This window comes from Setaria italica, chromosome VI, assembly GCF_000263155.2.
Source record: "Setaria italica strain Yugu1 chromosome VI, Setaria_italica_v2.0, whole genome shotgun sequence".
NCBI lineage: Eukaryota > Viridiplantae > Streptophyta > Magnoliopsida > Poales > Poaceae > Setaria > Setaria italica.
In genome coordinates this window covers 6,319,713-6,386,089 of record NC_028455.1, presented here as the reverse complement: position 1 = coordinate 6,386,089, position 66,377 = coordinate 6,319,713, and the positions used below count along the sequence as shown (strand labels likewise).

The 66,377-nt window shown below is 47.3% G+C and overlaps 1 protein-coding gene, 2 long non-coding RNA genes and 1 pseudogene across 4 annotated transcripts; 3 read left to right on the top strand and 1 right to left on the bottom strand.

The window, feature by feature from the left end:
- The first annotated feature begins 27,037 nt into the window (after positions 1-27,037).
- Positions 27,038-34,545, top strand: LOC101776394 (probable leucine-rich repeat receptor-like protein kinase At1g35710). 2 transcript variants are annotated; one of them, XM_022827552.1, is made up of 2 exons: positions 27,038-29,037; positions 34,042-34,545. In XM_022827552.1, exons 1-2 carry the CDS (start codon positions 27,114-27,116, stop codon positions 34,068-34,070), a joined length of 1,953 nt encoding a protein of 650 aa, XP_022683287.1. In that variant the 5' UTR covers positions 27,038-27,113; the 3' UTR covers positions 34,071-34,545. The 2 variants fall into 2 exon arrangements, with proteins under 2 accessions (XP_022683287.1, XP_004972906.1); XM_004972849.4 differs by lacking the exon at positions 34,042-34,545 and adding an exon at positions 29,177-29,294 and having other exon boundaries at positions 27,039-29,037.
- Positions 34,546-35,069: 524 nt separating this feature from the next.
- Positions 35,070-38,814, top strand: LOC111257688 (annotated as a pseudogene).
- A 2,789-nt stretch (positions 38,815-41,603) lies between these two features.
- On the bottom strand, positions 41,604-42,524 carry LOC111257597. Its single transcript, XR_002678122.1, has 3 exons — positions 42,463-42,524; positions 42,149-42,240; positions 41,604-41,726 (listed from the first exon to the last, which is right to left on the bottom strand). It is a non-coding gene; the product is annotated as an uncharacterized LOC111257597 (long non-coding RNA).
- Positions 42,525-50,062: 7,538 nt separating this feature from the next.
- LOC105913514 lies at positions 50,063-51,200 on the top strand. The gene is made up of 5 exons (XR_001164372.2): positions 50,063-50,103; positions 50,488-50,568; positions 50,657-50,749; positions 50,962-51,037; positions 51,120-51,200. It is a non-coding gene; the product is annotated as an uncharacterized LOC105913514 (long non-coding RNA).
- Positions 51,201-66,377: the final 15,177 nt, after the last annotated feature.

The window sequence follows — 66,377 nt, the reverse complement described above, 5'->3', positions numbered from 1 at the left end:
CCTTCATAGAATTCATAGAAATTCATAGAAATTTGTAGAAATTCATAGAAATTCATAGAAAATCATAGAAATTTGTAGAAATTTGTAGAAATTCATAGAAATTCATAGAAATTTGTATAAATTCATAGAAATTTGTATAAAGATTCCGGACTTTGTACGATTCATGTTATTTTATGATTTCATTATATACATGTATGATTCCGGACTGTCATTATATACAAATTTGTATTAAGACGATTTCTATGACTGTCATGTATGATTCCATGTATGTTTCCAGCAATAGTTGAAATGGCAGACGATGAGACCGCAAGGTATATCATGGAGCAGATAATCGCTGGTGATGGTAGTGGCGACAACGTTCCACTATCATACACGGATGAAGAGGGCACCCAGGCGGACATGTTCCTCAACATGTCTGCCGATGGGAATGAAGAGCAACAGCCGCAGCAACAACTTGCCGTGGCGGAAGGTTCCGGCGAGGTATATACAACCATTCTTGTATTGTTTCACGCCACCGCTACTACTACGTACTAATTAACGAATCTTGAACTGTTAGCCCTCCGGATCGACACAAGGGCAGAAGACCCGAGGTCGTACAAAGGTGATGGAAGGGAGGCTTGTCATCACCGAATTTACAGATGAGGGCAGGCCGGTTGCTCCCGAGAAAGTCGCAAAGAAGTACGTTAGTCAAATCGGGGCAATCGTCCGGGACAACGTGCCTATCAGCATCAGAGAATGGAAGGGCAGAAGCGATAATCCGTACGCCCTTCCAGAGACAGAAAAGAATATGCTGTGGGAAGACGTGAAGAGACATTTCACATTCCCCGAAGGATATAGCGAGAAGGATGTCAAAGCGTGGACACTTAAGAAGATGGCTACTCAATTCCAGACATTCAAGAAGATGCTGGACACCCACTACATCAAGAAGGGCAAAACTCCAGACTTCAACGCGTGGCCCAAGTTGAGGGACCACTGGGATGCATTTGTTGAATACAAGAGGAGTGAAGAAGGTGTGAAAAAGATCACGACCAACGTTGCAAATGCTAGTCAGAAGGGCTACCACCATCATTTGGGGCGAGGTGGGTATGGCTCAGCAATTCCCAAGTGGAGAAAGATGGAACAAGATCTGATCGAACGGGGAATCATACCTGCAACTATTGAATGGCCCGAACGATCAAAGAACTGGTACTACGCTCATGGAGGCTCCCTAAGCCAAGAGGATGGGACGCTGATTTTCAATGACAGAATACGTGAGAAGGCCGAACATCTCATGAAGAACATTGAAGATTCCAAGGCTGGGAGGTTGAGGGTGGACCGAGAAAATGATGAGCTCACATTGGCCCTCGGTAATCCAGAGCACCCAGGACGTTGCCGGGGGTTCGGGGTGGTTCCGTGGAAGTTCGCTTTCCGAGGCGACAGCCGGAAGCGAAGAAAGGAACAGATGGAGGAGAGCTGGCGGCAGATGCTAGAACAACGAATGATGGATGAAATCAATCGGCGGGTGGCCGATGCAGTTGCGGAGTTGGCGCAATCTGGAGCAATGCCGAATCCTCACACCGCCAGCCCTTCTCAACGCCTCGGGAGCAGTTGTGCTTCTACAGGGGTCCCCGATGCGCAGACGCCCAGGTTACCCGTGGAGGAGCAACGGTTCCCCGTGGATGCCATCACGCAACGGACCTCATGTGAGCTGCATGCACCGGTCGGCAACCTCACTATTAAGGTATACTTATACATAATATTTATGCAATCTTGTCAATTGATCCAGGCCTCGAGATCGGAGTTCAACTTGTTTACTTCTGCTATATGTACAGGTAGCGTACGGGAGTGCGTTACCAACGCTGGCAGGGCAGAGCAGTCATGGCATGGACATTCCAACAGGCTACGCCAGCGTCTGCGTCGAGCAAATAGTAGATGCCCAGTATGAAGGTCTAGAGCTCGACTTCCCGGGAGGCGACGGGGAAAAGACATTGGCAGATGCGCTTCATGGGATCATTCTATGGAAGAAACGCTACATCATTATTTCCCGCACGGAGCCATCTCCTCAGACCTCAAGACCGCTCCCCGTAGATCCCGAGCAGCGACCTTCTCCTCATACCTCGAGACCGGCATCTCCTGCTCCAGGACCGTCGCTTCCATCTATATCAAGGTCTCCATCTCCACCACATCCTGGTGCTGGGAGCGACGACGACAATAACAACACCCCTCCCCGATCACCGTCGCCGGCACCAAGAGCGGCCCCCTCGAAGGAACCTGCAGCACCACTCAAGAAGTCACGAGCACCGCCTCCCAAGCAAAGACAGCCTCGAAAGAAGAAAACAAAGGTCGACCCTGAAGTGGCTCGCAAGGAACGCTTTGAGGCAATGTCTCATGCGGAACAGTGGGCAGAAATCCAACGAGAGGCCAGTGAGTGGTTCAAGAAACAAGCCGAATTAAAAAAGGCAAGGGAGATGGAGCCACCGCCAGTAAGTCGGCGGGATTTAAACTTTTTTATCAGGATGGAGGAAGGAGCCAAGAAAAGGATACCACTCTTGTCAAACTATGAACGGGCTCTAGTAAAGGCTGATGAAAAGGATAAAAGAAAAGGAAAATCATCCTCCAAAGGTCCAGTCCCCGACCTCAGCCATTTATCGAAAAAAGATGCTCAACGGGTAAAAGCAATGCCCTTGGATCAACAAGCAAATATATTGAAATTCATGGAAGAAACAGGTCTGGGACTTGATGAATGCATAGGGCAAGTCGAGACGCCAACTGCACCGCCCCCTGAGCCGAGATGGCCTTATGAGCTAGGCAAACCTCTAGTGAAGCCTTCAATGCTACGGAAGCTGTCAACAAAGATGTACGAATTCCATCAATGGTACATGACGGCATCCGCCAACTCGAGGGAGATGATCGGCATGAAGGTAAAACCGATAGATTTTCACGGTGAAGGGGAGAAAGTGCTGTGGCTAGACTTCAAGGATATATACGAAGTGTACCATCATGATGCCCTGGACGTCTCTCTGATCAGCGCTTGGATTCTGTAAGTGTCCGTTTATTATCTCTACATGTAAATTTTGGCGTGCGTCACCGTACTAACTTCATCTTCCATTTCATGTAGGATGCTAATTCAGACATGCCGCCGAGAGGCGTACCTACATGTAGGCTTCATGGATCCATCTGTAGTTAACCAACAACAGATACAATTAGCGCCGGAAAAAACCTTTGCCGAAATATACAATTTCCTACACAAACAAACATTCAAGGATTTCATACTACTTCCATACAACTTCAAGTAAGTGTGTGTATACCGTCTACTTTCGATGTCTTTTTCCTTATCTCTACATGTTAGTTAGCTCTAATATGCATGAACATTTTACGCACGCAGCTTCCACTGGATCCTTATTATAATTGAGCCTGAAAGAAGCCACGTCACTGTCTTTGATTCGTTAAGGAAAGATCCGGTGGACTACCAAGAATTGCAAGACATGCTAGGCTTGTAATAATTCTGGACCTTTATCTCTATGCAAAAATTTATTTCCTAAATTTTATCCCTGTTACACTATGTCATTCATTATTCTAATCCGCAATGCATGGAAACAATTCATAAGGACACACAAAGGTCCATTCAAAGAAAATCTTACATGGAACACAGACTTCCCGGTACGTATGAAGTCTGCACATTTATTACATTGTATAACACGAATAGTTCATAACTTATTTTTTCCGCACTGAAGTGCTTAAGACAGGAACCCGGGAATAATCTATGTGGCTACTACATCTGTGAGCACATGCACAGTTTTTTGGGACCCAAGGGACCGAAGATGACGCCGCACAACTTTAAAGTACGTAAAATAAATATATTACTAGTTAATTATTTTCTAGCTCCTTATATGTATTTGTTCATGTAACATTCACAAATTTCCAAATTATAGATGTTAAATATTCAACAAGGACTCTTGAAGGAAGAAAGAGTAGCGGCAATATGTGAAGGTCTCATTGGATTCATAATGGACGAGGTGGTAGATCCAAGAGGAGAATTTTATTACGATGGACGACAATTAGACACTCCTCTCAGCAACACCACGACGGGAAGATCGTAGGAAGATACTTTGATTTATTTGTATATATGATCGATTTGTACTAATTAAGCTAGTTGAATTGTGTATATGAATTGTGTATAAGGATTGTGTATATATATAGTAGTTGTATAATTACAAATCCCATTCGTTTAAATACTAGTTGATTTCGTTCTAAAAAAATCTCAACTACAAGGTTAACAAATTAAAAGGGCCGCGGTACTACTATACGTATACGTGATGCATGCATGAAAAATTCAGGCGTCACCAGTGCCATGCAAGCGCAATTTAGTCCCGGTTGGAATTGAGCCGGGACTAAAGGGGACCCCTTTAGTCCCGGTTGGGAAATCCAACCGGGACTAAAGGGCCTGTCCCGTGCCTGGCGTGGCAGGCCCTTTAGTCCCGGTTGGTGACACCAACCGGGACTAAAGGGGGTCCTTTACTCCCGGTTAAAATACCCGGGACTAAAGACCCCCCCCTTTTGTCCCGGTTGGTTTATCCCGGATGGATATCCGAGAGATATGCACCCTACCAACCGGGACTAAAGGTCAATTCTCTACCAGTGTATGGTTCCGTGCCATCTTCTATCGGCAACCTCACAAATTTGAGGAAAATGGGTATAATTGATTCTGGATTTTCAGGGCCAATTACCGGTCACTGTTGTAGCAGTGGATGATACCAACAGCATTTGATGAAAGGCTATACTAGTCAAGTCTCCTCAGGTCGCAATTGCGTACAGCTAGCCCATGATACTCGTAAATGCAGTTAGCCTACTATAGTCGCAGTGGCGGCTAGAGTTTCTAGCATGTTGGAGCGAGTCGCTCCACATATTTATAGAGTATGTTAATGTGCTTTCACATTGTAGATCATTTAACCTAAGTCCTTATGGATCCTTACCTGATAGGATTTTCATCCAAATTGTTTATGATTCTCTCGGGTACATCATTAATAATGTCTTCGTTGCCTTCATGTCTACATAACTTTCTTTTTTGACAACGAAGTCCATATAATTGACCTGTTTGCTGGAGCAAAGACTAGGATTTTTCATATTGCAGCCAAAAAAATTAATTAATTGATTTATTAATGGATGAAGACTTGACAGCAGCTGGAAGCTGCATAACAATCTGTCACGCATTACTAGAATAGACAATCCATTATGTATCTGCCTGTGCCTCTTTGTAAGCCTATCATCGGCTCACGAAAGGACAAACCAGCTACGTACAGAAGAATGCATCACTGCTTGATGCGCTCTATTTTTTTAAAACGAAAAAAAAAATCCCAGATATCATGCATCTACAACATTTCTTCTCCCGGTCAGGTGGAGTATAATAGCGTTGGCATCATACAAAGTTTTGTATAATTTTTTTTCTTTTACAGTGGTTGCCCCCCTATACCAAAATCCTGCCTCCACCCCTGAGGAACAAGGCATTCTCCTTAACACATATTTTCCATGGCTCAGCTGTATCCCATGGTGCAAGAAGGGAGGCCACCAGGGCGAGGATGATTACACCCATGACTGCCGGGGAACAGGGTCTCAAGCTAGCAGGGAAGAACATGTACAATACAGTAAGGGAGCAACATACTATGGACATGGCTTTTAGGTTGGAGGTAACGAATGAAAAAGAAAATGGAAGTGATTGTGTGAATGATAATTATTTGTCACAAGTAAATTTGCATATTAGCCTGTCCGGGCGAAGTCAGAAAAAATCAATGAGAGGACCATCCAATAATAGATGAATTATTAGGAGGGTAAATTTTTTTTGTTTCCTAAATTTACATGGTGAAATCGTGTGTGTAGTGTAACGACCTTGGTGAATCAGCCGAGTTAATCTTCAACCGAGTCCCTAATCCAGCTGACTCTGCTCTTCCTGAGCACGAGCGCTTACGGTCCGGTTCTCGACCCCGACCCCTGAAGCCCAAACCAAACCGCCGGTTCTTCTCTAGTCCCAAAGGCAGTGTTCCTTCTAATCTTGGAGCTGAAAGAGAACCAGAGACTGACTGGTGGACCCACAACCAGTTTTCCCGGTTCTCTCGAGACAAACGCGCCAGAGCAGCGTGCGCCCGCTTTAGAGCTTCCCCGCCGCGTGGCTCGATCTCTCCGACGTGCGCCGCCTCGCCCAGTCGCCGGTCGCGACAGGATGGATCAACGCGCCTCCCTCCCAATCACAGCGGACGCCCCTGCAGCCCTTTCTGCCTCGCCTCGTCTCGCTCGCATCCTCGCTGGCCGTGCCAAGGTGCCCCGTCACCGCCGTGGCAGAGTTTTTGCCGCTGCTGCGTCAGACCGCCTCGCACCCCGCACCCATCACCTCGCCCGGATCCCCGGCTGCAAGCCCCAATGCTTTTCGGCTTTTCCACCTCTCCACAGTCGCGCCGCCCACGAGCTCGCTCCACGATGATACCGCCCCCACCAACCATGACTCCGGCAGAGACAGCTCCTTTTCCGCTTCGCCAGTGATATGCCCCGGCAAGCCGCTGTTTTGCGCTTGCTCGCGCTGCCGCTCGCCCTGTCACCTCGCCTGCTGCGATCTCGCTTGTAGCGCCTTTCTTCCGGTCACGCCAGTCAAGTCGCCGCCACAATCCACCGCTTGACGCGACCAGACCATGCTCGCCTCTGCCAAATCTAAATCCCGGCCAAACCGCGCCTGCGCCGGTCTTGTCTGCCGTGCCCAAGGACCAAAGACCCTGTCTCCAAAGCTCTGTTCCGCCACCCATCGCCGCTCAATCGCCGCCAGGGTAGCGCACTCCATCCTTTTCTTCCCGGTCTTCGTGCTACTCAAATTCTCTCTCTTCCGCGCAGCTATAAAAAAGAAGTACCAGAGCCCCCACCGGAGTTTCCTTCGCCATCGCTATTTCACCGCCCCATACTCTGCTCCCACTTGAGCCCTGCTGCTTGAGCTCTTGAAGAAGTTCCCCTCTCCGCTCAAACCCGCTTCTCCCGAACCCACTAGCCGCCTATTCCTCCGCACTGTGCTAGAGCTTTCTTATTATCCACAAGAAGCACCGCCACCGCCGGAGCACCGTTGAACATCGCCGCCGCCCAAGCCTTAGTGCTTTAGTCTCTCCGCCCAAGTCTGTTCCTTCCCGACCCCAAAACTTCACCAGTAGACCTGAAGGTAAGCTGCCGACCCCTTTCCGGTTCGCCCGACCCCTTTTCCGTCTCGCCCGACTCTGTCTGTTCGCCCACCCTTATCCACCTCGCCCGAGGGCTTGGCTGTATCTCTTTCCTTGACCCGAGGGTATCTGTGTAAAATATCGAGGACTTCTCTGTGTTAAGTCTTGTAACGACCGTGGTCAAATCATCTGAGTTGATCTTGATCCGAGTCCCTAATCCCACTGACTCAGCTCCCCTGAGCTTAAGTGCTCAACCTCCAGTTCCGGTCCCGACCCCTGAGAACTCGACCCATCCCGTCAGTCCCTTCTGAGTTCCCCAAGGCAGTGCCCCTTTTCAATCTTGGAGCTGGGTAACAACGGAGACTAACCGTGGACCCGCAAATCTTTTCCCCGGATCTCCCGATGCAGACACACTCGAGTAGCATGCCCGCTTCAGAGCTTCTCCGCCGCGTGGCTCAACTCCTCCGACGCCCGCCGCTCCGCCCAGTCGCCAGCCACGACCGGATGGATTCCCGCGCCCTCCTCCCCAATTGCAGCGGAAGCCCCTCTGCAACCCTTTCTGCAGCGTCTTGTCTCGCTCGCGTCCTCGCCGGCCGCGCCTTGGTGCTCCGACGCCGCTGTGGCAGAGCTTGCCACCTGCTGCGTCCAAACTGCCTCGCTGCTCGCGCCCATCATCACCTCACCGGATCTCCTGCTGCAAGGCCCGATGCCTTCCGGCTTTTCCGGCGCCTCTCCACAGTCACGCCGCTCCGGACTCGCTACGCGACAATTCCTCCATCGCCAACCCCGACTTCGGCCGCAACAGTTCTTTTCCGCCTTGCCAGAACTGTGCCCGGCAAACCGCTACTTCGCGCTCGCCCGCGCAGCCGCAGCCTGCCTATCTTATCACCTGTGCAACCTCGCTTATAGCGTCGTTCCCCCTGTCACACCCATCAGATCCGCCGCACGGCGACGCCCACCTCCGCCAAACCTCAACCACTGGCAAAACCGCGCCTGCGTCGCCCTGTCTCCAGTGCCCAATGGCCGAAGGCGTCATCTCCGAAGTCCTGTTCCGCCGCCCATCGCCGCTCAATCGCCGCCATAGCAGCGCACTCCATCTTTTTCTTTCCGGTCTTCGTGCTGCTCCAACCCTCTCTCTCCTGCGCGGCTATAAAAGGGAATGCCCGAGTCCTACCAGAGATTCCCTTCGCCGTCGTTGCCTTACCGTCTTTTCCTCTGTTTCGTGCTTCAGTGATGCCACCTAAGTTCTTGAGGAACTCCCATCCCCGCTCAACACCCGCACCTCCCAATCCACCCAGCCGCCTGCTCCTCCGCGCAGTGCTAGAGCTTCCTTGCTGCTCACAAGAAGCTCCGCCGCCGCCGGAGCACCGTCGGACATCGCCGCTGCCCAAGTCTTAGTGCTTCAGTCCTTCCGCCCAAGTCTACTCCTTCCCGATCCCAAAACTTCACCTATAAACTGAAGGTAAGCTGCCGACCCCCTTCTCATGTCACCCGACCCCTTTTTCGGTCTCGCCCGACCCTGTCTGTTTCACCCGACTCCTTTTTCCGTCTCGCCCGACCCTGTCTGTTTCGCCCGACCCCTTATCCGTCTCGCCCGACCCTGTCTGTTTCGCCGACCCTTTTCCGCCTCGCCTGAGGACTCGGCTGTATCCTTTTCCTTGACCCGAGGGTATATGTGTAAAAAAAATCGGGGACTTCTCTGCGCTAAGTCTGAGGACCTCGAACATAGTTATCTCCTAAAGTTTAGGGGTCAGATCATAAGTTTACCCTATCTGACCCTTTGATCTTGCTCTCCACCAACTAAAGTAATCTCTCCCCACCTTTTCTGTAGCCTTGCTACCAGTGTCCGAGCTTTAACTGCAAGTGTTGTTGAATTAACCGTCTAAAACACTAACTCCTGCATTGCATTCGTGTAGAGTTGCATCTCACTGACGGTGTCTATGAGCTGTACCCGGCGTCCAAAGACGGAGCTGTAGCCGAGCTACCGCTCCCAGAAGCCGAAGCCGCCCCAGCAGAAGACCAGTTCCCTTCCTCCTCGCTTGAAGGCAAGCCCTAGAGCATGAACCCCAAATTCCTAAACTTGCACATGCCTTCTTCATCATGTTTGTGCATTTACGTATAGGAGTTGTTTGCAACCATAGATGCATGACATAGTTCCTTTGATCTGAACACTAGTTTGTTGGACCGAGTAGTTGCTATGCTTAAATAGGAATTGGTAAAAGTCGAGTGATTTCCTGTCACTCACGAGTTATAGGAGTTGGTTGTTTCTCCTTCTGTTACAACTATAAGGACGATGGACGGGGCAGGGTTTTGGTTAACTTTTGGTGGTCGGCTGATCGCCCCGTCTGTCTATGGAATCTGTTAAGGCCCAACAGTGGTGGTGTTCGTGATCAAGTGTTTGAAAGTACTAACCTCATACTCAGTATGGGATGGGGAAGCCTAGTACCTGATTCAACCTAGACGTGAGCGGTCGCCCCATTGTCCTTGGAATGGAGTTCCCCTGCGGCCGCACGTGGTGGCAAGTGTGGTCACAGAACGGCAGAGGCCGGGTCTGTGGAACCTTGCACCAAAGGAAATGGGCCCGACATGGGTTAGGGAATTGATGGGGAAGGCTGACACAGGAAGCGACCCTCGGTGGTGCGCGGATGTCGTGAGGTTAGGTTCACCATGCATGGTTAAAGAACTCGAATTGATTCGTCTGCCTCTCACAGTTTGAGACTACTTGATCGCTATGCTACACTGAGTAATAAAGGAATCTGATGATGGCATGGTCTTGATGATGTTTTATATACCTAAGGTTTGATCTATGTTTGCTTAGAGTAAGTTGCCAACTTAGACCGGTTAATGAACTTAGAATCTGAGCTAAAACTTTGAAAATAAGGATCTACATAGTGCTTTTGGCAAACAAACCCCTCAGCCAAAGAGCCTTGCATGTCTAGAAGTGGTGGAGTAGTTTTTTTTCCCACCGGTCGGTCAAGTCTTGTTGAGCTTAGAAGCTCAGCCTTGTTTGTGGCTTCTCTTTTCAGGTAAAGTCGCAGCTTCCGAGTTTGTTGTTGGCTCTTGGCTGCCCCAACTCCCTCCGGGTTGGACAGTCGAATGGGATCCCTCCTTAGACGGTGGGGAATGGGATCACTAATGTCTTGGCTGGCCTCACCAGGGACGTCCGACCTCGACGAGTAGCTTCCGCTTGTTTTTATCCTCTGTTGTTTTCTTCAGAACTGGTTAAGCTCTGATTTTCAACCAAGTGTGTAGCAACTTGTAAATCTACTGTTGGACCTGTTGTATTCTCTGGAAACCACTCACCTTCGTGTGAGTTTTGCTAACTCGGTCCTGTTAAGTGGTTAAATCGGACGAAATCCGATGGCACTTCGAGTTAACTTGATTAAGGCATGAGTGTCGCGTGTCAGACGACTTAACCGTGCTTTGATCAAGCTAATCCGAGGTGGTTCCGCCACAGCTGGTACCAGAGCTGGTTTAGCAATACAGAGAACACAATAAGCCCTAAACACTTCTTTTGAATAAAATTTTGCAAAAAGAAAACTGTTGAAAAAAAAAATCTCGTACGGTCGTTAAGGATGACTTTAGCACGAGAGGCCCTAGGGGATTTTGGGTTGTTTCAGGTGGCTACTACTTATTGGTTATTTTGCTAACCCCCAGCACTTCGCCACGTGTATCATACGTGTGCCGAGTTCCGCATCACGAGTATGCGAGGGTTGATAGGGAGTTCTATTCAAAGGACCCTATCATCACGGTTGTTTCGCCCACGTCTATCACACGTGCGCAGGTTCCGTGTGTTGATTCATACGAAGGGTGGTATGGTTCGATTCCAACGAGCCTATCATCACGGTTGTTCGCCCACGTCTATTATACGTGCGTTGATTCCGCATCACGAGTATGCGAAGGGTTATACGGTTCCATTCAAAGGGGACCTATTTCCACGGTTGTTGTGCTGTCCATGCAGCCTTAAACGCATGGGTGTCGTTTCAATAGTGAACGGTAATGCTTGGGGATGCTTTCGTGGGTGCTGGCATGAAAGGTTCAAGTGGTTGTGTTTTTCTGCAGGTGCACTAACCGCGTTCGCTTAGGAGACGCTACTAGAACCCGACTAGCTATTATAGGGAGAGACGTACTGGTTGCCTTGCCACCGGCACTAACTGCGTAAGACCAAAGTTTTGGCAGTTGTTTTGGTTGAGAGGACGAGGTAGGCTGTGCATGCATCATCAACTAGAATCTGTGAAACCACCTCCCTAAAACAACCTTGCCTTGGAAAAGCTCTTCTTCGCTTTAAGGATTTCTAGCCTCCTTTCCAGCTTACGCTCTGGTTGATTTCCAAGTTCTTCTCCTACCCGATCTGTTCTTCTTGGGATTTCTATCTCATGATGTTTCGGTTCTTGGTTCCAAATGGCCGCCCCCGGACACATGTTGTACGGCGCTGATGGCATTTCCCACTCTACATGCCTACACTTTGAGGGTTTTCCTGCTATTTTGTAGGATACCTTAAGGTGGTTTGGGTACCAGTCCCCGCCTTTGTACGTGGGACGGATGTACCAGGAGCACAGAGTGGAGAGGTGCAACCTACAGGTGGTTGTACCTCCACCCCCTATGCAGCCCGAGTGGCCCCAGCTCGAAGTCTTGACTTGCGAACACGCTCTGGAAGACACCTGGGAGTCGGCTGCTCTACAAATCCTCACCCATTTCTGTCGGTTACACCCGCTTAAGGTCACCTTGGACCCAATCGGCCTGTTTCCTGCCAGGGACCGGATGGACCCGGCTTAGCTTGATCGCATCAACAACATAGAGGTGTTGGCAACCTCCCATTCACTGGTCACTATCTCTACCACCACCAGATGCATGTCAGCCTTATATCGGCTGATCGAGCTTCAAGGCCGAGCAATGGCTGTCTTGGCTTGGATAGCCATAGACACCCAAGGGCTCTTCAACGCCGCCAAGAGAGACTTGGTGGGACAAACATATCAACTCATCCAGAGAGGCATACAGATCCATGACATGCAAGACCGATTCTCCGAACTCGAGGGAGAAGTAACGGACCTGGTGGATGGCATGATCGAGCTTTCCGAAGAAAAGATGGAGGTCGAGATGGAGCTAGCAGTTGCTAATGCTCATCTGGACGAGCACCACGCCGAGTTTGATGCTATACATGCCCTTGAGATGCAATTGGACGAGCAAGAAGATCCCGAGGAAGTCATGGGAGCATCCAGCATGGACATTGAGGATGGCGACGCCCTTTCTCCGACTAACAGTGTACCCTCATACTTTGAGAGCTGTAGGGAGCTAATCTTTTGTTGTACTTCTCGGCAACCTGAGTTTTGGATAGTGGTGTAATGAGTTAGCCTTGAGTTGAGTATTCCTCCTGTGTTTTGGGGAACCACAATGTAATGATCTTAGTGAAATCAGATCTGAACTTGACCCTTGACCCCTTTTTGCGACACGCCGTGGATGCCAAGTTGTGGGAGTTTCGTGCTGTGACCACACACCCATTTTCGGTGGGTCTGTCCAAAACTTGGCCGACCCCGAGCCGCAAGGTCGGACACGCTCGACCCCTCGAGGCAATTCTCCATCTCGCCCGACCCCTTCTTGTGCGGTTCGCTTCACCAGACCCCTTGTTGCACTGTTTTGCTTAGCCCGACCCCTTGGCCTAAGGTCGGATATAGTGGAACTCCTGGGATACGGTTTTGGTTTGCCCGAGGTTGTGTGCAGAACCAAGCGAGTGGCTAACTAAGATGGCAAGAGGAAGTGTGTATATCCTTAATAAGAGATGTTGTTGCGTTGCACTATTGGCAAGAGTCGCATTTTGAGGACTTAAAGTATACGTTCCTGCATGATTGGAATACTTCTGAGGTTATGGAATTTATGGAACGTTGGCTCTTGTAGATGGTGCACCGCACCCGATCTGGCTCTGTGCCCAGTGGTAGCGAGCAGAGGCAGGATCTTCCTCCGCCTCTGCCCCCACCTTCGTTGGAAGCCATCCTAGCGGCTCAGACAAAGCTGCTAAGGCACATTGTACAAGGACAACAACAGTAGCCCCATGGAAGGACGGCTCATCAACAACCTCAAGATGCTCGTTATGAAGACTTCTTGAGCACGCAGCCCCCGACCTTCCACAAGATGGAAGACCCGCTCGATGCAGATGCATGGGTTCGTACGATCGAATCCAAGTTCAAGCTCCTTACCACCCCGTGCCCCGACCATAACAAAGCCCGGTTTGCGGCTCAACAGCTGCGTGGTTCCGCCCGGCTTTGGTGGGATCACTACCATGCTATGTTGCCGGCCGACCATGCTATCAGCTGGAACGAGTTCAAGACCGCTTTCAGAGGGCATCACATTCTAGAAGGTCTTCTAGAACGCAAACTCAATGAGTTCTTGGCCCTTACCCAAGGAAGCCGTGATGTCCTACACTACGCACAAGCCTTCAACGACCTGTGCCGTTATGCCGGCTATCACGTGGACACCGACGAGAAGAAAAGGGACAGGTTCCACAGAGGATTAAATCTGGAGCTCAAGGAGAGGTTGAACCCCATTAAGTGGATACCTACAACGAGTTGGTGAATCTGGCCATCTCCCAAGAGAATTGCATGCAGGCTCTCAAAGCCGACCAGCAGAGAAAGGCCTCAGTGGCATTACCGAGCCCGCCCGCTCGAAGGTTCAGGGTGGTTCCCCTACAGGCACCCAGCTGACCCCAGGAGTCAGGAAGATGGGTTGCCCGACCACCACCAGCGGCACCTTGTTTTCCTGGTTTCCAACCACAGGCGCCCCGGCCGACCTTACTGACGCCGCGCCCTGTGAATAGCAACCACTGTTTCACCTGCGGGAATGAAGGGCATTTTGCTAAGGACTGCCCCAGGAACAAGAATCAGCAGCCTGGCCAGAACCCCATGGCGAACAGAGGAAGAAGGCCCAAGGTGCAAGTTCGCCAAGGACGGCTCAACTACACCAGCTTGACTGAGCTCCCCGAAGGTGCGCCAGTGATGACGGGTACCTTCCTTGTCCTAAATCAAACTGTTGTTGTTTTGTTTGATTCGGGAGCCTCCCATAGCTTCATCGGGAGTAAGACTAGAGAAAGATGTGAGCTGAGTGTCGATCACACTAAAGGATTATATGTGATCTCCACTCCGGGAAGGAAGATAGCCTCAGACAAGATAGTTACCCTTGTACCTATCCAGCTAGGCCAAACTCTTTTTAAGGAAAATCTCATCATCCTTGACCTGGAAGGAATAGATATCATCCTTGGGATGGATTGGATGACCAGACACCAAGTGGTTCTAGATGCAGCTGCCCGAGCTCTCCACATCAACTCACCCTTTCATGGCAGTTCTACCCTACCCTTGACCCCCCCTAAGTACGCAATTCCTTGTGCATACCCTATATCGGAAGCCTAGATAGAAAGCCTTCCTGTTGTCTGTGAGTACCCGGATGTGTTTCCAGATGACTTGCCTGGCATGCCGCCAGACAGAGATATCGAGTTCGCCATTGAACTGCAGCCTGGCACCGCTCCGATATCCAAGAGACCCTATCGGATGCCACCGGCTGAGCTGGCCGAGTTAAAAACCCAGTTGCATGATCTGTTGGAGAAAGGCTTCATCCGATCGAGTACTTCACCCTGGGGTTGCCCAGCCTTGTTTGTGAAGAAGAAGGATGAAAGTCTACGCATGTGTGTGGACTACCGACCTCTCAATGCGATGACTGTCAAGAACAAATATCCACTTCCCCACATCGATGTCTTGTTTGATCAATTAGCTGGAGCAAGAGTATTCTCCAAGATCGATCTTCGTTCCGGTTATCACCAAATCAAGATCTGACCCTGTGACATTCCCAAAACTGCCTTCTCCACAAGATATGGACTCTACGAGTACCTGGTCATGTCTTTTGGACTCACCAATGCACCCGCCTATTTCATGTATCTCATGAATTCGGTGTTCATGCCCGAACTGGACAAGTTCGTGGTGGTGTTCATTGATGATATTCTGGTGTACTCCAAGAGTGAAGAAGAACATGCCGAACATCTTCATGTGGTTCTCCAACGGTTAAGAGATCATCAGCTCTATGCCAAATTCTCCAAGTGTGAATTTTGGTTAGAGAGTGTCAAGTTCTTGGGACACACCATTTCTCGGGATGGCATAGCAGTTGACCCCAGCAAGGTACAGGAAGTCATGGACTGGAAGCCGCCCACCTCAGTTCACCAGATCCGAAGTTTCCTTGGACTAGCAGGCTACTATCGGCGCTTCATTTCGGATTTCTCCAAGATAGCAAAGCCGATGACTGAGCTGCTGAAGAAAGAAGTCAAATTTGTGTGGAGCAACAAGTGTGAAGAAGCCTTCAACACTTTGAAACACTTGCTAACCTCAGCCCCAGTTTTGGCTCAACCCGACCCTTCTAAGCCGTTTGACATATATTGTGACGCCTCTGGCACTGGACTTGGTTGTGTTCTCATGCAAAACCACTGAGTCATTGCCTATGCCTCGTGGGCGTTACGACCTCATGAGCTGAACTACCCGACCCATGATCTTGAGTTGGCAGCAGTGATTCATGCCTTAAAGATATGGAGACACTATCTGATGGGCACCCACTGTAACATCTACACCGACCACAAGAGCCTCAAGTACATCTTCACTCAGGCCGACCTTAACATGCGACAGAGAAGATGGTTGGAGTTGATTAAAGAATATGATTTGGAAGTGCACTATCACCCCGGCAAGGCCAACGTGGTGGCCGATGCACTTAGTCGCAAGACTCATTGCAATTGCTTGATGGCAACCAACTTCACAGAGACCGTGTGCCAGGAGATGGGAAAGCTCAGTTTGGAAATTATTTCCCATGGAACCCTTGGCCACATATCTTTTGAGTCTGTCCTGGAAGACCAAATTAGGTCAGCACAGTTAGAGGATGAGGAAGTAAGGTGGATCAAAAGGAAGATTTCATTGAAAGATGAAGGGTATAAGCAATTCCGACAGGATGAGAATGGGAGAGTGTACTATGGAAATCGACTGGTTGTACCATCCGACCCCAATCTGAGAAAGCAAATCCTAGATGAAGCTCATCTCTCCAAGTTCTCAATCCATCCTGGCAGCAATAAGATGTATCATGATCTCCGTCAAATCTTCTGGTGGAGTGGAATGAAGCCAGAGATTGCGCGGTATGTTTCAGAATGTGACACCTGCCAACATGTCAAAGCCAGCCATTTAAAGGTAGCAGGTACCCTGCAGCCCCTACCTATTCCCTCTTGGAAGTGGGAGGACATTAGCATGGACTTCATTGTTGGATTACCCCTTACATCGCAGCGACATAATTCCATTTGGGTGATTGTGGATCGTCTTACCAAGACTGCCCACTTTATCCCTGTTCACACCACCTACATGGCCAAGAAATATGTGGAGTTGTATCTTGACCGCATTGTTTCCCTACACGGTGTACCTGGGACGATCATCTCTGATCGAGGAGCTCAGTTTGTAGCACGTTTTTGGGAACAGCTACAAGCATCAATGGGCACCAAGCTCATTCGTAGCTCTACCTATCACCCTCAAACCGATGGTCAGACCGAAAGAGTAAATCAGATCCTTGAAGACATGTTGAGAGCTTGTGTCATCCATTATGATAAAAATTGGGATAAGTGCTTACCATTGGCAGAGTTCTCCTATAACAATAGCTACCAGACTAGCTTGAAGACGGCACCGTTTGAAGCCTTATATGGCCGGAGATGTCGGACACCGTTGAATTGGTCACAAGCTCGAGAAAGACAAACCTATGGCCCTGACTTAGTAATAGAAGCAGAAGAACAAGTGAAGATAATTCAAGCGAATCTCAAAGCCCGCCTAGTCTCGACAGAAGAGTTACTCCGACCGGAGAAGAAGACCCCTGCAGTTTGATATTGGTGATTGTGTGTATCTTTGAGTCTCCCCGACCAAAGGAGTGCAACGGTTTGGAGTAAAAGGAAAATTGGCTCCCCGCTACATTGGCCCTTATGAGATTGTGGAAATTTGTGGACCCGTTGCTTACCGGATCCAACTTCCTAAACAGCTTTCGGCCATACACTCGAGTAGCATGCCCGCTTCAGAGCTTCTCCGCCGCGTGGCTCAACTCCTCCGACGCCCGCCGCTCCGCCTAGTCGCCGGCCGCGACCGGATGGATTCCCGCGCCCTCCTCCCCAATCGCAGCGGAAGCCCCTCTGCAATCCTTTCTGCAGCGTCTTGTCTCGCTCGCGTCCTCGCCGGCCGCGCCTTGGTGCTCCGACGCCGCTGTGGCAGAGCTTGCCGCCTGCTGCGTCCAAACTACCTCGCTGCTCGCGCCCATCATCACCTCACCGGATCTCCTGCTGCAAGGCCCGATGCCTTCCGGCTTTTCCGACGCCTCTCCACAGTCACGCCGCTCCGGACTCGCTACGCGACGATTCCTCCATCGCCAACCCCGACTTCGGCCGCAACAGTTCTTTTCCGCCTTGCCAGAACTGTGCCCGGCAAACCGCTACTTCGCGCTCGACCGCGTAGCCGCAGCCTGCCTATCTTATCACCTGTGCAACCTCGCTTATAGCGTCGTTCCCCCTGTCACACCCATCAGATCCGCCGCACGGCGACGCCCACCTCCGCCAAACCTCAACCACCGGCAAAACCGCGCCTGCGTCGCCCTGTCTCCAGTGCCCAATGGCCGAAGGCGTCATCTCCGAAGTCCTGTTCCGCTGCCCATCGCCGCTCAATCGCCGCCATAGCAGCGTACTCCATCTTTTTCTTCCCGGTCTTCGTGCTGCTCCAACCCTCTCTCTCCCGCGCGGCTATAAAAGGGAATGCCCGAGTCCTACCGGAGATTCCCTTCGCCGTCGTTGCCTTACCGCCTTTTCCTCTGTTTCGTGCTTCAGCGCTGCCACCTAAGTTCTTGAGGAACTCCCATCCCCGCTCAACACCCGCACCTCCCAATCCACCCAGCCGCCTGCTCCTCCGCGCAGTGCTAGAGCTTCTTTGCTGCTCACAAGAAGCTCCGCCGCCGCCGGAGCACCGCCGGACATCGCCGCTGCCCAAGTCTTAGTGCTTTAGTCCTTTTGCCCAAGTCTACTCCTTCCTGATCCCAAAACTTCACCTATAAACTGAAGGTAAGCTGCCGACCCCCTTCTCATGTCACCCGACCCCTTTTTCGGTCTTGCCCGACCCCTTTTTCCATCTCGCCCGACCCTGTCTGTTTCGCCCGACCCCTTCTCCATCTCGCCCGACCCTGTCTGTTTCGCCGACCCTTTTCCGCCTCGCCCGAGGACTCGGCTGTATCCTTTTCCTTGACCCGAGGGTATATGTGTAAAAAAATCGGGTTAACTTTTGGTTAACTTTTTGTGGTCGGCTGATCGCCCTATCTGTCTATGGAATATGTTAAGGCCCGACAGTGGTGGTGTTCGTGATCAAGTGTTTGAAAGTACTAACCTCATACTCAGTATGGGATGGGGAAGCCTAGTACCTGATTGAACCTAGACGTGAGCGGTCGCCCCATTGTCCTTGGAACGGAGTTCCCTTGTGGCCGCACGTGGTGGCAAGTGTGGTCACAGAACGGCAGAGGCCGGGTCTGTGGAACCTTGCACCAAAGGAAATAGGCCCGACATGGGTTAGGAAATTGATGGGGAAGGCCGACACAGGAAGCAACCCTCGGTGGTGCGCGGATGTCGGGAGGTTAGGTTCACCATGCATGGTTAAAGAACTCGAATCGATTCGTCTGCCTCTCACAGTTTGAGACTACTTGATCCCTATGCTACACTGAGTAATAAAGGAATCTGATGATGATATGGTCTTGATGATGTTTTATATACCTAAGGTTGGATCTATGTTTGCTTAGAGTAAGTTGCCAACTTAGACCGGTTAATGAACTTAGAATCTGAGCTAAAACTTTGAAAATAAGGATCTACATAGTGCTTTTGGCAAACAAACCCCTCAGCCAAAGAGCCTTGCATGTCTAGAAGTGGTGGAGTAGTTTTTTTTCCCACCGGTCGGTTAAGTCTTGTTGAGCTTAGAAGCTCAGCCTTGTTTGTGGCTTCTCTTTTCAGGTAAAGTCGCAGCTTCCGAGTTTGTTGTTGGCTCTTGGCTGCCCCAACTCCCTCCGGGTTGGACGGTCGAATGGGATCCCTCCTCAGACGGTGGGGAATGGGATCACTAATGTCCTGGCTGGCCTCACCAGGGACGTCCGACCCCGACGAGTAGCTTCCGCTTGTTTTTATCCTCTGTTGTTTTCTTCAGAACTGGTTAAGCTCTGATTTTCAACCAAGTGTGTAGCAACTTGTAAATCTACTGTTGGACCTGTTGTATTCTCTGGAAACCACTCACCTTCGTGTGAGTTTTGCTAACTCGGTCCTGTTAAGTGGTTAAATTGGACGAAATCCAACGGCACTTCGAGTTAACTTGATTAAGGCATGAGTGTCGCGTGTTAGGCGACTTAACCGTGCTTTGATCAAGCTAATCCGAGGTGGTTCCACCACAAGTCTGAGGACCCCGGTGCAGTTATTCCTTAAGTTTAAGGGTTAGATCATAAGTTTATCCCCATCCGACCCTTTTATCCTGTTCTCCACCAACTGAAGTTGGACTCCCCCACCTTTCCTGTAGCTTTGCTACAAGTGTCTGAGCTTAAACTTGCAAGTATTGTTGAAATAACCGTCTAAGTGCTAACTCCTGCATTGCATTCATGTAGATTTACATCTCGCCGATGGCACCTACGAGCTACATCCGGCGCCTGAAGACGGAGCCGTAGCGGATCCACCGATCGCAGAAGCCGAAGCAGAACCCGGTGAGGACCAGTTCACCTCCACCCCACTTGAAGGCAAGCCCCAGGAGCATGAACCCAATTTTCTAAACTTGCACATGCCTTCCTTCTTATGAATGTGCATTTACGTATAGGAGTTGTTTGAAACCATAGATGCGTGACTTAGTCCCTTTGATCTGAACACTAGTCTGTTGGGTCGAGTAGTTGCAATGCTTAATAGGACTCGGTAAAAGTCGAGTGATTCCCTGTCACTCGCGAGTTATAGGAGTTGGCTGTTCTTTCTGGTTACAACTATAAGGACGATGGACGGGGCAGGGTGTTGGTTAACTCTTTTGGTGGTCGGCTGATCGCCCCATCTGTTTATTGAATTTGTTTAAGGCCCGACAGTGGTGGTGTTCGTGATCAAGTGTTTGAAAGTACTAATATCATACCCATTATGGGATGGGAAAGCCTAGTACCTGATTGAACCTGGACGTGAGCGGTTCGATCCACTGTCCCTGGAACGGAGTTCCCCTGCGGCTGCATGTGGTGGCAAGTGTGGTCACGGAATGGCAGAGGCCGGATCTGTGGAACCTTGCACCAAGGGAAGTGGGCCCGACACGGGTCAGGGAATTGATGGGGAAGGCCGACACAGGAAGCGAACCCCGGTGTTGCGCGCCATGCATGGTTAAAGAACTCGAATTGATTCGTCTGCCTCTCACAGTTTGAGACTGCTTGATCGCTATGCTACACTGAGTAAAGAAGGAGTCTGATGATGACATGGTCTTGATGTTGAGCTTATATACATAATGTTGGATCTATGCTTGCTTAGTATAGGTTGCCAATGCAGACCGGTTAATGAACTTAGAATCTGAGCTAAAATATTGAAAGTAAGGACCAAACATAGTTGCTTTTGGCAAACAAAACCCCTCAGCCAAAGAGCCTCACATGTCTAGAAGTGGTGGAGTAGTTTTTCCCACCGGTCGATTAAGTCTTGTTGAGCTTAGAAGCTCAGCCTTGTTTGTGGCTTCTCTTTTCAGGTGAAGTTGAGCCTTCTAAGCTTGCTGCTGGCACTTGGCCGCCCCAGCCCCCTCCTGGGTGGACGGTCGAGTGGGATCCTTCCTCGGACGGTAGGAAATGGGACACTGATGTCCTGATTGGCCTCACCAGGGACATCCGACCCCGATGCTAGACGCTATGTTTTTGCCTTCCGTTGTTTCTTTCGAACCTTGTAAAACTCTATTTTGAAACCAATGTGTAATGAATTGTTAAACTAATTGTGGACCCGTTGTATTCTTTGGAACCACTCACCTTCATGTGAGCTATGATAACTCAGTTTTGTTAAGTGGTAAAATCGGATGAAATCCGACGGACCGTCGAGTTGACTTGATTAAAGCATGAGATTCGCGTGTTAAGCGATTTAACCGTGCTTTAGTTGAGTTAATCTGAGGGGTTCCGCCACATGTAGTATCGAAGTACCCTTGCATAAGGGAAGTCTTGTGAATTTTGTGCTTGCTTCTCCTCTATCTTTTTGCAAACCTACGGAGGAACTATACAGTTTTAGTACCAAGCTCCTAGGGTCTATTTGCAATGGTTCCAACTCCAAACTCCAGCCCAGAGCTGAGTGAAGCCAGCCAAACATCCTAACTCTAAAAAATAATGAAGCAGTCTAACTTCATGGAGTTACTGGAGTTCTACTTCATTTCCTTAGAGCACCTCTTTAACAGATCCAAAACACTACGAAACGAACCTAGACGTGGAGTTAGAAGATACTTACCCACCACTATCGTCGGTTACACAAGAAAATGTTTCAGTTCTATTTTTTCCCCTAGCTTCATCCGTTCCCACAACCTTCATCTCCCTCGCGACTACCAACCCATGCGCCGCCCCTAGCCCAGGACCGCCCCCCAGCCCACACGCCGCTGCTCCTTGATCCTTGCCGTCGCCGCCATCCAACTATGCGCCATCGCTATTGCCTTGCGCCTGCACCATCACTCGTGAGGGCTGGAGCCATCGTTCCCCTTGCACACTGCCATTGTCCTACACGCCAGCCTCAGTGAGGCGCCAACCCCATCCAGCACCACTACCATCCTGTGCGGTGGCTCCATCCCACGTACCGCCTACCCATCCTACACGCCGCTGGCCCCACCCCGCGCGCCCCATCCTGCACGTCGCTAGCTGGCCCCATCCTATGCCATGCCCATTCTACACGCCGCAAGCTCTATCCCGTGCATCAGTAACATCCTGCGATCCGCCTGCTGCCGACCTAGAACTGTTTGCCACTGCTAGTCCCCATCCAGTGCGCTGCAGACTCTATTTGGTTACTAGCTTGGGTAGGATGAATGGAGCAAGGTCTCGCGGGCCACGGGTGAGCGGATGAGCTGATTCAGTCCCGAGGAAGAAGATAAGCTCAGAAAAAAGGAAAAAAATAGGTATATAGAGGATGACATGTGAGGCTATGGGGGGCAAAAATGACAATTAACTATGAAAATCCTCTTTTTTTGGAGCTAGGTACCCTTCTACCTGTCACACCCGATTTTAAGGACAAAATCGAGTGCATTAAATACATGTGCGCCAGGATCAAGTTACACACATGTACGACAATAGTGAATAACAAAGACAGTGCTAAATCGAATAAAGAGAGTATTAACCATTATTACATGACCGAAAGTCTCACATAAACCACAAAGTCTAATTATTACGCAGCGGAACTCCAAAGATGACGACGACTCCACAGGCAGCTGACTGAAGAAACGTACGCCTAGAACTCCTCGAAGTCGTGGAAGTACTCCTCTTCCCAATTAACTTGGTCTGAACAGCGGTTTTGCAAGGGTGAGTACACTTATGGTTGGTACTCAATAAGTCGTGGGAAGTAGTGTAGTGTAAGGCTAATTCAAGGTATGGCTAAGGCATAAATAGCATTCGCTTTTAATTAAGTTGGTCAAGTTTTATTAGCAATTAACTAAGTATAAGTTCATACCACCCGAAATTAAACATGAACATAAAGTAAGCAACAAATGCATGAAATGATAACAAGTTAAGTCCATCTTCCGATAATATTATCATGTGAGGGTCCAGGCCGCTCTTAACCGTGAGCACGGCTGATCGATCAGTTTAACACTCTGCAGAGGTGGCACATCTTTACCCACAAGTCGCGTAAAAGTTCATAAGAACTTTGGACCCAACCATGCGGTGTTTGCAAGGCACCATACCACACTTCCGAGGTGTGATTGCATAGGGACGCTACGAGGCCTTTACAAAGATTCATTAGTCAGTGGTAACCCGCTAAGGTTTCGGTGTCTGGCGTGCACCACCCATCCCAGGTAAAATGCAACGACTCAGTCCCCCCTCTTGCCTCATCCCGAGTAAGGTCACCCCAGACTAAGGTTTCTAATTAATCAGCCAAGACCAGAGCCATTTAGTCTTGTGGTAGCACTATTTTCCTGGGTGGTCGCTCCATGTTCCGATTAACAAATATTGATCTTGTCTTAATGAAAGGTATAACAGAAGTAAATCAAGATTAAGCATTGTGTGTAGTTAAACCACCATGTACCAAGTAAGCACTAAGCACGAGCTACCCAACATAAAGTAAACTGGTTGGTCAAGGCAAAGGTAAATCAATCTAGGCGAACCTTAATTGGGACCCATCAATTTAATCTTAACATGTGCATAGCATAAATGTTGAGTACGAGAAAGTAAAGGTGTATAGGACAAAAAGGTAGTGATCAAGGACACGACTTGCCTTCTTGGCCTTGCTCCTGCTGTTCGTACAACTCGAAGGCTTGATCTGCAACTCCCTCGAACTGCGGGGCGTCTACACGCGTCACACGAGCACATACAAGCAAACATGGGCAAAAAGTAAGAAAACAGTACACCAAACATAGTCAAACAGAGAAAACAAGCTTGAAAAGATGATCTACGCTTTAAAACGAACACGTGGATATAAAGAACACGAAAAACGAAGTTAAGATGCAAAAGATATGATTAAAACAAGATCCAGGGACTTTTCTATGAGAAAAACAAAACTTTCAGGGCCTATCCGCGAAAACCGAGGGCTTATACGTAATTATGCGTATAAACCGAGGGTCTGACGCGTAAAAACATCAAACCCGGACGGCGGGTTGATTTTTGGAAAGCTCAAGGGCTAAACCGAAAAATGCAGGGGCAGATCTGTAAATATTTTCAACGCGATCTGGACCGCGGGTTGATTTGCGGAAAAGATAGGGGCTCAAGTGCAAAAGCGGCGCGGCGCGGCTCGGTTGACCGGTACGCGGCCGGATTGACCCGCGATTGACCGTCGGATCTTGATCCGACGGCTACGGTCGACGACGACTCGCGACGGCGGCGGAAACCAGAGCGGCGACGGCGGCGAGCGGCGGCGCGCGACGGCGAGCGGCGGGTCGCCGGAGTTGGGCGAAATAACGCCACGGTGCACGGTTTAACACGCGGAAGGCACCAGAAGAAAGAGGGGAACACGGCGATCCCGATTTGGATGTCTTTGACGACGGGGGCTCACCGGAGGCGGCGAACGACGGCGGGGAAGCAGCGGCGGCGCTAGGAGCTCGGGCGGCTAGGGTTTCGGGTGAGCTGCGGCGCTGGTGTTTGGCGGAGGAGACCGGGAGGAGGCGGCGGCTTTTATAGGGGCTTGGAGATAGAGCCCCGGGTTTGAATCCCCGAAGAAATCGGAGCGGGGGCCGGCGGGACTCCGGAGATGGCGGAGCGGCGGTTGCGGGACGGAGCGGAGTCCGGCCGGAGGAAGGAGAAGGCGGGTGGCGGGCCGGCGCGACTTCGTGGGCCGGCGCGCGTTCGCGGGCTGCGCGGCATCGGGTGAGCGGCAGGCCGGGGTGGCTACGCGGGCCGGCGCGCGCGTGTGGGCCGCGGCTGAGGAAGCGGCGAGCGGGCGAAAGGCGGAGGCAGAGGACTGGGCCGCAAGGCTGTGGTGCAGCTGGGCCGCAAGGAAAAGAAAAGGAGGAGGGCCGGCGGAGCAGTTGCGGGCCGGTGAGGATGGGGCGGCCAGGCCGAAAGAGGAAGGGGGCGCGGGTGATGCTGGGCCGCAAGAAGAAAAAGAAAGGGAAGGGGAAGGAAGTTTCGGCCCAGGAGGAGAAGAAGGAGAAAGAAAATGAAAGAGAAAAAGAAAAGGGTTTTGGAATTTGAATTCAAATTTGGAAATTCAAACTTTGATTCAAACTCAAGCAATCAAAATAAATGCACCAGCATGAATGCACAAATAATTCCTATGATGAATTTAATTAAGTTAAGGAAAATGAAATTAAATGCCTAAAATTTAAATGACACCTTAATTTGAGCAAGTTTTAATGAGTTTGAATTATTCAAAATTTTGGGTGTTACACTACCAAACATCCCATCCACACAACTCCAACTCTAAACAAAGCTAGCTCCAGCTGAAGTTGAGGAGTGGAGCATCAAAACCAGAAGTTGGAGCCATGCCAAACAGAGCCATATTACACATCAAAAGATGTAAGCTGAAAGTTAAGTGGCTATGTCTGTGAATAGGCCGTGTTTGGATTTCCTTCGATGGAGGAGTGGACACCTAGATTTGCGCATCAGCACGCTATCCCCCCCGGCACCTCCAAGTCGTGGTATCCTCCCCCATGATGTACCGCAGAGGAGCCGCACAACAGCCAAAGACCATGCAGCAATAGGTGTGGGAGGATAGAGGAAAGGGGATGGCTAAGGTGAGGAAGGCAGGGCCACTATGGTCATTGCTATGCTCAATTCACGCTAGCATGTGGTGATGAGCTCTAGACGTGAACACTGCAACGTCTCCTTCGAGACGACGAGAACTACAGTGGTCGGAATATTGCGATTCGCGACAAGTTTTAGCTGCGGCTCAACTGCATTTTACTTGCTCCTTCTCGCTGATTCTTTAAGCACCACTATCATCTTCAGCCACGTTTTGTGCGAGATAAAACGAGTCAAGTCAGTGTTTTCCACAGCAGTAGGATCTTGATGCCGCTCCACTCCAACCAAAAAAAAATGAAGCACATCATCAGATCAGTATATTCGATGTTGCTATCTGCGGAGTGCGGACTAATTCATCCCAACACCCAACTTGATTTGATCTTCAATTCCACCTTCCTCAGAATGTAGCGGCCGGCTTAGTTGACTTGGAAGTCTTGCTATAGTGAGACTTTCAATTACCGGTCACTGTTGTAGCAGTGGATGATACCAACAGCATTTGACGAAAGCCTAGTCAAGTCTCCTCAGGTGTAGCAATTGCGTACAGCTAGCCCATGGTACAGTCAAGTCTCCTCAGGTGTCGCAATTGCGAACAGCTTAGCCATGGTACTCGTAAATTAATTGATTTATTAATGGATGAAGACTTGACAGCAGCTGGAAGCTGCATAACAATCCTTTATGTATCTGCCTTGTGCCTCTTTGTAAGCCTATCATCGGCTCACGAAAGGACAAACCAGCTACGTACAGAAGAATGCATCACTGCTTGATGCGCTCTATTTTTTTAAAACGAAAAAAAAAATCCCAGATATCATGCATCTACAACATTTCTTCTCCCGGTCAGGTGGAGTATAATAGCGTTGGCATCATACAAAGTTTTGTATAATTTTTTTTCTTTTACAGTGGTTGCCTCCACCCCTGAGGAACAAGGCATTCTCCTTAACACATATTTTCCATGGCTCAGCTGTATCCCATGGTGCAAGAAGGGAGGCCACCAGGGCGAGGATGATTACACCCATGACTGCCGGGGAACAGGGTCTCAAGCTAGCAGGGAAGAACATGTACAATACAGTAAGGGAGCAACATACTATGGACATGGCTTTTAGGTTGGAGGTAACGAATGAAAAAGAAAATGGAAGTGATTGTGTGAATGATAATTATTTGTCACAATTAAATTTGCATATTAGCCTGTCCGGGCGAAGTCAGAAAAAATCTATGAGAGGACCATCCAATGATAGATGAATTATTAGGAGGTCTTGCTATAGTGAGACTTCCAATTACCGGTCACTGTCTACATAATTTTCTTTTTTGACAACGAAGTCCATATGATTGACCTCTTTGCTGGAGCAAAGACTAGGATTTTTCATATTGCAGCCAAAAAAATAAATAATTAATTAATTTATTAATGGATGAAGACTTGACAGCAGCTGGAAGCTGCATAACAATCTGTCACGCATTACTAGACTAGACAATCCTTTATGTATCTGCCTTGTGCCTCTTTGTAAGCCTATTATCGGCTCATACTGAGTTGCTATGGCTTCCATCGGCTGGGTGTTATTGCTCTTTCTTGCTCAGCTCCACACACTACTCTCCACCTCTATTGCCCACCGTGCTGATGGTGGTAACCTCACTCACCTCCCTGTCTCATTTTTGTGCCATCCAAACCAAGCTAAGGCGCTCCTCCAGCTGAAGAAGTCCTTCTCCTTCAGCAGATCCACCACCAGGCTTTCGTCATGGCGAAATGGTACCGACTGTTGTCTCTGGGAGGGTGTTGGCTGCGACCCTTCCTCTGGCCATGTCACCATTCTCGACCTCAACAACCGTCGCTTGTCAACTCATGGCTTGGACCCTGCACTCTTCAGCCTCATATCACTTCAGCGACTCGACCTTAGCATGAATGACATCAATGGAGACAACATCCGTTCTGCTGGTTTTGAGAGGTTCACTTTTTTAACCCACCTAAACCTTTCCAATTCAGGATTATATGGTCAGATACCTCCTAGCATCAGTAAACTAGTGAACCTTCTCTCATTGGATCTTTCAACATACAATACTGATTATTATTCTGGCGGTTTTTATGGTTCAAACTCTTATGATTATTATAACAATTTATGGGAATCAAGTTTTGATACCTTTGTGGCAAACCTCAGCAACTTAAGAGAGCTCTACCTTGACTCAGTGGATTTGTCTAATAGTGGAGAAGAGTGGGGCACATCTCTTGCTGCATATGTTCCTCAACTTCAGGTACTTAGTTTGGCTGATTGTCACCTGAGTGGTCCTATTCATAAAGCGTTCTCGAGACTCCATTCTCTTGTTGTGATCAACCTCCAAGAAACCTCCATTTATGCAAGTGCTGGTCCATTTCCAGAGTTCTTCATGGATTTTCCCAATTTAACCGTGCTTCAACTTTCTGGGATAAATCTTGAGGGGCGGTTACCCTCTAGACCCTTTCAATCGAAAAATCTAAGGGTCCTCGATTTGTCCTATAATATGAATCTCTCAGGCCATGTGCCAAACTTTTCTAATGCCAGCTCTTTAGAGACTTTGAGACTTGATAGGACCAACTTTGTATATGCCATACCAACGCCTTCTAGTAATTTCACGTCGTTGAAGGAGTTGGGCCTTAACAGGAATTTAATTTCTATGGATTTTCTCTCTGCATTTGGTAGACTTGAGTCTCTACACCAGTTGGACCTTGATTGTTTTTTGGATAATGAGTTGGACCACGATTTGGACTCAGGAAGCGACTTAGGTCCAATTTTCTCATGGATTGGCCAGCACAAAAACCTAACAAGTTTGGGACTCTTTGGATGTAACTTCTCTGGGGCAGTTGGAAACCTCACGGGCTTGCAAACACTTGAAATGCATGATTGCAACACATATGGCTCCATGCCATCTTCTATCGGCAACCTCACAAATTTGAGAAACTTGTATATATCATCTAGGTTTTCAGGACCAATGCCAGCTGCAATTGGTGAACTCACAAATTTGAGAAACTTGTATATCGAGGGTGCTAGGTTTTCAGGACCAATGCCAGCTGCAATTGGTGAACTCACAAATTTGAGAAACTTGTATATGAACAATCCTGGGTTTTCAGGACCAATGCCAGCTGCAATTGGTGAACTCACAAATTTGAGAAACTTGTATATCGAGGGTGCTGATTTTTCAGGACCAATGCCAGCTGCAATTGGTGAACTCACAAATTTGAGAAACATGTACCTCCAGCATTCTGGGTTTTCAGGTTCAATGCCGGCTCCAATTGGCAACCTCACTAACTTGGAAGCCATGGAAATTAGTGGTCGTCAGATTTCTGGGTTGATACCTAATGCAATTGGGCAGCTCAATAAGTTGAGATGGTTAGTTCTTCAAGATTGCAATTTTTCCGGAAGCATACCAAGCTCAATAGTTAATTTGACCCAGCTAACAATGCTGGATCTTTCTTTTAATTCTCTCAACGGTACGTAACAATACCCCTACCCACACACACACATATTTGCGATTGCAAAATGCTGTATTATCCATTCTGTGCTATTTAGTTAAAAAAAAACATAGCCCTACGCCCGACATGCCACTAGTGACAAGTTAAACCGTGACAGATGTGTGAGGTGGCCGGCGCCTCTGCTCCCTCCTTGACCAAACTACACCTGCTGGAGGGGCATGAGTCTGCTTGCTCTGGAGAAGCTAGTCAGCCGTACCCGCGCATAAAAAAGTTAGGTATATGTAGCTAGCAAATTTCTAGCTGTCACACATCATACAATTTCTCACACAAAATATGCAAATGTGCAGTATATAGGATTTGAACCAAGATTGCTCTTGTCACACCCGGTTTATTTTAATTAACAAAATATATGTAAAGGATACTTTAGAAACAAAAATAACCTATGTTGGAATTAATGCAAATTATACTTTATTTAAAAAACAGAGGTAAAACCTAATCAAGATTTATTCATAAATGTTCATGTATAAATTATACCCGTTACACACTAAACTTTAGAAAGATGAACACATCTAATCAAATTAATACATCTGTCATGTTGGGCTAAACAAAGTTTATTTAGAAAACACATTCATATTGACATTGGTCATTTTATCAATCATTTAAACATTTAACGTTTAGAAAAGCCAAACTATGTGAAACATCTAAACGTATACTTTATGATTCAAGTGGATCAAATTGTTATTGAAAACATAATCATGTTGGTATTAATCAAGCTAATATTTATTTATAAAAGCCAGTGTAAAAGCCTAATCAACTTTTATTTGGAAAAGTTGACTCAATGTTGAATATTAAAATAATTAACATTAGTTTATGAAAAACCGAGGTGTAGCTCTACTTTGCTTTTATTTAGAAAAATATATGAAGTAAGCATTAATCGAATTAACATTGATTATAAAAAGAGGTGTATAACTCTATGTAGATTTTAATTAAGGAAGACATGTTTAACAGGCATCAATAAATTAATATTAAATTTATTTTCAAAAACATGCATGATGGAAACCATCATTACTAACGTGTAATTTATGTTATCATCAACCTAACACAATAAGAACGAGGTTAAACGGAGCTAAAACAAAGGATCGATGAAACAAGCTGCAGGGGTCTAATCGTGATTAACCCTAGACAATAGGGGCTAGCAGAGAAGATTTGCAAGACACATCAAAGAGTGCTCGCGAAATTGATAAGGCTCGAGGTTAGATCTGATAAAGATTACAACTTGGTTTGATTGCAAGGATCAGATAAAGTCCATGGGGTTCACGGTACAAGGAGCAAGACATAGGAAAACTTGTAAACATTACAAGATCTCCAAGGGGCCTAATCACAAAAGCTCAAAGAGCTTCTAATGGCCATGGTGGCTGGCTTCTGACCAGCGGGATTGGGGGCAGTCCGGTCGCGAGGACGGGGATTGGAAGAGGAGGTCGAGGGGACTCTATGGAGGTGCTCACCAGCGGCGGGGTGGACAGATTCCAGTTGGAATTTTGGCTGGCAGCGGACAACAGACGGCGGCCGGATTGGCGTTGCGAGGCGAGGCAGTGTTGCTCCAGTGGCCTTTTTGGTGTAGTGGATGCCTTGGTTGGAGGCGGCCTGTCGTGGCGCAACTCTGGGAGGTGGCGGCTTGGTCTTGGGACGCCGGGGTCTGGCAGATCGAGGTGGCGGCGCAGCTCGGCTCCGGCGGTTGGCAGCGCTTGCGCGAGCAAGGGCGAGGCGCAGCACATGCACGAGTTGGGGCAGCATGGCAAGCAGGGGATGCGGCTTCGCTATTTATGGGGGCAGGGGTGGAGCCGTGGCATGCACACCCAAGTTAGTTGGGGAGGCGGTGGTGCCATACTGTGTCCGGCATGGACACCAAGAGCTGCAGGGCTCAGATGGGCCTGGCAGGCCGGCTGCTGGGCTAGAGCAGGTCGGTCCCATGAGCCCAACCTCAAGAAAAGGGGATTTCTTTCTATTTCATTTTTAGAGATGTTTCCCGTGCAAAGATAAATCTAGAAAATTCTAGATAAATCAATGAAACCACAAAAAGTACTCTAAAAAGCTAAAATCCTAGGAAAATTTATAGAGATAGTTTGGGACACGATGAATCCAAATAAAATACTTGGAACTCAAGAAAGGGATTCTAGGGCCTTATAATAAAAATATTTAGCTCTACGAAAATGACAATAGATCCTAGAAAAATTTGGAAAATTCTTAGAAGAACCTAAATGTTATAGAAACACATTTTTAAAATGTCTGCACTCATGAAACACCAAGATGCCTCGGCATGAATGCAACACACAAAGAACTAATTTATTTAATTTAGAAAAAATAACCAATCATTTTCCTATACTAAATTTCCTCTCAAGAAAATAAATGTTGAAAAAAATTAAAATTATTGAAAATTATTGTTTAATTATTATTTCTAGTCATATCCTGAAATCCAAAAAATTCATGGTACGACACGTCTCTTCACGCGTAGTTTTCTCTTTACGAAACACATATTAACTATATAAGGGATTCTTTTGATTTCACTTCTCTGAATATTGTACTATGCATTTGACACTCTAACGATCATAAATTTGAAAAAAAATATCAATTACAAATTTTTAGATCTCGTCATGCACTACAACTTTTTTGAAGAGCACATCTCCTTCCAAGGCCATTTTGGAAATCATAATTTATTTTTAAAAATAAATATAAGAAATGGTGATGAATTTTATTTGGGCTTGTAAATAGTCTTACATGAAAAGGTTATGAACTATGAAATTTTAGATGTCATCGAGCTCTATAGTTATGCTAGTAAATTTGTCTTCATTCTTCTTCATTTAAAAAAGAATATTATTTTTCTTTAAAATTGGTTGTTTACAATTTTAGAGGCAGTTGCTTATTAGGCCTGCCTCTAGAAGTCAATTTCTAGTAGTAGCAGCTTAGGTGGTGTGCCTTCCAAATTGATTTTCAGACAGTTACTTAATTATGTGGCCCACCTCTATAAATACTTGTATTTTTGGAACCCTTGCTAGAGACGGTTGTTATTAAGCACCGTTGTAAAAAAAAATAGAATGATCGTATGCACAAATGATTTTTAAAGTAGTGCTAGAGTGAAACAATAAAGAAAACTAATTGAATAAATTATTCTTACTAGCAAACAAAATATACAAAAAATTGTTACTAAAAATAAAAAATAAAAGAAGCATAAAAGATAATAAAAACGGAAACAATAAAATAAATGAAAAGTTAGAATTTCCTAGTAGAAAAGGAAAACAGAAAAGAAAACGAAACAAATAATAGAAACAAATAATAAATATAAAGGAAATAAAATAATATGCAGAATAATATAAAAGGAAATAATTAAAGAAAAGGACAAGAGAATGTAAAACCCAAAAGAATGAAGAAAGGGAAAAAAATAGAACATGGATGTTAGTTTGGTCACAACTAAACCTAACTTGGGCTAAAATTAAGTCATATTGGGCTGCTTGTGCTCCCCCCACCGCGTGCGCAGTCGCACGCCAACTTGAGGATCCCTTAGAGCATCTTCACCAGTTTTCCAATCAATTTTTCCTAATAACAAGGTAATGGAAATGTCCCAATATTTCTTTTATGGTTATTGGAAAAGTTGTTTTTGCAGTTCCCCAATAATCACAATCCAAACTACCATATTGAGATACTCTTTTTTTAGGATAAGTTAGGGTGGATTATTAGTTTTTCCTAATAACTATTGTGAAATGGAAAAAAGTAAAAAAAATCTGCTGGAACACTATTTTTTGTTAACCCTCCCAATATGGTAGTTGGATTGAGGAGTAAGGATCTCCTAACATGCTCTTAATTTGTAAAGGCATGTAACAGGTCAAGGGCATCCCTCCACCATAATATATTGCTGCAAATCAAGCAGGCTAGCCTGCGAACCCACTTATAGTCTATGCTACAGTTGCCAACATGATTCAGCCCTATATCTGGGTTAGCCTGTTTGCATCCCTAAGCGTCAGTGCTCCACACCGTGGGCCTTGCAAGCTCCAACTGCGCCCTCCTCTGCTCAGAGTAGGTGCAAGCTTGCCACTGACGCATGTGTGCACGTCTCATGCTCCTAGTAGTCATCTTGAGTTGCAATTATCCCCTAAAAGAAATATAGTTGCATTAAGGCCTCTACTATGTCGAGTGACTCTAGGAAAAAAAGTCGAGGCCCATGTGAGAAAAGTTGGTATCTGTTTTATTCTGTCACAGTGCTGCTCCTGGTTTCAACTTGGCCACTTGGGGGAGTGATTGATGCCCAAACCTCCTCTCTCCATTTCAAGCAATACTCCAAGCACACGTTGTGTGAAGGGCCTAACGAACCCACAAGCCTAACCCTGTTGCAAAATCCTCCCTTAAGGTTCCTTCTTGATGCAACAACCACACATGTCACTTCTATATGAGCTTGAGTGTTCATTTGACAGGGTAGGAAGGACAATGGAAATCTTAAATGGTATTAGGGCTCATAAAGCTTCTCATTTGCTCTAGTTTACTCTAAAAGAATTTCATTGGCGTAGTTGACACGATATACTTCTCTAACCCGGCCCTCTTATACAAAAGCTGGCAGCTTATATAGATCATTGCAAGAGCTTAAACACAACAAATGAGTTTGACACTGTGTCAAGAACTTTGGGGGAGGATTTTGCAGCGTAATGAGTAAAAATATGCATGTATTAAAAAGTTAAACAAGTTCTTGAAAAGAAATCTACAATGCTATTTTTATAAATTTATTAATTCTTGTAAACTCGAGTCTACTTATTCGTGTCAATGTCAATTCGACATTTCAACTTAACTCCAAACATTATCTAATCATAATTTAAAATAATTTAATGGTCAGATGTCATGCAAAGAGTAAAAGATGTCGAATTAAACTGAAGAAACATATATAATTACTCATGGATTTAATTTCAGATATTAACAAATTTTGATGTTAGGATTGGGATTCTATATAAGTGATCTTACCAATTCTTTTTGATGGTACAGGACTATACACCGGGTATCATAAATCATAATACCATAAAATTATGATCCATGATGGGTCCGGATCATTTCAGCTTCATGGGTCCTAGGATTATGAAATTCTATGGCCCGTAGGTGCACTAAATTCTTCCGGTAGTCCTTAAACTTGCACACACTAATCTCACCCATCCCACTATTAGCAAATTAATGTGTTGAACCAGCATGAAACCATTGCCTAACACGTGGCACAACAAAGACGAGGGGGCTGGGGAAAGTAATTTGCAACAAGTGCAAGGGTCGGCGAGGTTACCACACAAGTTTTGGCCATTTATTTTGAGACTACTAATGCAATTTTCTCAAAATAAAATAAATAAACTTGGGATATATATTTCTATGGTACGATATCATCTTTTACTTTTCTCGAGAAAGGGTCAAGTATTCATGTTCTGAACAAAATAGGAGGTAGCATCTTCTAATTTCAATTTGTAGAAGGGGAAACACTTTCTAACTTAATGTTTTCTATTGTCCTTCCAGGGGAGATTCCACCATCTATTTTCAGTCTTCCTATATTAAATCGCCTTGATCTCTCTTTCAACCAGCTTTCTGGCCCTATACAAGGCTTTGACAAGGCAGGTCCACAGTTGGAGACCGTGAGGTTCAAGAACAATGAATTGTCAGGTTTTATTCCCAAAGCCATCTTTCAACTAACAAGTTTAGTATGTATAGATGTTAGCTCAAACAACTTGATAGGTTCCGTGGACCTTGCACATTTTCGGAGATTAAATTACCTCACTGTTTTGCATCTTTCCTACAATAAGTTGCATGTCATGGCCTCAGAAGATAATAATCCAGTGGAAACCAGCTATTTGGATGGACTACATGAATTAGGGCTCGCATCTTGCAAGATAACTCAACTTCCAAGATTTTTGAGGCATGTTGACCGTATATGGTATTTGGATCTTTCATGTAATAAAATCAGTGGGGATATACCAAATTGGATCTGGGAGACGAGGGGATCTCATTTGAATCTTTCACATAACATGTTCACGGGCATGCAACTTAATTCGGATGCTGTCCCCTTCAATACACCAATGGAAGTGCTTGATCTTAGTTTCAATAGACTTTCAGGGATGATCCCTATGCCAAAATTATCAGGACAAGTCTTGGATTATTCCAACAACATGTTCTCTTCCCTTCTGCCAAACTGGACCACCTATCTTCGGGACACCATTTATCTCAGCATGTCCAAAAATAATATACACGGCCATGTATCTCCCTCAATTTGCAATGCCACAGAGCTGGATGTCCTTGATCTATCATATAACTACTTTAATGGCCCGATTCCACCTTGTTTTATAGAAAATACCCCCTTAAGTTTTTTAAATTTGAGGGAGAATCACTTGAAAGGGATGCTGCCTTCCAATATAACAACAAGATGTAATTTACAGACGATAGATTTACATGGCAATAAGATCGAAGGGAGGCTTCCTAGGGGCCTTTCTAACTGTACAGACTTGGAGGTTATAGACTTTGGAAGCAACAAAATAGCTGATGCTTTTCCTTCTTGGTTGAGGGGGCTTCCCAATCTTTCTGTACTCGTCCTGAGATCAAACCAAATGTATGGCACCATAGGTGATATTGTTGGGGACACAAAATGTGAGGAATGTTTCCCTAGCTTGCAAATTATCGATCTTGCCTCAAACAACTTCTCTGGTACTTTGAGGCCACAATGGTTCGAGCAGTTAAAGTCAATGATGGCAGAGTTTAATAGTTCTGGGAAACCTCTCGGAACTCTAGACACTATAACTATCAATAACGGAGAACATTTATATCAATATTCTGTTGAGATCATGTACAAGGGGGCAGATATGCCATTTGGAAGGATGCTGACTACCGTAACAGCAATTGACTTCTCAAAAAATAGTTTGGAGGGTACTATTCCTGAAACATTTGGAAGCCTTGTATCACTACGCGTACTGAGTCTGTCACACAATGCCTTCACTGGAAAAATTCCAGCCCAACTTGGAAGCATGACTGATTTGGAGTCACTAGACCTGTCCTGCAACCAACTCTCAGGGGACATTCCACAAGAGCTAACTGATCTCACCTTTCTTGGCTCCCTAAACTTGTCATACAATCACTTGGTGGGGAAGATACCGCAGTCACGTCAGTTCTCTACATTTGACAGCAGCTCATTTGAAGGGAATGCTGGATTGTGTGGGCTGCAATTGCCAAAATTTCCTTGTGGTAGTTCACCTCACTCTCCAGGTGTGGCACATGGGGACAAGTCATCTCGTCATATTGATGTGGTTTTGTTTCTCTTCGTTGGGCTTGGCTTCGGCGTTGGCTTTGCAGCTGCTATTGTGGTCAAATGGGACCGGTTTGGCAGATCTTTCTATTGCAAGTGCAAGAGTCTCGCGTACTTGATCACCACTAGAAGGTGATATTTTTTTTCTCTGCAAATACAGCATTATACTTTCCTGGAAGCTAAGGGAGCTATGATGAGGCACTAAGGTTTATTGCACTGTACCTAGCTTCTGTTGTATTTCTAAGCCTATTTCCATAGTCATTACTTCGGTATTGTACTTATATGTTAATCTTCCTTTCGGTACATCAAGAGTGCAGTGCTAAAGTATCTGGCCTTGCACGAAATCTGAAACTTAATTATGAAATGCGAGCTAACTTGTGTAGCTGGCCTTACACAAGTTTTTTTTTATACTGACACAAGTATTGTGCTCTGTTGTTCAATGTAAGGTGGGACACAAGTATTCCCTGCCCCCACCCAAGCAGCCGCTTCCTTTTTAATTTTTGCCATCAAGGAAATCAAGGAGGACTCACACAGTCCGAGAAAAATGTAGAGTTTCGTTTTAACCAAATTTCCCAGACGTTGAGGCTTCGTATCGCATTTCTCGGGGTACGAGGTGGAGCAGTTATGTTTGTAATATTCCATAATTTTGTAATATTTATTTAAGTGAAATTTCCAAAAATTCAAAACTTTTGTTTGAATTTTGTGCTTGTTTGAAAATGGTAGTCAAATTCTCTTCTCATCCCAAAATTCCATTTCAAAACTTGTGTGGAATGATTTGGATCTTTTTAGATTTTATTTGGATCTCGTCTAACCCTCTACCCAACCAGGCTGGCCGCAGCCAACCGGCGTGATCCTCTCACGCCTCACCCTCACCCGCCTTCGCCCCGACCCAGCCAGCCTGGCCTGCTCCGCCGCCTCGCCTGCGCAGCCTGGTGATCAGCCCAGCAGGCCTCCTAACCGGCCAGCTGGCCCAGCCCGCACATTGCTGCCCGCGCCCCGCTCTCCCTCTCTTTCTCTCTCGCCGCCGCGCTGGACCCGCCCATCAGGTGCCCTTGTTCCTCTTCCTTCTTCCTCCAGCCGTACCGCTCACGCGCGCCTCCCCGTCCGTGCTGGCACACACTCCCACATGGGAGCGCGCACCCGTGACCTCGCCCGCGCCCTTGCTTTTGCGCTAGCGACCTCGAATGGCCGCCACACCACCCGTACCGTGCGCTGCCGCATCCCGGCTGTCCACGTCGCCAGCGCCACGCCCCCAAACCCAAGCGCGCCGCCGCACCCTCCCTTCGGAACCCTAGCCGCCTCTCCGCTATAAGTAGAGGCACCCGGGGCCTCTTGTTGCCATCCACCCAGGGCTTCACCCTTGCGCCGCCAGCCACCCGAGTGAGAGAAGGGGGAAGGAGCAGAAGAGGAGGGAGGAGGAGGAGAAGAGGAGGAAAGGGAAGAAGGAGGTGAAGTAGAGGAGAAGAAGAAGAAGAGGGGCCATCTGAGGGAGGAGCCAGAGCTGTCGACCGCCGCCCGACAGTGCCCGCCTTCGCCATCTCCCCGCAGTGAGCCTCGCTACCCCTCTCTTTCCTCTTGTTTCCTTGTCATATGACCTTCGAGCCGCCATAGGAGCGCCACTGCTCACCTCGCCGCTAGCCACTGTGGGCCTAGGACACCGGGACCCTGCATGTCACCGCGGTCGTGCCGTGGTCGGGGACTGCCCCATGCCCATGCGCACGCACAGCTGGCGCGCTGCACCACGACGTCATAGGCGCAGTCACCGCCACGCCCCGCCACGCCACGTCGCCACAAATCAGGCCTACGCCACACCCGTGGCCACATGCGGGTGGCACACAGGATCCAGTTGACACACCGGATCCTGACCAGCTGGGGACGGCCACGTGGCAGTGCCATGTCGACTAGATGGCCACGTGGCTGCCACGTGGAGTCACGAGGCGATGACGTGTCCGAGGCCCAAGCCCACTGGTGGCCCATTGGCAGGGCCCACTGACCTGTGGGGCCACTGCTGATCGGTGGGACCCAGTTGACAGTCAACGTTGACCAGGTCATCGTTGACTGACCGGGTCAACGTTGACCGTTACCGGTCTGACATTAGCAGACATGTGGCACACTCTCGTGCTGCCATGTGGCAAAACCAGGCACTGACACGTGTCACCATAATAATAATTTTTTTCTGAAATTATTTAAACGATTAAATAAATCCTTTAATATTTAAGAATTCATAACTAATTCATTTTTACTCTGAAAAATATGAAACCATTTGCATTAAATTCATAAAATCAAGCCCGTGTTGTTTGTAACTAGTTTGGTATTATTTGGATCTTCTAAATTTAGCATTCTTGGAATTTTTGCCTAGATGTAATGCCGTTTAATTTACTTTACATCGTATCTCGTTCTGTTCAGACCCGAGCTACGACCCGAAAGACCCTCAAGACTCCGACTACGTTGAGGAAGATCCAAACGACTACGGGCAAGCCAATGTATAGTTGCTAGTGCTTTATATCACTTCCAATCATATAGATCCTGTGCATGCTTAGTTGTTAGCGCTTTATTTATGATGCTTAATGATGTTGGATTGTATAGCTAATGTTTTTAGCCATGCCTTGATAATTTTTTATCATGTTTTCCTTCTTACCTACTTTTGTGGACTAGCTACAGACCCCTAGCTAGTCCACCGCTCATATATCCATATACATGCTTTTGAGTTATGGATGGGCGTGCCATGGTTTTGGTGATAGGATTTCTTAAACACTCTCATGTGAGTTTTGGGTAAGTGTGACTCCTTGATGTATTTTGGTAGGAGCGAGCCATGGTTGGTACTGAGGAGTGCCTTGCCGAGAGAGAGCATTATGGACTCTCTCTCTACCCCATACTTGTGGCGGGTACCTTGTTTGTTACTGAGGAGCAGGTGGCATACTTGTACGTTGCAGGTGCTTCAGCACATACTTGTGGAGTAGAGTGCTCGCTCTCAGCCGCTTAAGGATCGAGTCATTTACCACCAGCCACAACTGCTATTTTACGTACATACCGCTCACTTACGTTATGGGCGAGGTTCGGTCTGAGACTATTGGTGGATAGTGCTTAGCCTGTAGGCGGATTGGAGGATCGTGTAAGGAGTTCGAGGTGTTGGCCTGCTCTGACCAGACTGCACCCCGGCGTGGGTAGATTTCACAGCTTCGAGGTCCTCACTGGTGACGGCATGCCCTGCAGCTGAGGAAGGTTCCAGACTTGAGGAAACAAGAGAGAGCTATCCACCTACTAGAGCTCCGGCTGTTAGGTGGGGTTTGGACGGATCACTACCGTTCAAGCTCCATCCATGCAGGTACAGTTGTACAACCTCTGCAGAGTGTATAAAGCTATAGCTAAAGTCCATATCCACTAGTTATGGACAGTGCTATTGACTACCGCTACCTCTGACTAGACTTTGCTTATTCTTCTACCTCCCCTTTTTGAGATAGGCTGGAGTTTGCCATTGAGATGTGAGGGAAGGGAGCTCTCACATCGACTAGTGTGTTGGATGCTGGACCCATGGGCGAAGGATCTGGTGATTTGTGCCAACTTCCTTATTTGAGGTGTTGACCTCGAAGATGGTAATGCTTTGCTGCTTCCTTGATTGATGCTGCTGTTGCATACACCTCTACAACCATATATAGGTTTTACTCATGCATATAGTATAATTCCCCCATTTCCTTAGCTTGCTCCTTTTGGGAGTTGACATGGCCTACCCGCTTCTCGAGTAGATGGTGGCTTTTTAGGGTCGGAGCCCGACTACGACTTCGACAATGATGGATAGGAAGACTAGGGATGGTCCTTCGCTCGAGTCGCCTCTGGAGATGGAGTTCGCCGTAGCTTACGCTTTCGCTGCATAGATATTTTACCTTTCTGATTCAATCCTGATGGACATGTTCTGGCATGTACCGAAGAGATGTACTTGTTACTTATGATATTTATGATATGGTACTATGTTGTTGCTTTATATTTCTATGTTGGTATGAATTTGTACTATCTGAGACATGGATTCGCACGTGATAGCCTCCTAGAACTATCACGGAGGTGCGTAGGCTTGAATTCTCAGAAATGAAAATTCAGGTCCATTTCAATGTTGGTCCACCATTCCAAGGTATTGTAGCTTTGTTCCCATTCCAGTGGGTGTAGTACTGGCTGCTTTGTCTAAATAGCCACGAGGACTCCAAATTTTCCTAGTGAATCTGCACTTGGCCAGCAGGTGAAGAGAGAATTCCATTATCTGTTTATAGAGGGGGCAAGCTGGGCTATGAGGCCATCCTCTTTGAGCAAGCCGATCCAAAGTCCAAGCATGGTTATGAAGGATTAATCACACGAAGAATTTGCATTTAGGAGAGGGGCAAGAAGTCCAGATTGCGCAGATTTGTGTTTTTTTGGTGAAGTTAATGAATTGCACTCTATAGGCTGAAGCCATCGTGTACCCGCCAGTGTGAGAAAATTTCCATATCATGCTGCGGACAGAGTTGTTATCTGTTACTATAGATTGAGGAGAATTAATAGATAGCAAAGCAGCGCAGCAAGTGTCAGTACGATGGAATCTGGAATCCGGCTTGACTAGGTGACGCTGAACTCGTGTATCATTCATCCCGTTCATGAGTGTACTTTTCTAAGAACACCCTTGCCTTTCCCTCCCTGCCTTCCTTTTCCACAAATTCAAGCACTTTGATAATTATTTGGAATTTAACTAAACTTCTAAGAGATTTATAGTGAGACTCTAGGTCTTTGAAGACATTGTTCTTGATTCAATCCTGTCCCGATACTAAGTAACCCACAGCCTAAGGCCTTACTAACTTCTTTGAGATTGATATCTCAAATCATGTCCCTTCTCTTTGAAGATCCACCAACCACATTCAATAAGATAGAGATATTGTTAAAAAATTCAGCAATGCCTGTATGCTTTCTAGCAACAGCTACAACCACTAATTGAAGTTAATGGGCAAAGCAACGGAGATAATATGCACTACTATTTTCTCTCATGATCAAAGATTTTAAGCCATTGAACTCACCTTGCGTATTGCTAGCACCAACAAAGCTCTCGTTCACAAATCCACATTTATCAACATATCTTAACACCACTGCCAATTGCTCTTTGAAAGAGACATCTCTAGACTCATCAACTAGCAAGCAAAATACATCTTTCCCAATGTCTCCAAGGATAGAATGTAAAATATCATCTGCAAAACAGTTGATGATGTCTTTCCGTATGTCAGCAGATACCAAAATACTATTATATGCAGCATCAATTGTCAATGCCTTGGCTAAAGCTGCATCATGTTGAGCTAAGCAATCATAAACTTCCCTGTAGTTCCCTTTGTTTAAGGATGTCTTTGATTCATCATGCCCCCGGAAAGGTAGTCCTTGCTTGAGTAGCAATCTGATAGTATCAATTGCATCATTAAGTCGAACAAAATATGCATTCTTAGAACTCTCAAGCTGTTCATGTAACTTAACATCAATGTGCTATTCTCTTTTCAACATATCATCACATTTTTTTCGTTGCTACATTGTGATAGCTGTCAACACTGCCAACATGCTCCTTTAATCTTTCTTTATTATACCAATTATTCCAACCATCTAAAATAAATGACTTGTACCCAGCCTCCTTCTTAGTGGGGTCTCTAAACAAGAAACAGGTAAAACAGTAGGCTCTATCGGTAGACTCACTGTACTCAAGCCAGTTTCCAAATTCATCAAACCATTCAAGATTAAACCTTCAATTTTTATCCCCAATCCGAGTAGATGAAAAATTAAGAGTGCGAGCTGACAAGGCTCATTTGCCAAGTACATTCTTCTTACCGATTCTCTAAGATTAGGGTGACAAGAACGTATTTCTTCTCTTTTACCAGGATGAAGTTGGATCTCCTCCTCCCAATCGATATCTTCTGGAGCTGGTGGTATTGGATTAACATTAATATTGTTGTTTTGCTGATGAGAATTACCAAAAATTGTTAGCATCATCTGGCGCTTTTCTTTTTAACCATCTTTCCATAAACACACATATAACACATTTTTTTAAAATGTCAGTTACATTAATGCTTCTCATGTTCATCTGTTCAAGAATCAAGGGAAGAAAAATAAATGATTAATTGACCAAACACCCATAAACTTACTTGACATGATTTTTGTTTATTTCTTGAGTCTCAAATCTCAATGAATCCTTCCTAAGTTCCTTCTCCTTTGCCCTTTCATTGCAATTTGTAGAAGTAAAACCCCAATTGCAAACCCTAACCCTACAATTCAATTGAATATAGGAGAATAAGTAACCATGAAATTGAAACACTAACGGATTACTTCAAAGAAGCTGATTGGCACAAAAGCACATGTGAGAAAAATAATTGTGTACCATTCGAGTGGAGTGGGCTTGAGCAAAAGGGGAGGCTAGAAGAATGTGCAGTGCAACAATGGAGAGAAACAAAAAAATAGGAGTTGATGATGATCGCTTAAGGTTGGGGGTGCTGATTCCGGCGAGGAGACGTACCGCAGCGACTGGAGATGGTGCGACACGGCGACGCGCGAGTGCCGCCTCCCTCTCTTCCGCCGCCTTTCTACGATGAGTTCTCACGTTTGGGCGAGCGAGCGGGCTTCGCGGACGATTGTTTCGTGTTCTCCGTGAGGACTTGTCACGTGCAACGCACGCGGGCGGATGCGGCAGGCCCGCAGCTGCATGCACCTATAGTGCATCGTGGGCTTGATGGGTTGCTGAAAGCTGGCCTATGCTAACTGCTGGGCTGCAGGTTGTTGGTGGGCCAGACAGTGGTGCACGAAATTGGAGGTTAGGGAGTGCACAAGTGGTAAAAATTAGTTACTAATCACTCGGCTAGCCCAATGTAGCTTTGCCCCTGCTTTTCTTGTCCACTGTGCTGTTGCAAACCGAAGAAGCCATTGACGACCTCTGTCTTGTGATGGAGAGGTTTGGAGCTGGACAGCCAGCAGGTGCCAGGTGTACTGGTGGGTAAGCCTGGCGCCGATGGGTGTTGCCGGAAAGCATGGATCCCTGTCCTGTGCTGTACAGTGCACGGTCAGGCTCGCGAACGCTTGCTTGCTGTCCGCGGGCGACCGTTTCAAGCTGCTGGGGGAGAAATGCTTTTGAGTAGCCGTCTTCTTCGCAGCCAAGGCACGAGGCCTCATCAGTTTGCAGCCAACAAAACCACCACCGAGGAGGCCCCGGAACTTGCACTCGGCCCAACCGGCCCAAGATACAACACAAGCCGCACCCGGTTGCCAGGTCCATTCCTTCACAGCTCACGCCTTTTGGCCTTTCCTCTCCTAAACCTACCAGTCTTGCACTCGCCGGCCGCCGGCGGCAGGCAGGAAGAGATGGTGGTCCACGCCCGCAGCCGCAACGAGCCCCTGCGATCCTAGCTTATCCCGATGAATAATGGATCTCTTAGTTACTCCGCCGGCCTCAAGACAGCTCGATCAAGTTCGATGGAACCCAAGACAGGACCGATCGAAGAAACCAACGCCGGAGGGATCATCGATGAAACCGAAGCAAATCTGCAAATGCAATACCGATTGCCCAGATCGGCAGGGCATGCAACCATGTAGCTAGATATATCCAGCGCCATTCCACGTTGGGTGCACACGCAATTTGATCCTACACCTCTCTGCCCGATCTCTCTTACGATCCCTCCGGTGAAAATCACCAGTCCGGTGTTGGGAGGGCGAAGGCCAGTAATCGGTGGCACCATCATCAGGTAATCGCTCCCTTCTGCCCCTGTGCCAAGCAGGAGGAAGAGGAGGAGGAGCACCATCATCACGACTTCACGAGCAGCTCCACCAACGCACCAAGATCTAGGAGCGCGCGCGACCATGGACACCGTGCAAGGCATCCTGTCATTCGGGATGAGCATGAGCCAAGCGCCGACCCAGCTGGAAAACGAGCTGGACCAACTCAAGACCAAGCTGCTCATCAGTCGCAGCGAGTGGGGCATGGTGGAGGCCCATCTCTTGCAGCACAAGTACACCACCTACGACGCCGAGGACCTCCACCGAGAGTTCGAGGACCAGGCGCTGCGGCACAAGATTGAGGACGCCAGCCGGAGCAGGGCAGGTCAACTCGTGTCATCATCCTCTCTGAATATTGCCAAACATCTCGTCCATGCTAGCAGTAAAAAGGATAAGGGACACCAAAGATCAGCTCCACAAGGTTATGGCTGAAGTTAAAGAAGTGCTATGCTTGATTGGTCTTGATCGTGTTCAGCCAGTGCAGGTCATGCATGCCAACAACGAATGAACTCATCACCGCGTGACACGGAAAGGGATCAAGTGATGGAGATGCTGGGTGTGACTCTGACGATTGATCGTGCTGCCGAAATTAATCAGGTGATCTCACAAATGGGCATGCCACTCACTATGGGCAGTACATCTGCAGGGTCTAAAGGAAAAGGCACAGAAGCAGCAAGTCATGACGCCATCGCATCTACATCCAAAGCCAAGCGACTTAACTTTGACAGTAACAGCAGTGCAGGGCTTGCTGAGACTGCTAACTGTGGCAATGTTTCTGTCTTGCCAATTTTTGGCATTGGCGGGATGGGGAAGACCACCCTGGCTCAGCTCATCGACAGTGATGAAAGAGTGAAGGCCACTTTACTGTAAGGATACGGGTCTGTGTTTCGGACCTGTTTGACATTGAAAGGATGAAAAAGGAGATCATCATCCAGCCAAACTTCGACTTGTCTTGTGGTTTGGGTGTTCTTGAAGCAGATCTGTGGCACATGCTGAAGATCCAAAAGTTCCTTTTGGTGCTGGATGATATTTGGGAAATTACCACAATGGGAGTCTTTTTATGCACCGTTGAAGAATGGACTTGAAGGTAGCATGATCTTAGTGACTACAAGACACAAAAACATTGCTCAGAATGTCACCGCATGGTCCAAATGCAGTTGTAAGCCTCTCCAGCTCGAAGGATTGCCCGCTGGTGTATTTTGGGAATTTTTCAAGAAATGTGCGTTTGGTAAAGAGTGCCCAGAGTCATATCCTCGCTTACAAGAGATTGGTCAGAGCATTTCCTCTAAGTTGCATGGTACTCCTTTGGCTGCCAAAACTCTCGGACGCTTGTTGAATAGTAATCTGACTGAGCAACATTGGAGGACTATCAAGGACAGTGAATTATGGGAGCAAGAACAAAAACATAGCGACATATTACCAGCACTTCGACTGAGCTACTTGTACCTCCCAACTGAACTTAGGAGATGCTTTGCATTTTGCTCCATATTTCCGAAAGATTATAGCTTCAAAAGACATGAGATCGTTGACATTTGGGTGGCAGAGGGCTTTGTTTCACCACAAGTGAGCAAGCGTCTTGAAGATGTCGGGATGAAGTATTTGGATGATTTGAGAGGCAGGTGTCTTTTCCAAACTGATCCAAAGTTCCCTAATCAAGATAAATACGTAATGCATGACCTGATCCATGATACTGCGCAGTATGTTTCTATCCATGAATGTTTCTCGATGAAAGATTTGAGCGGAATGACAAATAAACCTCGCCACATGTCAATCGAGGTGGATGGTACGTAAGTCCTTGGGCACAATGACAAACATTCAAAATTTGAACAAACTGCGTTCACTTAGGTTTGGTACCGAATTGGATGTTGAGATCACCTGGTTCAGTCAGCTTTCTAACATCCTGTTTTTGAGCCTAAAAGGTTGCAAGCTGAAAAGTCTACCCCAAAGCATATGTGGGTTGAATAGCCTCCGATATCTTGATATATCCTACAGCAATATAAATGAAGTGCCATCGAAATTCTGGTGCCTTAACAGCCTACAAGTTGTTGTTGCATTTGGTTCATGTCTGAGAACAATTCGTCAGGATGTAACAAAGCTAATCAACTTGCGTCAACTAGCACTTCCAGTAAAAGCCTCTATTGACTTATTAAAGGAACTTGAGATATTTCACAGTCGAAGCACGGAGGGGGGCAATTGGTGAGCTGAAGGGCATGAATCAGCTTAGCGGAATGCTATGCATTAATTCTATTCATACTGTGAGGAGCAAGGAACAGGCTGCTGAGGCTAGACTCGTTGACAAGAAATACCTCAAGGAAATAGAGCTGAACTGGCGAACTAATCCCAGAGTTTTCGAGCCGACACCACGTGAGAATGAAGTGATCGATGGCTTGTGCCCTCATGAGAGAATTGAATGTCCATGGCTTTTGGGGTGATAGCTTACCAAGTTGGTTTAATCCAAAAGACCTACAAAACTTAAGCTTCCTTTTTAATTTTTGCCACCAAGGAAATCAAGGATGACTCACACAGTCCGAAAAATCTAGAGTTTCGTTCTGACCAAATTTCCCAGATGTCGAGGAGTGTTAAGCTTCGTATCGCTTTTCTCGGGGTACGAGGTGAAGTGGTTATGTTTGTAATATTCCAGAATTTTGTAATATTTATTTAAGTAAAATTTCCAAAAATTTAAAACTTTTGTTTGAATTGTGTGCTTGTTTGAAAATGGTAGTCAAATTCTCTTCTCGTCCCAAAATTCCATTTCAAAACTTGTGTGGAATGATTTGGATCTTTTTAGATTTTATTTGGATCTCATGTTTGAGTGTGTGTTTGAATTTTGAATTTGATTCAACACTCCAACTAAATCTAAATCTAAATAAAAACAAAACCTATCTAACCCTCCTAACCAACCAGGCTAGCCGCAGCCCACCGGCCTGGCCCGCTCGCGCCTCACCCTCACCTACCTTCACCCCGGCCTAGCCAGACAGCCGGCCTGGCCTGCTCAGCCACCTCGCCCGCGCCGCTCAGCTGCCTCGCCCGCGCAGCTCAGTGACCAGCCCAGCAGGCCTCATAACCGGCCAGCTGGCCCAGCCCGCAGTCGCCACCCGCGCCCCGCTCTCCCTCTCTTTCTCTCTTGCTGCTGCACCGGACCCACCTGTGAGGTGCCCCTGTTCCTCTTCCTTCTTCCTCCGGCCGTACCGCTCACGCGCGCCTCGCGTGCGCACCCATGACCTCGCCCGCACCCTTGCTTTTGTGCTGGGAGCCTCGGATGGCCGCCACGTCACCCGCACCATGCAACACCACATCCTAGCCATCCACATCACCGACGCCACGCCCCCAAACCCTAAAGTGCTGCCGCAACCTCCCTCTGGAACACAGCCGCCTCTCCGCTATAAGTAGAGCCGCTCGGGGCCTCTCTTCGCCATCCACTCGGGGCTTCGCCCTTGCGCCATCGACCACCCGAGTGAGAGAAGGGGGAAGGAGTAGAGGAGGAGGGAGGAGTAGGAGATGAGGAGGAAAGAGAAGGAGGGGAAGTAGAAGAGAAGAAGAAGAAGAGGGGCCGTCTGAGGGAGGAGCCTGAGCTGTCGACCACCGCCCGACGCCGCCCAATTTCACCGTCTCCCTGCAGTGAACCTCGTTGCCCCTCTCTTTCCTCTTGTTTGCTTGTCGTATGCCCAGCCTTCGAGCCACGGTTGTAGTGCCGCCGCTCGCCTCGCTGCCAGCCACCGCGGGCCCGGGACCCCGCACGCCGCCGCGGTCGTGCCGCGGCCGGGACTACCTCCTGCCCGCGCACACGTGCAGCAGCCGCGCCGTGACGTCGCGCCACACCATGACGTCGTGGGCACAGTCACCGCTGTGTCGCAGCCAATCAGGCCTGCACCACACCCATGGCCACACGCGGGTGGCGCGCGGATCCCGGCCAGCTGGGGACGACCACGTGTGCGCCATGTGGCAGTGCCACGTGGCTGCCACGTGGAGCCACGAGGCGTTGACATGTCCGAGGCTCGGGCCCACTGGTGGGGCCCTGTTGACCGGTCAACGCTGACGTTAGCTTGGCGTTAGGAGACACGTGGCGCACTCTTATGCTCCCACATGGCACAACCAAGCGCTGGCACATGTCACTGTAATAATAAATATTTTCTAAAATTATTTAAATAATTAAATGAATCCTTTAATCTTAAAAAATTCATAACTAATTCATTTTAACTGCGAAAAATATGGAACCAGTTGCATTAAATTCGTAAAATGGAGCCCGTGTTGTTTGTAACTAGTTTGGTGTTATTTGGATCTACTAAATTTGGCTTTCTTGGAGTTTCTTCCTAGTTGTAATGCCATTTAATTTACTTTATGTCATATCTTGGTCTGTTCAGACTCGAGCTACGACCCAGAAGACCCTCAAGACTCCGACTATGCCGAGGAAGATCCAAACAACTACGGACAAGGTGTCATGCCACTCCCAATCACATAGATCATATGCATGCTTAGTTGCTGGTGCTTTATTTATGATGCTTGATGATGTTGGATTGCATAGCCAATATTTTTAGCCATGCCTTGATAATTTTGTATTCTGTTTTCCTTGTTACCTACTTTTGTGGACTAGCTACAGACCCCTAGCTAGTCCACCGCTCATATATCCATATACATGCTTTTGAGTTATGGATGGGCATATGCCACAGTTTCGGTGATAGGATTCATTGAACACTCTCGCTTGAGTTTTGGGTGAGTGTGACTCCTTGATATGTTTTGGCGGGAGCGCCATGGTTGGTACTAAGGAGTGCCTTGCTAGGAGAGAGCATTCTGGACTCTCTCTATACCCCGTACCTGTGGTGGGTACCTTGTTTGTTACTGAGGAGCAGGTAGCGTACTTATATGTTGCATGTGTTTCGGCACATACTTGTGGAGTAGAGTGCTCGCTCTCAGCCGCTTAAGCACTGAGTCAGTTTACCACTAGTCACAGCAACTATTTTACGTAGATACCGCTCGCTTACGTTATGGGCAGAGTTCGGTTCGAGACTAGTGGTGGATAGTGCTCAGCCTCTAGGCAGATTGGAGGATCATGTAATGAGTTCAAGGCGTTGGCTTGCTTTGACCAGACTACACCCCGGCATGGGTAGGTTTCATAGCTTCGAGGTGCTCACTGGTGACGGCGTGCCCTGCAGCTAAGGATGATTCCAGACTCGAGGAAATATGACAGAGCTATCCACCTACTAGGGCTCCGGCTGTTAGGTGGGGTTTCGACGGATCGCCACCGTTTAGACTCCATCCGTGTGGGTATAGTTGTACATCCTCTGCAGAGTGTATAAAGCTGTAGCTATAATCCGTGTCCACTGGTTATGGACAGTTCTGTTGACTACCGCTATTTCTGACTAGACTTTGCTTATTCTTCTACTTGGGTTTGAGCTGTCAGTGTCAACGGCTCACCGGACTGCCGCCAGAAGGGCTGTGTGTGAGGTGCATGCGCAGCTCCGTGACAGGTTGGCTCAGACTCCCTACCGTTGCCTAACCAGGGCTTGCCGTGGGCTGAGGGATTTCGAGAGTTTAGTCCATCAGTACTACGAGGACGCATATGCAGAGCCCAACGAGAAGTTTTGCGTGGCCTCCCGCTGTATTCACGCTCAGGACTTGGCGCTGTTCTGGAATGACAGAGAGGTGGAGGTACTTCACAATGGTTGGGACAACTGCATCGGTACCAACGCCATACTTGAGGGCAAGATAATGGGACTTGAGCACTATTTGACTGACCTGGACCGGATGAACCGTCGCCTGTAGCACGAGGTGGACACTGCACCGGACACCTACGACAAGAGGGACTCGCTGAGGATTGTCACGCTGGAGGTGAGAGTTGTTCGGATGGAGGAGGCACTGAAGGCTAGGGACAGGGTGATAGAGGAGAAGAACGCCTTGCTCAAGAAGAAGGAAGAGCTGATTGATACATTGGATGCCACACTGGTCACCAAGAATGGAGTCATTGAGCAGCAGGAGGCAATGGGATCATTCGGGTCATCAACTGTGCTACGGAGAAGTTAGCTAAGGTATAGTACCCCTAGCCTTGTCTTTGTTACTACGTCAAACTTGAATGAAGCTTCATTTGCACAAATCTGTACATCAGTTGCTTACCTGACAGATACCATCTATGATATCCGATCCAGAAGGTCATTTGAATTTGGTTTGATTAAGGAATTGTCTGTTTGCTATGCATTAATACCACTAGCAAACTGTAACTTTTGCTCACAGAAGATTCTGGTTTTTGGATACTTCAGCATGTCCGTTATAGTCAAGACACGTTCAACCTAGTGTATCTATTTTGGCGTTATACATATAGTCACGAGACAGGGCATGCCAATAAATACTATCCTATCCTATGAATTAGACTGTGCACGTGTTTATTTGTTATTTCTGTTTATGGAATTCTACAGAGCTTTGCTGGCCATGGTGACTCAATAAATGAGATAAGGACTCAAGCGTTGAAGCCTTCGCTCATCATTTCTGCAAGCAAGGTTAGCAGATAACCTGTTCTTAGGCTGAATGTACTTTGTTATAATTGTTCTGACACTGTTTCATATGGCATTATTCATTATTGAATAGGATGAATCTGTTAGGCTATGGAATGTCCATACAGGGATCTGCATCTTGGTATTTGCTGGAGCTTGAGGTCATCGCAATGAAGTGTTGAGTGTTGTAAGTAGCTCCTGCCTCCTCTTATGGTATTGTTTCAGAATATTACTTGCTCAAAGTGCCCTGAAGCTACCACTCTTTCAGCTTCTGATGTTACTATTTGTTATTGAGCATTACATCAGGGATAAATATAGTCCTGGTGACTACTACGGCTTTTGTACTTCCATTACGTTAGGCATAAATGTACTGACCAAAATACATTATTTTGGCTGAAGGACTTCCACCCTAGTGATATTGAGCGTTTTGCAAGTTGTGGCATGGACAACACTGTGAAAATCTGGTCAATGAAAGGTTGGAAAACTACTTCAAAGTAGCATCATGTTTACATTTGCATGCTGCATATCATTGATAGAGTTTCCCAATGTTGTCACAGAATTTTGGCAATATGTTGACAAATCATATTCCTGGACTGACCTTCCATCAAAGTTTCCAACAAAATATGTCCAGTTTCCGGTATGTTTAGCATCTATAATCATCTTAGATCTATTCCTTTGCAAACTACTGTTGGTGTTTAATCCTCATGCCATCAAACCAACCTGTTTCTTTCCTTGCAGGTGTTGATTGCTGCAGTACACTCTAACTATGTTGATTGTACAAGATGGCTTGGTGACTTCATCCTGTCAGAGGTGAAATTCCTTCCCTTAAATGGATACAAATTGCTGCTATAGTAGTAGTACAGTCGTCATTCTTTTGATGCTTCAAAATACCACTGTATCTGGATCCTGTATTCTTGTACTGTGCATGGGTTCAGTCTTTCAACCTTTTTTTTCCCAGTGCCAGTTTTGGTTCCTGTATAATGAGGAATCTGATCTATGCTAGCTTGGATTTGCAGAGTGCTGATAATGAAATTGTGCTTTGGGAACCAAAAACAAAAGAACAAAGTCCTGGGGAGGTGATACAATTTAACTTTTCTTGAATTGAACTTTTCTCGAATTGAACTTTTGTTGAATTTAACTTCCAGCGGTTTCTTAGAGCCATCCTTGAGCTTGTTGCCGTCGGTCGCCGAGAGCTTGGCATGAGTGTCAGCAGGACTCGTCGTAGAGTGACACTCAGCCATGCTGGCATGCTGGAGGAGGTCCAGGGTGTACTGTCATTAGGACAGGAACAAGCCATCAGGGGAGCGCGTCACGGAGATGCCAAGAAAGTGATGAAGATCACCAAGATCCGTCATGGCGAACTCGGACTGAAAACTAGCCATGATGTGGTGGAGGAGCGTCGAACATGAGGCGGTGAGGATGATGTCATCGACGTAGAGCAGCAAGTTGACGAGGCGAAGCTCCTTCAAGGTGAGCATGTCACGAGCCTGGGCAAAGGACTGGAAGCCGGCGGGGGAGTTGCCGATGTCGTCGGTGGTGTTGGAGTAGTGCGGGTTGAGGCCGTGGAGAAGATTCAGGACCAACTGGGAGTTTTGAATGGGATGCCCAATGTCACGGAGGGTGTCAGCGAGGTTCTTCATGCGCTGGCAGTACTACGAGATGGAGGAGTCCTCCTGGGTCATGGAGTGGAAGTCGTAGCTGAGGAAGATCGCCCGGGATTGCTTGTTGGCATGGAAGAGGCCTTAAATGGTGAGCCAGAGGGCCCTGGCGGTCTGCTCATCATCCTCCATGGCGAGGTCCACGATAGAGCCAAAGATCCAGAAGAGGACGCAGCAATCCGCTTGATCCCAATCGGGGTCATCAGGACGGGGCGTCACGGTGCTGTCGATGTGCGACTTGAGGCCGAACTTGCCACACATGGATTTGAAGAAGGAAACCCACTTGGAGTAGCTGGAGGTCTTCATCGTCAACATCATGGGGATGTGAGCCTTGACGGAGATCGTGGCGTAGGGGTGGTGTAACGACCTAGATTTAAATCAGCCGAGTTTAATCTTAAGACAAGCCCCCTAGTCTGGTCAACTCAGACTTCCTTCAGCCATTCTGGCTAAGTCTGGAAAATCAGCCTGACCTAGCGCCTTAAGGAAGGTTTATCTTTGGAAAGTTGAACTGAACATCAAGAAAACCCTTTATAGAAGTTGGAGAACAAAGTTCCTACCACAACTTTGTTAATTGGACATTGGTCCAATTCGCCTCAGAAGATTCCCAAATCTGCAGCTCAAATCAGTCCTGACCCTTGAAAACCAGCCAAACCGCCGCTTTTCTCTAAGTCCTGAAACCAATGTTCCTCCAAACTTTGGAGCTTTGGATCTCCAAATCCACCGCGTTTTTTAACTCAGTCCAATTACAAAAGTTGGACCTTAGCCTGTGTTCTACAACCCTTGTGAAGGGAGTCAATGTGGTGCAGTTTGGAAATCGGAAGATCAAGAGGCTGGAAGATGGGCCCGGCAAGGAATCCCGCGGATCCATCGGACAAAGAGCGCCAGAGCGCGCGTGCGCCCTGTTTCGGAGCACTGCCGCCGCATGGCGTGACCTCACCGGCAAGCGCCGCCTCACCCAGTCGCCGGCCGCGACAAGATGGATCAGCACCTCCTTCCCAATCGCGCGCAGAAGCACCCTGCAGACCTCTCCGCCCCGTCTCGTCTCGCCTGAGACCTCGCCAGTCGCGCCAGGCACACTACCCGCCGCTGTGACCAAAGATTGGCCGCTGCCGCGCCAGTACCGCCTCGCCTCCCGTGCGCATCGCCTCACCTGGACCCCCAGCCGCGCGCCCCAACACCTTCCGGCCCTCCCGTCAACCTCAATCGCGCTGCCCACGTGCGCCCCGCGACGCTGCCGTCTTCGCCAATCGCCGCGCAGGCAGTGACAACTCCTTTCCCCCGCCTCGCCAGTAGTGTGCCCCGGCAGAGTCGCTAATCCACGCATGCTCGCATCGCATCGCTCGCCCTGTCACCTCGCCTACGGCGCCCTTGCCTGAAGTGCACCTCGCTCTCTCCTGTCCGCCAATACCGAGTCGCCGCACCCAATCCGGCGCTTCACGCGACCAAGCACGCGCTCGACCTCACCAATCCTTCTGCTCAGCAAAACCGCGCTTGCCTAGCACTGTCTTCCTTGCCCAATGCCATAGGATCCTATCCCTGGAGCTCCGCTTCTCCGGCCAATGGAGACACCGACCAATCGCCGCCACGGTAGAGCACTCCTCTTCTCCCTCGATCTTATCCTCACACTGCTCGATCTCGTTCACTTCCGCACAGCTATAAAATGGGTACCAGAGCCTCTTACGGGAGTTCTCTTCGCCACCATTGCCCTTGCCGCACTGCTTGCTTGGTTTCTCCTCTAGCGCACTCTCCACCACACACTCCTCTGTTTCGTGCTCACGCACCGCCGCCTGAGCTCTCTGTGGAGCTCCCCCTTCCGTCCAACACCCTGCCTTGCCGACCCCGCCAACCGCTTCGCTTTCCTTCGTGCAGCGCTAAAACTTGCTTGTTGTCCGCAAGAAGCACCACCACTGCCGGAGCACCGCCAGACGTCGCCGCCGCCCGAAACTTAACGCCTTTTGTCGTTCCGCCTGAGCTTGCTTCTTGCCAACCCTAAGACTTCATCAGTAGGACCAAAGGTGAGCTGCCAACCCCTGTCCGTCTCGCCCGACCCCTGTCTGCCTCGCCCGAGGGCTCGGCTATGTCTTTTTCTTTTGACCAAGGGCATCTGTGTAAAATTTTGAGGACTTCTCTGTGTTAAATCTAAGGATCCCGGTACAGTTATTCCTTAGGTCTAAGGGTCAGATTGCAAGTTTTTCCTGACCCGACTCTTTTATCTTGTTCTAAATCGGCAGAGGCTTGGAAATTCCATCTTAAATCGGGGAACAATCAGAAAAATGTGAGATCACTTGGGTTGGAATCCTCTTTCTGAGTAAAATCCAATGACGTGGGTTTCACACTTTTCCTGTAGTTTTGCTACAGTTTTTGGGCTAAATCTTTGCAAGTGTTGTTGAAATCACCGTCTGTGTCTCACCCTTGCATTGCATTCCGTGTAGAGCTGAACCTCGCCGACGGCACGTACGAGCTGCACCCGGTGCCCGAAGATGAAGTTGTAGCTAAGCTGCCTGCAGGAGCTGAGCCCGAGAGTGTTGAAGATTAGTTTGCTTCCGCCCCACTTGAAGGCAAGCCCCCGAGCATCACCCAGTCTTTCTAAACTTGCGCATGCCTTCTGTTGTATGTAAGTGCATTTACGTTTCAGGAGTTGTTTGAAACCATAGATGCATGACTTAGTTCCCTTTGATATGAACACTAGTATGATAGGCCGAGTAGTTGCAATGCTTAACATGACTCGGTAAAAGTCGAGTGATTCCCTGTCACTCGCGAGTTATAGGAGTTGCTTGCTCTCCTTTTTGTTACAACTATAAGGACGATGGAGGGGGCAGGGCTCTGTGAACTATTTTGGTGGTTGGTGGATTGCCCCGTCTGTCTACATGAAATTGGTTTAAGGTCGAAAGGTGATGGTGTTCGCGATCAAGTGTTTGAAAGTACTAATCTCATATCTAGTATGGGATGGGGAAGCCTAGTACCTGATTGAACCAGGACATGAGCGGTTCGATCCACTGTCTCTGGAATAGAGTTTCCCTTCCGGCCGCATGTGGTGACAAGTGCGGTCACAGAACGGCAGAGGCCGGGTCTGTGGAGCCTTGTACCAAGAGAAGTGGGCTCGACACGGGTCAAGGGATTGATGGGTGCGACCGACAGAGGAAGCGACCCTTTGTGGTGTGCGGATATCGTGAGATTAGGTTCACCATGCATGGTTAAGATATTCGAATCAATTCGTCTGCCTCTCACAGTTTGGGACTGCTTGATCACTATGCTACACTAAGTAAGAATGGAACTTGATGGTGATGTTAACCTGTATGCTTGTCATAAATTGCTTGGAAACTTTTGCCTGATTAGTATAGCTACTAACTTAGAATGATAAACAACAGTAGAACCTGTGTCTAAAATCTTGAAAGTAAGGACCTACTATAGTCGCGTTGGCAAAACCAACCCCTCAGCCAAAGAGCCGTGCATGTCTAGAAGTTGGTGGAGTAGTTCCCAACGGTCGGTTAAGTCTTGTTGAGCGTAGTCGCTCAGCCTTGTTGTGACAATCTTTTCAGGTGATGTTGAAGCTCCTGAGTTTGCTGCTGTTGGCACTTGGCCTCCCCAGCTTCCTCCTGAGTGGACGATCGAGTGGGATCCCTTCTCGGACGGTGAGGATAGGGACCATTGATGTCATGGTCGGCCTCATCGTGACATCCGACCCCTGACGCTAGCTTCCGTTGGTTTATATTTTCCCGCTGCTTGAGAACTCCGTAAAACTTTGTGGAATTTCGAACCCGAGTTTGTAAAATTAAGGTACTTGTTTAAGTTGGGTGATCTATTGAAATCTCTGGAACCACTCACCTTCGTGTGAGCTCTGCTTCTCGGTCCTGTGTAGTGGTTTATCGGACGAAATTAAACGGACTGCCGAGTTATCTTGGTTAAAGCATAAGATCGCATGTCAGGTGACTTAATGGTGCTTTAGCTAAGTAAATCTGGGCGGTTCCGCCACAGGTGGATGATGGCCGACGGCGCCTGGTGGAGGAGAAGACCGCCACCAAGGGGCAACGCAGGGCCATCGTCGGTGCCAAGGAGGGTGCCATAGCCGCCCAGTGGTTCAAGTCCAGTGGGGGGGGTGTCACCGGAGATGGGCAGGGAGCCATCGCCAGGCACCGGCCTGGGGCCACCAGTGGACAGAAGGCCACCACCGGACAGGGAGGACTCGATAGAGGAATCATTGGCCATGGGAGGAAGGGAGGTGGGGAGGGGCGCCAGCCTAGGGGAGAAGCGCCACCGCACAGGAGCTGCACCTAGGGTTAGGCGCGTCAGGGAGAGGTGGAGCGGAAGGAAAGTCCCTGTCAGATTGATCCTGGTCTTGTGATACCATGTAGATAGATAGAGTTTGGGAAAACACCACGAACCCTAATGAGGGGGGTGACCTCTATTATATAGCCAATATGGTTTGGTATACAAGGAATACAATCAGTATACATGGAAAGCTATAAATCAGCTATATACGGCTATACATTGCCTAATAGCCTTGACCTTAGCATGAGTGATGTTAGTGGGGCACAAGATATGCCATAAGAAAACATCCCTACTACTGGAATCGAGAGGTTGGCTTCGTTAACTCTGTAGGAATCTACATTACTTAATCTTAACTAAAACAGGATCTTTGCACATCTAGAATGTGAACACCACTCAATGAAGATGTTAGAGTACAACCAGCTGCCACGGCTTGTGAAGATCCGGCCATTAGGGTTGTGGACGAGGCCGGGATGACAGATGTTGTAGGTGTACTAGCTCGGAGTAGATCGCATCTCCCTTTAGGTCTCCACCTCGTCTGTCCATGGATAGTGATGGTGGTGCGGCGACGGCCTTTGGCCAACTCCAATGCCACCGTGATCGGGAGGCGTCAATCTTATCCTTCCCGTTTTCGTCTCAGCCTTTTGACCACCACGTTATTTTTCCAACGTTCTCCCCTTTGGTCTAAAGGCCTATAATTTATGCCATTCTTAAAGCAGCATTATGCAGGGAGATAATGTGTGACAATGATGATTAAAATCCCACTATGACACAGTTGTCCACAATGTATAAAACTACCTATCATGATGGGAGGCAGTTGTCTTATGACCCTCCAAGATCACAAGCTATCCGATAATCCCATGCTGGCAACATGTTCACTGAATATAATGGGAGATAAGCCTTTTGTTAATGGATCCACAAGCATCTTCTTAGTACTTATATGCTCTAACTCAATGGTGTGATCTTGGATTCTATCTTTCACATCAAGATACTTAATCTCAATGTGCTTTGCAGCATCACTTGACTTGTTGTTATTCGAATAGAAAACTACTGACTTATTATTGCAGTATAATTTTAGTGGCCTACTTATGCTGTCTACCACTCTTAATTCTAGGATGAAACTCTTAAGCCATACAGCTTGTCCCATAGCTTCATAACATGCCACAAACTCAGCTTGCATCATCGATGCAGCTGTTAATGTTTGTTTGGAGCTTTTCCACGATATAACGCCATTTGCAAGTGTGAAGACATAACCTGATGTGGATCTCTTTGTGCCAACACAACCCTCAAAATCAGTATCTGAAATAGCTGATTATCTCTAATTTCTCAGTTCTCCTATACGTTAGCATGTAATTCTTAGTGCTTGCATGTAACGCAAAGCTTTCTTAACTCCTTCCCAATGGCCTATTCCTGGATTAGACTGATAGCTTCAAAGCATCCTGCTTATAAAGGCCAAGTTAGGGCGTGTACACACTTGTGCATACATTATATTTCCGACATCTGAACCATAAGGAATCGTTCTTGTTTGATCAATTTCTAATTGATTCCTAGGACTTCGGAATGACCCAAACTTATCGCCCTTGACAATTGGAGCAGTTGTGCCTAAACATTGGTGCATATTATATCTTTCAAGGACCTTCTCTATGTAAGCTCTTTGAGAGAGTCCTAATACACCCTTGGACCTATCTCAGTGAATCTCAATGCCTAAGACATAAGCGGCATCACCAAGGTGCTTCATATCAAAGTTCAATGAGAGAAAGCCCTTTGTCTCATGCAGCAAGTTCTTATCGCTGCTTGCTAATAGGATGTCATCCACATAAAGCACTAGGATGATTATAGAGCTCCCCTTAGTCTTAACATATATGCAGTTGTCTTTCTTATTTTCAATGAAGCCAATTCTCTTAATTACTTCATCAAACTTAAGGTACCATTTTTTGCATGCTTGTTTCAATCCATAAATGGATTTTCATAGTTTGCATCCCAAATATTCCTTGCCTTCCACGACAAAACCTTCAGGTTGCTTCATGTATACATTCTCATGCAAGTCACCATTAGGGAACGCACTCTTAACATCGATTTGATGTAGCTCAAGATCATAATGAGCTACTAAAGACATAACGATTCTAAATGAATCTTTCTTTGAGATAGCCGATAAGGTTTTATTATAATCGACTCCTTCTACTTGAGTGAAGCCCTTAGCCACGAGTCTTGCTTTGAACCTTTTGATCTTCCCTTTAGAGTCATATTTCATTTTGTAGACCCATTTACAGCCTATTGTTTTGGCTCCTTCAGGAATTTCTACTAAGTCCCATACTCTATTTGCTTCCATGGACTTCAACTCTTCTTCCATGTCCTCGCTCCACTTATGCAAGTGTTCACTAATTATAGCCTCCTTAAATGAGTTTGGACCATCCACCTTCCCCATGTTGTGCCCTTCTTCACTTATGTACACATACTCATCGAAACGGGTGTACTTCCTCTCACATGTTGACCTTCTCAGATGTTGTGGTGTTACTTCCTGTGGTGCTTCTACTTGAGCAGGTTCCTGCTGAATCACCTCGGGCTCATCAGTTGCCTCCCCTTGCAATCCACCAGCAGGTTCTACCACATCCTCACCTTGATGCTCACTTATCAAAGGTGCATCTACATTATCACTTAAGGTAGATGTTACTCCCACATTTTCTACTAGAAGTTCCACCACCTGAGATGTAACTGTGGTATATGGCATAGGAGTATGATAATCCTATCTTATGGGTAACGGCTCATAAGTTCGAATCTCCTCAAGATCAATTTTCCTAGCCTCAGTGCATCCAGTTTCCTCTAAGAAAACAACATGCCTTGTCTCCACAAACTTAGTGGTATGCTTAGGACAATAAAAGAGGTACCCCTTTGACTTTTCTGGATATCTAATAAAATAACAGCTTTCAGTCTTGGATCTAATTTCCCAAGTTGTGGATTAAAAATCTTTACTTCAGCTGCGCAGCCCCATACATGTAAATAATTCATATAGGCTTCCTACTAGTCCAAAGCTCATAAGGAGTCTTAGGGACTGACTTACTAGGAACACAATTATTAATGTGTGCGGCAGTCTTTAAAGCTTGCATGCACAAACTCACTGGCAGCGTAGAGTTACATAGCATAATATGCACCATGTTCATAACGGTGCGATTTCTTCTCTCAGCAACACCATTTTGCTGAGGCTCACCAGGAATGGAATACTGAGCTGCTATACCATTACCTCGGAGAAATCTGACAAAGGGTCCCAAAATTTGTCCATATGTGGAGTGTTTCCCATAATACTCCCCTTCCCTATCTGATCTTACCACTTTGATCTTTTAGTCATGCTGATTTTCTACTTCAGCTTTAAAGATTTTAAACTTATCAAGTGCTTCAGACTTTTCGAGTATGGGATAGATGTATTCATAGCGGGAGAAATTATCAGTGAAGGTAATTAAATAATTATAACCATCCACTGATCTTACATTAAATGGACCACATATATCAGTATGAATTATTTCTAATAATCCTGAACTCTGCTTAGCTCCATCCTTTTTAATTTGTTTTGCAAATTTTCCCTTAATACAGTCAACGCATTGATCTAAGTCAGAGAAATCTAATTTTGGAAGTATCTCTTCTCTAATGAGACGCTCCATTCTCCCCTTCGAAATGTGATGTGGCCTAAGCGGAAGTGCCACAATTTTGACGAAGTCTCAATGTTTCTCTTTCGCTTATGGTTGGCATCGCTTACATTCGTCACAGAGGAATTAATACTTAGAGGCAACAAGTAAAGCTTATCATGTAAAGGGGCATGACCAATAATCTTATTGTCAAAACTTATTACATACTTGTTGTTCCCAAAGTTGCAGGAATAACCTTCACAATCTAATGATGAAATAGAAATCAAGTTTCTCTTAAGTGATGGTACATAAAGAACATTACTTAAATGAAGCCTAAAGATACTACTAAGTTCTAAAGTGAGATCTCCAACAGCCTCAACTTCAGCTTCAACTCCATTGGCAACTTTAACGGCGCGAGTCCCCTTTCTTATAGTCTGTGCGCCATGTAATCCCCGTGAGGAATCAGTAATATGAATGGTTGCCCTAGAATCAATCCACCATGTACTTAATGAAAAATCAACATAAAGGGACTCATCGACTGTAGAAATAAAGTCATCATTACCATTTTTTATGCACCATTCCTTTAACTTTTCACAGTGCTTCTTGATGTGCCCATAGGCCACGCATTGATGGCATTTTGGACCCTTAGACGAGGATGACCCATCATTCTTACGAGAAGGTTGATGAGGCTTCTTAATTTTCTTAAAAGGGACAATTTGCTTATTTTTTTCCCTTATTTACCTCATGCCTGATGAGGTTGGCAAAATTGCCTTTCTCTGATCTGAGCCTTTCTTCCTCCCGAGAACACTTCATGATGAGTGTGGGAATATCCCACTTCATGTTGCTGCCATTATAGTTTATCTTAAAGGGTTCAAACACTGAGGGCAGCGAAAGCATGATGTGGTGAAGCAGTGTCTCATCATTAAGAGGGCAATTCAAGTCGTTGAGCATATCCCTTAGGTCAACGGGGCTCATGATGTGCTCCCTTTCATTGCCTTGCCCATCATACTTAGTGTTCATTAACTTAGTCAGGAGGGTGCTAGCATTAGCCTTACTGAAGCTTTTGAAGTACTCCTCAACCTTCTCCATAAAATGTTTGACACTTTTGGGATTTTTCTCAATAGCTTCCCTTATTGCAAGGTTTATGGTCCGCTCCATGATCATTAGGGCCACCCTGTTTGATCGCTCCTACCGCTCTTTTTCCTTCTCATAGGCAGCAGTGCGCTCAGGAAGGGTACTATCATTATCCCCTTGAGCAGTCGGAGCAACAGGATGATTCTCCCTCATGAAGTGGTCCCGATCCATAATGCATAGGACCAATCCAATCTGGTTCTTCCAATTAGTGAAGTTGTCTCCTCCAAGCTTCTCTGTACTGTTGACATAGCTTATGATGCTTGATGGAGTCAAGTCTGAGTAAATGAGAGAATTTCAATTAGTAATGATAACAATAATAAGTAATAAATTTAATCTGCGTTGGCTCGATTAAAAACATAAACAACTTTGCATCACCATTCGGTAGAAGCAAAGACATAATTAAAATGATATGAAATAATTTTGCATCACCGTTGGGAAGAAGCAAAATACTTAAAACTTAAATAAAATAACATGAATTAATTTCGCATCACTGTTGGGCGGAAGCAAAATAACTTAAAACTTAAATAAAACACTTATGCATATCAAATTAATATCAACATTGGTCAGAAATTAATTGCATGCCTTAATAAATAATTGTGAAATAAATTTCGTGTTGGTTCAATTTAATCAGAATATTATTTTATTTAACTATGTGCAACTTAGACACTTATTAGCATAACAAATGGGAGAAACAGTGGACCGTGCTCAATCTTAAAACCAGCGCAAACTCAACTTTTGGCCCGTAGCTACCTCCCCTTATTGGCCCGAAATAGCCCAAGTGCGCACTTATCAACTGACGGCCCAACTGATGCAAGCGCAAAATGGCCCGCTGGCCTGCCAGCGATCTGACGGCCCGTGCGAGCCAAAAAAGCAGCAGCCCGCTAGTGGCCGAAATCGGCCCAGCGCAAAACAACCAGTCCGCGCCTAGCTAACGACCTTCGCAAGCCCTGCTCGCAGGCAGCCCAATCGTGCAAGAACGATGGCGCACGGCGTTCCTTCCTCATGGCCCTAAAGAGCACGTGCCACACAGAGTTTAAGTGGGCCCGCGCCTTCTCATGGTCCGAGTAAGCCCAGCTAACAGCCCATGCCGGGTTCCTCGCGCCGGCCTAGACTCTAAGCCCAGCAGCCAATGGGTGGGCCGCCAATCTGGCCCAACAGCGCGCTGCGCTTGTCCGCGCTCTTCTAAGCCATCCGTTGCATCCGACGGCGGAGCGCGAGTTTCGGTGGGACAAAACCGGCGAGCGCTGCGCCTCTCCCGAACCCTAGGCCATTTTTGCCTGTCTCCACTGCAACCCTCCCCTCTTCTCTGCCTGCTTCTGCCCCAACCCCGAGCAGCAGCCGCCGATGAGCTGCGCCGCCACCCTGCGCCCATGCCTCTGCGGGCCCTCCCACCGGCGCGTGCATGCGACCAAGTCGCGCGGCGCGCCGTCAGGGGGCTCCACTGGAGCACTTTTCCATGGTAGGGGGTGACTGAGCAGAAGGCGCGGTCGGCCGCAAGACCGGTGATGGCGAGCTAACCTGAAGCTTGCCGCGGCGTCGACAGGTTCGTGCGTGGAGGATCTGATGCCGCGGGTTGGGTCACGGGAAGGAGACCGAGGCGCATCCGGGCCCGCGGCTTGACTTGTTCATGTGCGTGCTTATGGCCGGTGTGGCTCAGCGGAGGTGCACGCCGGCATCCACACGCAGCGGCCATCATGCCCTATGCGGCCGTCGTGATTCGAGGTAAGTTCTTATCCTTGAGTTAGGGTTAGGATTTCTGATGGGGATTTTCTTTGGGTTTTCCTTAATTCGACCTGAAATTCGCCCAATTCCTCTCCTTCTACATGCTTTTGCGTGTCCAATTTTACTGATTGAGGACTTAATTGCACAGATTGGAGCTAGACAGTGGGGTTTGGGGAAAACAGTAGACCTCGACCTAAATAACTGAACTTAAACATAGAGACTAACTTAATTGACTTAATTAACCTTGATTTTAGACTTAATTAAGAACTGATCTAGTAGCTTAGGCATGGAATTAGGCTAACTGAGAACTAATTTGGTCTAATCTGACTTAACAGATCAAGTCAGTGAACTAAAACTTGAACATTGACATGTAGCTGAAGAAGATTAAGCCTAATAGCATAGCAATTCGTACTAGAAAGCTACTGTGTAGATCAAGAACATAGAAAACCAGTACAATTCAACTCAATTGCACACTAAGATTCAATCTACACAGCCTTAGGATCCAAGTCTAGATGGGATTGACTAACTGATACCAAATGTAAGAATCTACATTACTTAATCTTAACTAAAACAGGATCTTTGCACATCTAGAACATGAACACCACTCAATGAAGATGTTAGAGTACAACCAGCTGCCACTGCTTGTGACGATCCGGCCATTAGGGTCGTGGACGAGGCCGGGATGACGGGTGCCATAGGTGTACTAGCTCGGAGTAGATTGCGTCTCCCTTCAGGTCTCCACCTCTTCTGTCCACAGACGGCAATGGTGGTGTGGCGACGGCCTTCGAGCAACTCCAACGCCACTGTGATCGGGAGGCATGTAGGGGGTGTGAGTAGGGTTTGGTGCGTTGGCATGTTCCAAACCCACCGGCCCCCTTCTCTTATAGAGTTGGGTCGCTCGGGGCCGGGTCGCTCGGGGCCGCAACCAATTGTTCGGTTGCACCTCCGATCGAGGCGCGGGGTGGACGTGCGCGAGGGAGTCGGAGTCGGGCGTCAATCTTATCCTTCCCATTTTCCTCTCGGTCTTTTGACCACCACGTTATTTTTCCAACAAACTCACCTTAACCTCTCCAATTTGGGCTTGTGTGGCAAGATACCTATTGGCATCGGTAAACTCGTGAACCTTGTGTCGTTGGATCTTTCCAGTCCTTTGAAGATGATGATGATGATGCTTATGACACATCCGACAGCTCCTACTATATTGTCACTTCTAACTCTCTGTGGGGACCCGATTTTGATGCCCTAGTGGCAAACCTCAGTAATCTAAGAGAGCTCTATCTTGACAGTGTGGATTTGTCTACCAGTGGAGAAGAGTGGTGCACATCTCTTGCTACACATGTTCCTCGACATCAGATACTCAGCTTGGCCACTTGCAGCCTGAGTGGTCCTATTCATGAGTCTCTCTCGCGGTTCCGTTCTCTCGTTGTGATCAACCTCCAAAGAAATGGTGATATAACTGCCGGTCCATTTCCAGAAATCTTCATGGATTTTATCAATTTAACTGTGCTTCAACTTTCTAGTATTTATCTTGAGGGGCGGTTCCCCATCAAACCCTTCCAATAAAAAAAAATTAAGAGTTGTCGATTTGTCCAATAATCCGGAGGGCATTTGCCAAACTTTTCTTATCCAAATTCTTTAGAGACTTTGAGGCTAGACTGGACCAACTTTTCTTATGCCAGATCAATGCCTTCTAATAATTTCAAGTCCTTGAAGCATTTGAGTCTCGGAGGGAATTTATCGGTGGATTTTCTCTCTTCATTTGGTAGACTTAGGTCCCTGTGCCAGTTGGACCTCACGCTGGACTCAATGAGTTAGGATCAATTATCTCATGGATTGGACAGCAAAAGAACCTAATGAGTTTGAATTTGGCACTCTATGGATGTAACTTCTCTGAGATAACGCCTACCTTGGTTAGCAACTTCAAGAACTTGAGAAGCTTGGAAATGGTTGATTGTAACCTCCCTAGGGAAGTATTTTGTGCAATTGGGAATCTCGTGGACTTGCAAACACTGGAAATGGATCGCTGCACAACATATGGTTCCATGCCATCTTCTATCGGCAACCTCACAAATTTGAGGAAAATGGGTATAATTGATTCTGGGTTTTCAGGGCCAATGCCGACCGCAATCAGCAAACTAAAAAAATTGAAAATCATGTGGATAATTGATTGTTGGTTTTCAGGGCCTATGCCGGCTGCAATTGGCGGACTCACAAATTTGAGAAACATGTATATAAATAATTGTGGGTTCTCAGGACCAATACCGGATGCAATTGGTAACCTCACTAATTTGAAATCCATGCGTATTCTTGGTTATAATTCTCTGTCTCCGACACCTTGCCCAATAGGCCATCAGAATTTTGGGTCGTTGATACCTTATGCAATCGGCCAGCTTAGTGAGTTGGAATGGTTAGTTCTTCAAGGTTGCAATTTTTATGGAAGCATACCAAGTTCAATAGCTAATCTGACTAGGTTAACATTGCTGGAACTTTCATTTAATTCTCTCCAAGGTAACAATAATCACCGGTAGAGAATTGGCCTTTAGTCCCGGTTGCTAGGATGCAAATCTTCCGAAAATCCATCCGGAGATAAACCAACCGAGACAGGGGGGGGGTCTTTTGTCCCGGGTCCCCTTTTATCCCCGCTGCAAAAAAGAAAAAAGAAATCCCGGGAGGGCCCCCCACACGTCGCAAGTCACAAGTCACGCGATTTTTCACGCAAAATATGCGCGTGCGCACTGCGTGGGATTCGAACCCGCAACCTCCACCCTCGCGCGTAGCTTCCTTGCCATCCCACCTACACAGCACATCTGACTATATAGGGGATGCAATCTTTTTGTATTAACTCGTGGGGACCCTTTTATCCCGGTTGATGTTTCAAACCGGGATAAAAGGCCTCTCAGGGTTTTTTTTTCCACTAGCCTTTCCAACTGGGATAAAAGGTCCTGGTTGGTGAGCCCCCCACCAGTGATCGAGCTTTAGTCCCGGTTGGTGAACCTTTTGTCCCGGGCCAACTTTAAACCGGGACAAAATGGGACGTATAGAAGGTGAATTCTCTACTAGTGAATATTGTCTCCCGTGTCTTTTTTTGGGCCCGTTCGCTTAAGCTACTTGGGCGGCTGCAGCTGTTGCTGTGCAGCCTAGCCGTTCGGCTGCGGCCCAACAGCAACAGCCCAGCAAGGCAGCCGAACAGCTGCACTTAATCCCTGTCCAGGTCCTGCATCTCCCGAACAGCGCCCGCCGCCCAGTCCGCCTCCGGCCGCCCCCGCCCCCGCCGGCACGGCCCCACCATCGAAGCCCCACCCAGCTCCAATCCTCCCCCGCCGCAAAACAGATCCACCCCCGCCAGACTCTGGCCCATTTCCGCGGCCTTACATTTCCCAGATTCCGATGGGAAGATTGAATTTCGGGCCTCCTGCCG

Bases quoted from the DNA above. Each gene is read 5' to 3' on its own strand.
- LOC101776394 (XM_022827552.1), top strand. From the start codon at position 27,114: ATGGCTTCCATCGGCTGGGTGTTATTGCTCTTTCTTGCTCAGCTCCAC. The intron at 29,038-34,041 runs GTACGTAACAAT...TTGATGGTACAG, and splicing joins TTCTTTTAATTCTCTCAACG to GACTATACACCGGGTATCAT.